The sequence below is a fragment of the Atheta coriaria genome, unplaced genomic scaffold, assembly GCF_025399875.1.
Source record: "Atheta coriaria isolate IRGN ID8LTWV9N9 unplaced genomic scaffold, Caltech_Dcor_3.1 hic_scaffold_2_pilon, whole genome shotgun sequence".
NCBI classification, from domain to species: Eukaryota; Metazoa; Arthropoda; class Insecta; order Coleoptera; family Staphylinidae; genus Dalotia; species Dalotia coriaria.
Window position 1 is genome coordinate 2,646,242 of NW_027045444.1, and position 71,030 is coordinate 2,717,271.

General features: G+C 34.1%; 9 protein-coding genes and 2 long non-coding RNA genes across 12 annotated transcripts; 7 read left to right on the forward strand and 4 right to left on the reverse strand.

Annotated features, from left to right (window-relative positions):
- The first annotated feature begins 3,814 nt into the window (after nucleotides 1-3,814).
- LOC135801510 (uncharacterized) lies at nucleotides 3,815-15,228 on the forward strand. The gene is made up of 2 exons (XM_065315033.1): nucleotides 3,815-3,979; nucleotides 9,258-15,228. Exon 2 carries the CDS (start codon nucleotides 9,357-9,359, stop codon nucleotides 12,699-12,701), a length of 3,345 nt encoding a protein of 1,114 aa, XP_065171105.1. The 5' UTR covers nucleotides 3,815-3,979; nucleotides 9,258-9,356; the 3' UTR covers nucleotides 12,702-15,228.
- A 393-nt stretch (nucleotides 15,229-15,621) lies between these two features.
- Nucleotides 15,622-16,621, forward strand: LOC135803283 (uncharacterized). The gene is made up of 4 exons (XR_010550780.1): nucleotides 15,622-15,789; nucleotides 15,849-16,146; nucleotides 16,202-16,262; nucleotides 16,356-16,621. It is a non-coding gene; the product is annotated as an uncharacterized lncRNA (long non-coding RNA).
- A 6-nt stretch (nucleotides 16,622-16,627) lies between these two features.
- Nucleotides 16,628-17,174, forward strand: LOC135803284 (uncharacterized). The gene is made up of 3 exons (XR_010550781.1): nucleotides 16,628-16,695; nucleotides 16,755-17,052; nucleotides 17,113-17,174. It is a non-coding gene; the product is annotated as an uncharacterized lncRNA (long non-coding RNA).
- A 6,571-nt stretch (nucleotides 17,175-23,745) lies between these two features.
- On the reverse strand, nucleotides 23,746-29,068 carry LOC135803299 (arginine/serine-rich coiled-coil protein 2). The gene is made up of 7 exons (XM_065316891.1): nucleotides 28,868-29,068; nucleotides 25,792-26,042; nucleotides 25,530-25,622; nucleotides 25,203-25,276; nucleotides 25,054-25,059; nucleotides 24,174-25,000; nucleotides 23,746-24,107 (listed from the first exon to the last, which is right to left on the reverse strand). The coding sequence occupies exons 2-7, from the start codon at nucleotides 25,852-25,854 to the stop codon at nucleotides 23,911-23,913; spliced, it is 1,260 nt and encodes a 419-aa protein (XP_065172963.1). The 5' UTR covers nucleotides 25,855-26,042; nucleotides 28,868-29,068; the 3' UTR covers nucleotides 23,746-23,910.
- Nucleotides 26,410-28,259, forward strand: Sms (spermine synthase). Of its 2 annotated transcripts, none has more exons than XM_065316980.1 (5): nucleotides 26,410-26,880; nucleotides 26,960-27,071; nucleotides 27,491-27,613; nucleotides 27,797-28,041; nucleotides 28,098-28,259. In XM_065316980.1, the coding sequence occupies exons 1-5, from the start codon at nucleotides 26,581-26,583 to the stop codon at nucleotides 28,257-28,259; spliced, it is 942 nt and encodes a 313-aa protein (XP_065173052.1). In that variant the 5' UTR covers nucleotides 26,410-26,580. The 2 variants fall into 2 exon arrangements, with proteins under 2 accessions (XP_065173052.1, XP_065173053.1); XM_065316981.1 differs by lacking the exon at nucleotides 26,960-27,071 and adding an exon at nucleotides 27,241-27,349 and having other exon boundaries at nucleotides 26,414-26,880.
- LOC135803300 (protein HGH1 homolog) lies at nucleotides 28,550-31,208 on the forward strand. Its single transcript, XM_065316892.1, has 4 exons — nucleotides 28,550-28,787; nucleotides 28,864-29,056; nucleotides 29,126-29,287; nucleotides 31,106-31,208. The coding sequence occupies exons 1-4, from the start codon at nucleotides 28,550-28,552 to the stop codon at nucleotides 31,206-31,208; spliced, it is 696 nt and encodes a 231-aa protein (XP_065172964.1).
- Nucleotides 31,209-34,464, forward strand: LOC135803390 (zinc metalloproteinase nas-13-like). The gene is made up of 3 exons (XM_065316982.1): nucleotides 31,209-31,715; nucleotides 32,890-33,125; nucleotides 34,139-34,464. Exons 1-3 carry the CDS (start codon nucleotides 31,411-31,413, stop codon nucleotides 34,402-34,404), a joined length of 807 nt encoding a protein of 268 aa, XP_065173054.1. The 5' UTR covers nucleotides 31,209-31,410; the 3' UTR covers nucleotides 34,405-34,464.
- Nucleotides 34,465-35,976: 1,512 nt separating this feature from the next.
- Nucleotides 35,977-38,589, reverse strand: LOC135803301 (solute carrier family 2, facilitated glucose transporter member 6-like). Its single transcript, XM_065316894.1, has 2 exons — nucleotides 38,447-38,589; nucleotides 35,977-37,199 (listed from the first exon to the last, which is right to left on the reverse strand). The coding sequence occupies exons 1-2, from the start codon at nucleotides 38,547-38,549 to the stop codon at nucleotides 35,977-35,979; spliced, it is 1,326 nt and encodes a 441-aa protein (XP_065172966.1). The 5' UTR covers nucleotides 38,550-38,589.
- Nucleotides 38,590-38,630: 41 nt separating this feature from the next.
- Nucleotides 38,631-41,123, reverse strand: LOC135803302 (uncharacterized; the record flags this gene model as incomplete). The annotated part of the gene is given in 7 exon segments (XM_065316895.1): nucleotides 38,631-38,897; nucleotides 38,976-39,105; nucleotides 39,171-39,381; nucleotides 39,452-39,835; nucleotides 39,898-40,032; nucleotides 40,034-40,781; nucleotides 40,862-41,123. Coding segments are annotated over 7 exon segments (1,938 nt in total), but the record flags the coding sequence as incomplete, so codon positions are not given.
- Nucleotides 41,124-41,980: 857 nt separating this feature from the next.
- Nucleotides 41,981-50,290, reverse strand: LOC135803387 (uncharacterized). Its single transcript, XM_065316977.1, has 9 exons — nucleotides 49,113-50,290; nucleotides 47,616-47,831; nucleotides 46,807-47,553; nucleotides 46,353-46,678; nucleotides 44,647-44,836; nucleotides 44,219-44,567; nucleotides 44,015-44,148; nucleotides 43,027-43,247; nucleotides 41,981-42,966 (listed from the first exon to the last, which is right to left on the reverse strand). Exons 1-9 carry the CDS (start codon nucleotides 50,098-50,100, stop codon nucleotides 42,121-42,123), a joined length of 4,017 nt encoding a protein of 1,338 aa, XP_065173049.1. The 5' UTR covers nucleotides 50,101-50,290; the 3' UTR covers nucleotides 41,981-42,120.
- A 107-nt stretch (nucleotides 50,291-50,397) lies between these two features.
- On the forward strand, nucleotides 50,398-53,163 carry ohgt (E3 ubiquitin ligase component cereblon). The gene is made up of 8 exons (XM_065316978.1): nucleotides 50,398-50,536; nucleotides 50,595-50,704; nucleotides 50,768-50,832; nucleotides 51,190-51,368; nucleotides 51,429-51,707; nucleotides 51,771-51,886; nucleotides 52,529-52,862; nucleotides 52,928-53,163. Exons 2-8 carry the CDS (start codon nucleotides 50,626-50,628, stop codon nucleotides 53,142-53,144), a joined length of 1,269 nt encoding a protein of 422 aa, XP_065173050.1. The 5' UTR covers nucleotides 50,398-50,536; nucleotides 50,595-50,625; the 3' UTR covers nucleotides 53,145-53,163.
- Nucleotides 53,164-71,030: the final 17,867 nt, after the last annotated feature.

A 71,030-nucleotide genomic window follows, 5' to 3' on the forward strand; every position in this document is an offset into this window, starting at 1 on the left:
TGTTTGAAGTTTACAATATTCATTCTCAGATAGTTAAAATATTATTTAAAACAAGAATTGGAACAATTTGTTGAAAAATGGGTGAGTTATGAGGGTTGAAAGTGCTAATTTCAAAAATAAGTAAATTAAAAACGCAAAATGTTTAAAACAAATTTAAACATCCCAAACCCAAATCAAACATCAGGTACCTAATAAGGGATGAAAATAAATATCAAAACACAAAAATTTCGCAAACTCAAACATCATCCACTGCAATTTCATCGATTTCTAATTTGTAAAATTTCCCCGTCACACCCTCCTTGGTGTAATATTTGCCGAAGATAGACATAACGTTATGCCACACATTATGCGATGTCCCGTGCGCATACTGAGGGGCTGGAAGGCTATTATTGTCCGGGCAATAAAAACCGCCCGAATCGGCCGAAAATGCCGCGCAACATTCGACACACTCACACATACACAACCAAACACACAGGGAGAGACGGAAGCAAAACGCTCCTCACTACTACCCACTGCTCTTTCCTACACGCCGCCATCCGCCCGGAGAGAGCGATCATAAATAATCGCTTAATGCGCAATCATTAGCCACGGCCCCGACGCAAATGTCCGCTCGCTCCGAATCGGCCACTTTTACAGAAATCATCTCACATCTCCCTCTTACTCCTACAACTCCTACAACACAAAAACAAAATCGCATATTCTATTGATGCACATTCTGTGCATGCTTCACTGAATTCAATACTCAAGCAATACAATTGCCGAAATCTAAATCTCCAACAGAAGACAGACGGACAGATGCCTTTCATTGGATTACGCCCGGATTATCACCATAATAGATTCGGAATTAGCGCTTAAAATCGCACACATTATTATATATTAACTACACAACTCACAAGACTAGAGCTGGAGCTGTAGTCCAGCAACCGAAACAAAATATGCTTCGCCATGGTCCCATTACGGTCATCCGCATCAACCATCCTTCTCACATCTATAGAATACATGTAAGAAAACAGAATAAGATTTCTTCACGCTTCGTTCAACTTTTACTCCGTGCGGACCTTCAAACTCTATGTAGCTAGAAGTAGAAGTATGACTATGACTGCCATCGTCACACTTTTCGAATGTTTATAAATGCTCACCGACGCTGCTCAGCTTTGGATGATTTATCAGCGCGTTTCAATCTTGATATTTCTACTATTTCAAATTTCGTGACGTTCTCATCCACACACAAAAGCACCCAGCGAGTGGATGCAATGAGACGTAAACGTAGATATCGCATTATCACATCTTTAACCTCCTCTAGTGCTTCTCTAGTTTTACTTCTCTTGAGAGGACAACACCTTATAATTTTAAGTTTATTACACTTGTTATTAAAAAGTGTTTCAAGTAGAGTGGAGGAGAGTTTAACTTCCGGTATGCGCCATGGGACTGCTTGGAAAGTTTGTTTCCGGTATCGAAAATTCCGTCAATGTTTTCAAAAGTCGTGGATGAGAAGTGGAGAGTTCCACTTGTGCCGCCCTGGGAAGTTGTTGACTGCCGACACGAGACGCGCATAGAGAAACATTCAGGGGACAGATGTACCGTGACGTTGTGAGGGTTGAGGGGGTGCTGGGGTGTGCGAGTCGTAACGACTGGAGTGACTTGCAGACACATGCTGCTATGTTGCTATGCTATGAGGTACAAGAGTTGTGAGTTGAGTTGAGTTGTGCCCCGGGAAGAGGAAAAAATAAACATGGAAGGCACAAGTTAAGTTGCAGTTGGAGTTGGAGTTGGAGTTTAAATTTTGTGTCGCGCTTCTCTTCTGCTCTGTTTGAGAGGATTGAAAGTTTGAGGAGAAGTTTATCGTGATGAGCATCAGTCATAATTTCCCTGCAAGTCTATTTTTAATCACTCATTAAGATATTATTATGTGAAGGCATTAATTATCTGTCGAATCTAGAGGTGACATCTAGGAATATTTTTGTTTGGGTATTTTTAGGCGAGGTTTATGGGAAAAATGTTTTTTTTTTTAACTTTCTTCTCTTATTATGGTAATAGTTTTTATTTTGTTTATTGTTTAATAGTTTGTGAATGGTTGAGTGATAGTTACATTCACCCCTTATAGAATGATAATTGAATCATTAATTTATTTATGTTAGTTTATGTTTTATTCGACTTTAAAGTTTAATAATAATCCGGTGTGAAAGTACAAAATGAGAAATAAGCAAATTTTAACTTTGAATTGCCGCCATTTTGAAACTGCTGTCAATATTACTTCATAATTTATAAATACGATTCTTTATTTTATCTTTTATCAAATATTTTTTGAAATATTTATTTATCTCCGGTAGTTTTTGTTTTATTCAATTTTAAAGTTATCAGTTTTATTTGCGTAATAAAACATAAAAGAACACTTTAATTTGACGCCATTTTGAAAGTACTATAGCCGTGAAGTTGAATTTGATAAGGACGATAGTTCACTTTATCCTTTATCGAATAACAATTGAATTATAAATGTAACTTTAGTAGTTTATGTTTTATTCAATTTTAAAAGTTGAAATAATCAGGCATAAAAATAGGTAACTGAAAAATACGCAAATTTCAACTTTAAAGTGTCGCCATTTTGAAACTGCTTACATCACAACTTCATAATTCTTATCAATGTTACTTCAGTTCATCCCTTATCAAATATTCTTTGAATTATAAGTATAACTTTGATAGTTTCTGTTTTATTAAACTTTAAAGTTTATAATAATTAGTAATCAAATGCGAATATCAAATCAAAAGTGTTGCCATCTTGAAACTGCTTACATCACAACTTCATAATTTACAACAATGATACTTCACTTAATCCCTTATCTAATAACCTTTGAGTTATAAATTTATCTCTTCTAGTTTCCATTTTATTCAACTTCAAACCTCTTCTGCTTTTTATTTTTACTAAACAACAAATATAAACTTTAAACCGCCACCATTTTGAACACAAAACAAAATCTAACACTATTAATACCTATTTTCACCCCCTGTAAAATACCGTCACATTCACGCCATCAACTTAATTACTTTGCATTTTATACGCCGTTAAAGTTCATCGTGATCATGTCCGATATAAAAGTGACTTAAACTTTCAAGTCTTTCAAAAAATCAAAATAAAAAGCGTTAACAGTCCATAAAAGCCGGCTCGAGACATTAAAACCAAATGTAATAGATACTTTAATGCGTACATAACCTTTCCACAAATTAAATGCGTACGGTTAAGTCACATTACACACTGATTTCCACATTTTACAATTTCTCAGGAAGCGGAGCGCTGTGTCTTCGCGTTGGCCCAGGCCCACCTCCGAAAATTCCGCAAAAATGTGCGTGACACACCCTGAAATCATTCTTGTAGGCGACAACATAATAATGTTTTTATTACCCTTCGTAAAGTACTTAAAATTTTCGGAACTTGCGCAGAATATAACTTAACCTAAGTCAGTTATGAATGTATTTACATTTTGACATCGAAGGACACATCTATTGTATTACATTCGCAATTGTAATAATTGTTTGGTTGGCTGAGAGATGCGAGTGATATACAACCACCGTAAGTAGTTTATGACTTATTTTTAAGTCATGCCAACTTGTATTGCTGCAGTAGTTGGAGTTTTGAGTTGACTTGAGACTTGGAAGCCGTTTGTTTGGTTCAACTTCAAAACTCAAACATCACACTGGGCAGGTTTGATTCCGTCTCTCTTTTACTTTCACATTGTAATATGCTAAAGAAAAAGATGGAAGGAGAAAAGGTGCAGTCCGCTTGTTGGTGCGCTGGGCGTTAAGTCAGTCGAACGCTAACAGTCGCCATGATCACGTCGCGATCATGAAAAGAACTCAAAGTCAAGTGATAGTGGATTAATTGTTCAACCAACCAAAGATACTGTGATAGTTTATTATTAGGAAAAGTTTATGTAACTTGTTTTGTGATTACATTGTGATATACTATAGGATTATTTATTGCAAGGTAAGTGGCTTAACTTGAGTCACAGTTGTTTGCAAGTTTAGAGGCGAATAAAATATGAAGTATTGAAGATAGAGTAGTAAAATGAACGTGGATAGATTGATTGGTTTATTGGCTGTTATGGTGATTAATTTTATGTTTATTTGTTGCTGGATAACAAAATGGCGGAGGATTAATTAAAATTAACACTTTGAATGGATGTTTGGGAATAATTGGTGATATATTTCAATTTAGAGTGAAATTAATGAATATTAATTAATGTTTATTGATTGAGATATGTGGGTTTGTTATTGTTATGTTGCGAGGTTTGCCTGGATATTGTTATTTCTGTTTTTGCTCATTTTTCGGGGATGTGAAACGTAATAAATTAAAAATAAGCAAATTTTGATTTTGAATTGTCGCCATCTTGAAACTATTTGCAATACAACTTCATTATTCACAAGGATGATACTTTACTTTATCTCTTATCAAATATTCTTTGAATCATAAATTTATCTCTGGTGGTTTTTGTTTTATTAAACTTTGAAGTTGTCATGTTTTATTTGGTTGGGTAAACATAAAAATAAATTTAAATTTGACGCCATTTTGAAACCACCGTAGCTACGAATCTGTAATTGATAAGGGTAATTCTTATATTAATCTTTTATCAAATACTGATTAAATTATAAATTTATCTCTACTAGTTTTTATTTTATTCAGCTTCAAAGTTTATAACAATTCGGTATGAAAGTAATAAATGAAAAGCAAGCACATTTCAACTTTGAATCGCCGCCATCTTTAAACTACTGTCAATATAGCTTCATAATTTATACGAAAGATTCTTCGTGTTATCTCTTATCAAATATTTTTTTGAAATATCAATTTATTTCTTATAGTTCATCATTTATCGAACTTCAAAGTTAATAATAATCAGTAATGAGTAAAGGGTAGTATAAATCAATAAATGATTGGTTATATATTTCTATTCATCGTAAAATAAATTAATAGTAACTAAAAGTTATTGATTTTCATATATGGGTCTTTATTTATTATGTTATGTTGTGAGGGTTGCCTAGTTAAGTTTTTTGTTGTTTTTCTTGGGCGCAAAAACTTTAAACATTTATCTTTTTCTTATTAGCGCATATTTTGCGCAGCCGGCATCTGCCAGCCGATATTTACATTTATCTCCATTTGGCACACGTGTTTGTTTTCCCATCGTGTATGTGCAATCGTGAAATTTACGATCACTTTGCGGTTTTCTCGTCGGAGATTTTTCTCACGAACTTCAAACATTGAAAAAAAAAACTTGTAATATATGAACAATATGTACTCAGCGCGGGGAAAATACTTTTTCTATTGTTATTAAAATAAAGTCCGTGTTTACTTTTCATTAGATTGATAGACTTTGATAAAAAATTGAAAGAGTTTTTTTGTGGTAAAACATGAAAGTTAATTTAAAAGTGACGCCATTTTCAGACGACGGGTGCTAGGAATATATAATTGATAAGGTTGATACTTAAATTCACTGATTATCAAATAACAATTAAATTATAAATTTATTTCGAATAGTTTATGTTTTATTCGAATTTACAGTTGATAATAATCCGGTGTGAAACTAAGAAATGAAAATAAGTAGGGGAAGGGGGGGCAAAGTGGGCCCCCTGAAATTCAGGAGGCTTAAAAAATTGAGGGTCAAAGTGGGCCCCCTAAAATTTTTGATATATAAGATGAAGTTGCAAGAACAACTTATCCACAACAAATTCGAAGTAAGAAATAAAAAAAGAAAATAATATAAGCAAAAAATTGATACAAAGGTAAGAGCCTAATTTTTATGAGTGGGGGCCCACTTTGCCCCATATTCTGATTTTTTTTTTATTTTAATAGACACGTCTTATTAATATTGAATACTGAACAAGGATGTAAAAAATAGTGTAACGAGTAAAAAAAAGTAAACAAATTCCCTTTTTTCGCTTTTGGGGCCCACTTTGCCCCACCCTCCCCTAAATATCAACTTTGAATTGCCGCCATCTTGAAACTGCTGTCAACATAACTTCAAAATTTATAAGGATGATTCTCCATTTAACTCTTCATCAAATATTTTTTGAATTTCAAATTTATCTCTGCTAGTTTTTGTTTTATTTAATTTTAAAGTTGTTATTATTTATTCGCCTTGGAACACAGTAAAGTCAACTTAAAACAGCCGCCATTTTGAAACAACCCTAATCATGAAACTGTAATTAATATGGTTAATACTTACATTCATCATTTACCAAATAATGATTGAATCGTAAACGTATCTCTTATAGTTCATGATTTATAGAACTTTAAAGTTTAAAATAATCTGGAGAACTTAAAAATTCTCCGAAAAAACTTTTTATATTGTTATTAATAACGCGAATGTTTACTTCCCATTAATCAAATAGGCTTTGATAAAAAAAATTGAAAGGGTTCACTTCAATATAAACATAACAAGAATTTTTAACTTTACCAACACCCGCATAAGAAAAAAAAAAGAAAAAGAAGAAGAGTAATGTACACAAATCCACACCATACCAATGGGAATGTTTACGTTGGAGTTAGCTAGCTAGTTAGCCAAATGTAAACAATGTGCATTAACACTTAACTTCTGATGTCCTCATGGACCATGGACCACACCAATGTTTACACCCACCAAACAAATAGAATTTATATTCTCCTCTTATTTTTTCTTTTTTATGCCATATTTTTGATTATGATGTGAATTTGACATCATGTTGAAGCCTAAAAGAATGAGTAATATCTCTCCAGAAACAAAAAACACAAAAAAAAAACATAAAAAATACCAACACGGTGACGAATCTTTGCCGTGTCGCGCATTTTTTATTCCTTCCTGCCGTTGTCGCTTGTGCATGAACGATGACTTCAAACGCGCGGCTTTTGAGAAAAAAAACCCGCGCTGCCGAAGAGAAAAACACCTAGTTCTAGTTGCACACTTTCAGCCACGTACATGAACAATTACACAGAGACACACACACACACACACATACAAAAGCTTGGAAGCTAACAACATCAAAGAGCAATAGCTAGCTGTATCTGTATGTTGCGAGCTCGGAGCGAGCGGAGTCTTCCTCGACGAGAAAAAGAAAAAAGCATCAAGTTGAAAACGAAAAAAAATGTACATTACAGTCTTCGCTCGGCGGTTGTGCGGTGCCCGCGTAACTCAATACTCGATACAAACTTATCCACATATACAACACACAAATATACATGTTGTAGTAGTAGTGGTGGTGGTACTCGTACTCGGTCTCTCGGCATTTAGGCTTTCATGTCGTTGGCTGCTTCGTGAGATGCACAATCTTCGATGCGCGCACCTCGCAGCCAAGTATTCGAATCGAGAATACTTGTACTGGGCGCACCAGGCGGTAAAATATTTTACAACCACACTCTTACACTCACACACATATATACAGAGTGTAGTGAGGTGGTGGTGGTTGTGGTGCCGTCGCCATCGTGCATTAGATACACATTTATGAACCGAGCGCAGGCTGGAAACATTCTTGAGCTGCTTGGGCTTCTTCTGCCGCTTGTACACTTCTTGTGTATACCGTTATTAGGCTGTGGAGCGCGCGCGTTGTGAACTCCAGTTCACGCTGGCTTCTTCTCCTTTCTTTTCGCTCTGTGTGCTGGCTGTGTGGTGCTTGCTGTTTCGCTTCGGCGTGACGCTCGCTTTGTTTGCACGCTTTCGAGTGGTGGTCGTCGTCGGTGTGCATTCTTGTGAAGGTTTTAGCTCTCTTTGCCTCTCTATGCGAAGAAGTAGAGAAGAAGTAAATTCTACATTCTTCAATTCTCTTTCTTTCTTTCTTTCTTTCTAGTGAGTTTGGATGTGTGTATGTATGTGTGTGTGTGGGTTTTGGGTGGTTCCTCACTTCTCAATTTGTAGCCAATTTTTAATGTCGTTGGGTACATCTGCTGGGCTTTTGTCCGTTGCCGCTCGGATGGAGTTGGGAATGTTGGGCTTTGTAATTAGATTTTGTTCGGATTAGCAAAGGTGTGCGTTTTGAAAATTTTCGGGAAATTTTAGTTGTACTACAATGAATGTTTTTTGGGGTGTTGTTGTTATATATGCATGAGAAGTAGGTAAGGTACAAGATGCGATTGAGATGTAATATCCGGGATTTGCGGATTATCTATTTAGGTTTACTTTACTTTGCGTTACTTTGCTTCTTGTGCGCCTAAGTGCTGAGATTTAAGTTTTAAGCGCGAAATAAAGTTTTTGGAGATGTTTGGATTAAACTTTATGTTTACTAAAATATCGTGGATTTGCAAGTAGGGTGTGAGGGTTGAGTTCAATGTCGGTATTTTGGTTTGGTTGGCGGTGTTTATTAAATCAATAAATAATTATTTTGATTAATTTAGAATATTTTCAATTTGATTTTGGAGTTTTATGGTAGCAATTCAGGCAAAAAAATCTGTTTTTATTTTTTATTTTAATTTTTTTTTTATTATTTTAGTTTTGAAATTGAATAAAACATAAACTATCAAAGTTACATTTATAATTCAATTGTTATTTGATAAAGGATTAATTGAACTATCATCCTTATCAAATTCAACTTCATGGTTATTGTGGTTTCAAAATGGCGTCAAATTAAATGTTCTTTTTTGTTTCACTAAACAAATAAAATATGACAACTTTAAAGTTGAATAAAACAAAATCTAGCGGTGATAAATTTATGTTTCAAAAAATATTTGATAAAAGATAAAATAAAATATTGTCCTCATAAATTATGAAGTAATATTCACAGCAGTTTCAAGATGGCGGCAGTTCAAAGTATAAAGTTGTATATTTTTCATTTATTACTTTCATACCGGATTATTATATAAACTTTGAAGTTGGATAAAACATAAACTAGCAGAGATAAATTTATGATTCAATTATTATTTGATATAAGATGAATGTAAGTTTTAACGATATCAATAACAGATTCGTATCTTTAGTCGTTTCAAAATGGCGGCACTTTTAAATTGACTATCATTTTGTAACTAGAAAACCATTCGTTTTTCTTCATTTTATATATCGTCTAATATTACAATTTATAATTAAATATACGTGATTATATTCATTCGATAAAGCAGGAGCAATTTAATTAATATTTAGTTTCTAAGAAAATCTAATTAAGTTGCACAACTTTCGACATTATAAGAACTTTATTCTTAAAAACCGGTATTTACAAATTAAATTATACCGGTAATGAATATGAATACCGATATTTCTCACCCCTAAATATAAATTTATCACTAATTCTATATTTTCTTCTAATTCCAGATCCGGCTTAAAAGACAGCGTAAACTAAACAAAACCTAAAACAAAAAACATTTAGTATACGAACATAAGTGTGAATAATAAAATCAACCTAAACTAAAAATGCGTGAAACTCTGCCCCCGTACGAGATGGACGCTGGCGTTCATAGTCACACCCCCACCGACCGCCTCCTACAACTACAACCCTGTGATTCAACCAACTGTGACACATGCACGGCACAGCACAAAACACTCCTCAAACCGCGGCGGAATATAAACTCACCTAGTGCTAATTCCGGTAGTGGTGGTGCTTCATCCTCCACATCCATCATGTGGTGGCTGTCCGTGATACTCACATGGCTCCTCATCGTCACGTCAATGTTCACATCCGTCGGTGCATTCGGCAACGAATTCGACAAAACCGAACAACTCCTTGATCGGATCAACCTGGAACAAAGCATTGCGGCGGTCCTGCAAAAAGTCGCTTATGGGAGCACCACGAAGCGGTCCATTCCGGACAATGCTTACCCAGTGACCACACTAGCAACACCCTTCCTCACCACATTCCGCTACACGGACGGTGCGGATGAATACCTCCGCGTGGATGTGAAAACCCCCGAGAATCGGGAGATACCCCGGTCGAATTTTGACTACGAAGAGAATTACGACAATGGTGGGTATGGGAGTGACTTGGAGAAGGACCATGTCCTGCCCACGAGTGCCCCAGCCGCGGATATCTTGAAAAACAATAATAATCAGAATTATGATAATCCGAATCGGTATAAAAACGACCGGAGTAAACCACACTATGAGAGTTATCCGGGTGGATCAGCTGAGGGTGTTACCGAGGTACCCATGGTCAAGACCACCACGATGAATGCGCTGCGGAATGTGAGACCTACGAAGAGTATCTATAGTAAAGACGTTCCTAGTTATGTTCCACCGAGTAGGACCTTTTTTACTCCTCCGTTACCTCCGGAGTATTTAAATCCGTTTGCTGATAAACCCACGTTGAGGGGAACCAATTCGGATGGGTTCGCGAATAGGAGACCCATACCCCCACCGAGTCTCATGCCGAATAAGGATCGGATTCCTTTCCGGCCTGATTTACCCCCGAGTAAAGTGATCAACATGGAAAGGGAAAGAACTCCAGAGAGGAGTATGCCTTCCCTGGAACACACCATCAAGAACCACACCAATGATGATAAGGATAAAGACAAGGAGAAGAAAAAATCTCTCAATACACCATCGCAGAATGCGAAAGTTGATCACCTAGGAGAGTTTTATGGATTGAATCGACATAATGAATCCACGTTTGAGTATGAAAAGGCCTACATACCTTCAATAACCAGGATACTTTCCGGGTCGAATGGCCGACGGGATGATATACCTGATATCCTACTCAGGACGGTCACAGCCACGCCTAGCACATCGAAGAGTGAGAATAAAAAGACGAGGAATCCGAGTTCCGTTGAGCAGAGTACCAAGATTCAACAGCAGCATAGACATATTGAGCAGATACCGGAAGCAGCAGCTGCTGTACCCCCACCTGCGGGGACACCTCCCAAGAGGGATGAAGGTGATGAACCGAGGAGGGATATACCTCTACAACCTGCAATAGGTAGTGGGGTATCATCAGGTTCTGGAGGTAATCGTAGAGAAGAAAAAGAACGTTCTGAATCTGTGATTGTTCAGAAACCCAAAAAGGACCTCATGGAGAATGTGGACCTGACTACACAGTCTTCAGAGTTTAATTTGCCGAATGTCATTGCTCCCAATGTGACCAAAGCGTCTTCGGATGAGATATGGTTCATCGCTTGGAATGTACATGTCTATCTCGTGGTATTGTGCTATATCCTGCTTGCGATTTATTCCATTTACAAACTGGTGAGGTATGAGAATGACCCGCATATGTTCACGAAGAGTTACTTCCTGACCATTCATCTGATGCTGACTGTCATCTGCGTATTGAGGATCTTCTATCTCACGTATGATCCTTATAATGTTGAGAGGTCCTTCAATGTATTCCTCTATGATTTCCTGCATAACTTCCCCCTGAGTTTACTGGCGACTACCTTTGCGATTCTGATCCTGTTTCTCCTGAAACACACTTTGACTCATTTGAAGGTTAAAACTCGTCCGGTGTTTCTGGTCCTGTTTGGTCTCCTGCATATTATGCTGTGCTTCACGTCTAGTTTACTGGAGACTCTGGGGTACTTCGATAAAGCGTCTTTGGTCTTCTGCAAGACCATTTTTGTTCTGCTTGCGTGGAGTCTTGGTGTGAGTTATCTGTACCTCTATAAAATCATCAAGAATGTCCTTGCGAAGAAGTCGCAGAATTTGAGTGAGGAGTGCACGGCCCGTACGAGTTACGCTTCGCATATTACCATTGCGGTTGCACTGTTGTTTATCCTCTTGGGAGTTGTACAACTCTACGCGTTGTTCTTCATCAAAGTTGATCGCTTTGATGCTGAGATTAAACACCATTGGATCCTGTGGTCTTTTGAGCTGAGTGTGAGGTTCATTGAGATTTGCATCATCACTCTGCTGGTGGTTGTGGTCTCGTTGAGGTTGTCACAGAGGGAGAAACAAACAGGTGGATTACAACTCTTCCCCTGTACGACCAGTGAGACCTCCAGTGATAATATGTATCCGAACAACTGCAATAGTAACCCGAATGCGATGAACTACAGCCGGCAGGAGATGGTCCTGGATACGTTGAATCGTCATCAGGAGAGGGATAGGGATCGGGATAGAGATGATGTGAATCATTTGAATATGGGACTAGGGATGAATATTACACAAAACGGGCATGTGGGACACAATGGGCATGGGTACCCTGATGGGTCTTTCGATATGAAGAAACCTTCTTCTGCTGCGGGTACAGGTAGTGGTTCGAATAATTCCGGAGGTACTTTGGAGAGGGATCGTGATCGGGATTTTGAAAGATTCGAACGCCCGAAATGGGGCTCGGAGAGGATGGGTTTTGATAGAGTGTCTACCTCCTCGAGAAGCACCTCCAACGGGCATAAGAACTACGACACTGCCAAGTATTACAAGCCCAAATACGCGCAACACCAACAAGAGAACCCCTACTCGGAACCAGTGGACCAGAATCAATACGAGCGCACGCGGCATGAGTTCGAACGGAATGACTTCGATCGCCGCAGCCGGAACTCATCCAATACTTCAGGTCGTAGGTCCACCACGGGCCGCAGCAGGAAGAATCATCCACGGCCACATCTCGGGGTGCAGACCCTGCCGAGTCACGATAGACACACACCACCGATTTTGGGTCAGACTGGTGGTGCCCAAGGTCAGCCGAATCCCAACCTCACCGAGACGATGATCGTCGACGAGCAGGGTTTCGTGCGCTTCAGGCACATGCAGGACCTCGAGTACAATGACCGCGCCAAGCGGCACAAGCACGCCATCCTCAACGACGTCAACCACTACTCGGACGCCTGATTCGTCACCGCCGAGGGGGACATTGCCGAGGTGTGACCCTCACGAGAAGGTGGGAGAAACTACGAGTAAGACCACGGTACCATTTTCTGTCTGTCTCTCCGTACTTAAACGATTTACTCGACGGGTGTTTACGAATTTTTAGACTCGAACTCGGCGTATATATTGCAGACGCAAAAAATTATTAAGAAATTAATAACGAAAAACAAAATGCAATGCGTATTTAGTGCGTGGTGTCCTTGTCTGTGTTTTAAGTGAATCCTTTTTTATTGTACATAGCGTAATACACACAACACACACACACATACACACATTGAATTTGTTTTTTGAAAGCAGATTTACGTATTGACTTGGAACGAACAAAAGGCTTTAGATTATTTAGATTAATATCTTTTTTATTAATTGATGATGTGGAAATTTTTAGGCCTATTTGTGTTAGGAAATTGTGATTTGGCACGGTGCTGCGCGTTGTCAATGGTTCAGACTGAGAAACATTTATTTATTTTTTCGTTCAACATCACATTTTTTACTCATCGTCATAATTATTAAATTAAATTTAAAAAGAAATTAAAAACAGTTTGCAGTAGGATTTATAAGAAAATGTTTATACTGCGAACGCAAACCGTCCAATTGAATTGCAGATAGACCCGAGTGTGTGGAGCCACGCCCTCTTGCGACTTTTCTCTAGGTGTGTTTTGAGGTTATAGAGAAATACATACATGTTCGATTGGTCCGTAAGCGTCGGGGCGTGGCCGCGCGACTGCCCCGCGCCCGCGGCAAAGTGTTTTTTGTACATATAGCGATTAAGTGTAAGTAAAATAGCTACGTATATTGCCAATATGAGTATTCCTAATTATAATTTATTGTTAAACGTTTAACGGACGCTGAATTACGAAGGGGGCGGAGCATGTGCAGGAAACACGCCTACTTTGAGCAGCCAATCAGAGAATTTTAATCGAAACACGCCATGTTTTTATGATTTAAATATTTCACAACTAACAATATTTATAATAAGAATAATTACAGCCATTTTGTTATTAAATAATAATTAATTATTTATTAAAAAATGGTTTTAGTACAAATATTACACAACTACAACGAGACTGATGATTTTGCGCCAGATTTTGCTATTTTTTGTTTATATTAATAACAATTGTGATAATTTGATGCATTTTTGTGAAAAGTAGGCGTGTTTTGAATAATATACACTACGCTCGGGTTGAAATAAGCGATGACAAACATCAAACACAAGTTGCGACTTAAAACGATACAAATTTTAGTAATGTTCATATAGTTTTATTAGGTGATAAGTGATAAGATACTTACCGTTTAGGCGCCCATAGCTTTCGGATGTTGTAACACGGCGAATCATCGACGAATTTTGATTTTTATTTTGATTTTTATTTTTTGTAATATTTATATGTAATCCCTGTCCACTTTTTTATGATTTTGTACATATTTATTTTTTATTGCAATATATTATTATTTTTACCTCTGTGTTTCTGTCCGATAAGTATCTAGTGCCAACTCTGATTGATCTGATCTCCACCACTCGAAACACACTGTATGCGCATATATTTGTAACTCTCTCTCATATGTAAACTAATCTTTCTCTCTTTAACTCACGCATCGTAAGCATGACTTATAAATTAAGCGCCGCATTAAACGTAATAACTGTCAATACTCTGTCTTGAACGAAGCAAACAAGTGTCATAACCTAACTTAACAATGCAACCAAATGTCTACATCTATATTTACATTTACTAGTAACGAGATGAATTTCACACGACACCCTGTATGATCCCTTGTGTATTGTGTATGTTTGGTTATGTTGCCCTGAACGTACCACCACCCCGACACACGAAACTAAACTAGAGAATATTTATATATTGAACATGAAAAAAATAATTAATTATTGATGAGTGAGAGCGTGACGAGAGGTTGATGTGACGATGTGATCTATTAAAGCTAAACGAATGCCCCCCGGGAGAAAAAAGAAGAAGCAAAAGTTGATGTGTAATTTTTCATACTAAACGCGTGTAATGCTGCAACCCTTTCAACACACAACACACAGATACATGATACGCTAGCGCGCATGCGCACATCTCTCACACATACACGAAACAAGGAATAAATCTACATTTACACTCACCGTACACGTTAAGAGTAAATAAACAATTGTATAAGATTATTATCTCTACTAAGGAGCGGCGATGATGATGATTATTATTAATAACAAAGGTTTACTAAGAAAATTTCAATGAAAAACAAAAAAATCGTAAATGAAGGCCTCTAATAATTAATGATAACTGAATGCAGTGCGCGCGAATATTTAAATAAATAAACAAATGCATTTGAAAGCGATTCGATTTTGTTATATGAACTTTTTGAAGATACTATACTATACAATATATGAATATTGATAAACGAAGTTTAAGAAATAATTAAACAACACGACGTGGACGCGGTGGAATAAAAGAATGAACAATTGTATTATATTATTGTATAAATATACTCTAAGCAAAATGGATATTGCTGGTTTTATTTAATTATTAGTGTTTTATTGATTTTTGTGGTTTGGTACACCCGGTATATGAATATGTTGTTTAAGTTGCCTATGGTGATAGTTTAAGTGGTGGCGACTTCTGTCGGTAGAAATATGAAACAGTATAGATAGAGTGTGGCATGATTTGTGTTAAATTCAAATATTTTTTTAACAAATCGAGTTGTTTAAGCTATAAAATGTATTGTTTTCGATGTAAATATGTATATTTTATTTGTTAAAAATGATTTGGTTGTTGTTTGTTGCGGTAAACAATGTTTAAACTGTTTATTTCTTAGTTTGGATTTGATGCGTATCACTTGGTTTTGAGAAGCCTGCCGGTAGCGCCCTCTAAGTGAAAATTTCTGAAGTATTTTCAAGCGTGGTTTGTATCAACTCTAACCTCTAAAAAGTGTGCATGCTGGTGCAGTTGTGCAGCAATTATTTAACAAAATAAGTAGTTTTTTATATGTTTTATAACATATTAATCAATTAGTATAGTGTTTTTAACTTAGGCAGTGTAGTAGTGAATCGGGCGTATTGATTTGTGTAAGTATTTTACTCAAGTTTTACTTTGTTACTTTTACCCAAAACATTACTCATTTTAGGTGATAACTATCTGAAGAAGTTTTTACGCATTTTCTTTACAATGTATATTTCTACATTGAATTATGATGATCCAATTGTTGTCAAGAAGAAATCCACACCGCTAAAGGGCAGAAGGCAGCAAAGAAAAGAAAAGTTGCAGTTTGTGTTACCACCAGTGAACAAAGAAGATTTATATATTGGTAGCTTTATTATGAGTAACATTTCGGATAACAACACAGGTTTGGATGTATGGAAGGTTAAAAGATGAAGAAATTCTCCAGGGCATTGAAATACAAGTGGATTCTCCATTTATTAAAGGTAAATTACATCATTTTATTAGTTTTGGTATTAATAAAACAGTTTTTGTTGTTAGCTTTATAGCAAAGTAAAAAGTTTTACTTGGATTTTGGAAAATCAAATGAAGATGTCCTGCTGTAAGTTTATTTATTGGTTGGAATTGGTTGATTGAATTTTTGTGTATAATAGTTTTGGAAATAGTATGTTGATTTTTGTATTTATTACTGTAGGAAAACTATGGTTCATAAGTTTATTATGAGAGATAGTATCAAGGCGAGCATCCAAAGGGTTACATCATCCAAGGATAAGTCAAAATGGACTCGAGCAGAAATCACCGTTCGACAATTCAAGGATTTGCTGTTTGGTTCCTGGGAAACAGATGAAGAGTTATGTGTGAATGCGGCAGATGAAGTACAAGAAGAGCCTTAGAGCATTAAAGAGTGGGGATCTGGTTGCGCGTGTTGTTGAGTAAATTTTTTAATCTGTACTTACACTACAAGATATATTAATCAATTAGTATAGTGTTTTAAACTTAGGCAGTGTAGTAGTGATACGGGCGTATTGATTTGTGTAAGTATTTTAGTCAAGTTTTACTTTGTTACTTTTAACTGAAACATTCCTCTTTTTAGGTGATAACTATCTGAAGAAGTTTTTATACATTTTCTTTACAATGTATGTTTCTACAATGAATTATGATTATCCAATTGTTGTGAAGCAGACATCTACACCGCCAAAGGGCAGAAGGCAGCAAAGACAAGAAAAGTTGCAGTTTGAGTTACCACCAGTAAACAAAGAAGATTTTTATATTGGTAGCTTTGTTATGAGTAAAATTTCGGATAACATCCCGGATTTGGAAGTTTGGAAGGTTAAAAGATGAAGAAATTCTCTGAGGCACTGAAATACAAGTGGATTCTCCATTTATTGAAGGTAAATTATATAATTTCATTAGTTTCTTTTTAAAATTAATAAAACAGTTTTTGTTGATAGCGTTATTGTAAAGTAAAAAGTTTTACTTTTATTTTGGATCAAATGAAGTTGACCTGCTGTAAGTTTATTTATTGGTTGGAAATGGTTGATCGAATTTTTGTGTAAAATAGTTTTGGAAATAGTATGTAGATTTTTGTATTTATTACTGTAGGAAAACTCTGGTCCATAAGTTTATTATGAGAGATAGTAACGAGGCGAGCATCCAAAGGGTTACGTCATCCAAGGATAAGTCAAAATGGACTCGAGCAGAAATCACCGTTCGACAATTCAAGGATTTGCTGTTTGGTTCCTGGGAAACAGATGAAGAGTTATGTGTGAATGCGGCAGATAAGGTACAAGAAGAGCCTTAGAGCATTAAAGAGTGGGGATCTGGTTGCGCGTGTTGAGTAAATTTTTTAATCTGTACTTACACTACAAGATCAGATTTAGTTTCTTTGTATGAGTTTAAAGCTAAAGAGTTGCTGTTTCATTTGCACTATAGATTCACCCTGTAATGCGCCTAGAAGTGCCTCAAAATGGCCGCTGAAAACACCCTTGTTTGCGATTTTGTGAAAACATGCGGTGGAAAATGGCTCATAACTCTTGAACCATAAGGGTGATTTTTAGTTTCTTTGTATGAGTTTAAAGCTAAAGAGTTGCTGTTTCATTTGCACTATAGATTCAATTTTGTAGTGTGCCGCCTAAGTGCCTCTACAAAATGGCCACTGAAAACACCCCTTTTGTTTGTAGGATTTTGTGTAAGCACGCAGTGGAAAATGGGTCATAACTCAATGAACCATGCAGTTGATTTTTCACTTTTTTTTTATATATTTAGCCTGCGAAAGAGTTGTTATTTATTGTAGAAATTTTATAACTATGACATAAATTGTTTTTGGTAATAAACAATATTTTTAAAGCTGCTCTAATTTATATTTCATCCCTAATTTTATTTGTTTTCAGGATCTCAAACATTTATTCTTAGTTTAAACTCGACGAAAGTTAGTTGAATATCTCTTTATTTTATTCACAAATGTTTTGAAATCGTTCGAAGATCTGTCAAAAACTCTCCTACCTCCTCACACATTCCTGCTATCCCAATATTAAAAATCAATTTTTCTCGTTATTTCGGACTGAAAATTAATTTAAAACACTGCTAGTGACCTCTGTCGATGAACACCATCTCAACTAACATTCTCAAAGTTTAGTTTTATTTTTAAATATTTACGCATTTCGTTGTTGCCGTAGTCTCCAGACAGTTCTTCTTCTGCGATCCGAATATTACAAACTTATTTTCAACCGTTTCGAGACAAAATTTTGCGTGATTTTGCCTCGCAGAGTCGACAAAATAAAGATTGAATATTAGGATCGCAGAAAGTTGAGGAGGCTGACACAGTTTTGCGGCAACTTGGCGGGTAAATTAAATATTTAAAAATCTGAATGTGCTGCCCCTAATGGCGACGGGCCGAAGTTTATATTTGAAGTTGATGTAGTTTCCAATAAATAGAGGGCGCTAGCATGCACTTTTCATAATAAATGATTTAAGGAATCGGTAAATATGTGATTGTGTTGAAATAAGAGAAATAATTATAATAAGAAAAACTAATAAAACATTCTTTATTAAAGAAAACACACAAGCGTACATTTTGGAAGTCAATTTATGTTAAAATCACAAAAGTTATTTAAGATAGTAATAAAGACATTTAATATTTACAATTAAATGCAAGAATGGTCCTTCTTGCATGGATGTCTGGATGTCAGACTCGGGTGCAAAATCCCTAAAACAAGCAAAAATTAGTCCATCGAACATGACCACAAAATTAGCCGGACAAAAAAAAACACAAAAAGGGCATTTTCGAAGGTTTCCCGAGGGTTAAACCAACAAATTATATATGAAAATAATAAAGAATTTTAATACCTACAATTTGGTGAAAGAACGGTTGTCCTCCGGCATGGCGTTCGCCCGCTATAGCCTAAAAACAACAAAATTAGCTGAGCAAAAACTACAAAAAGGGCATTTTTGAAAGTTTCCCGAGGGTTAAACCAATAAATTATATATGAAAATAATAAAGAATTTTAATACCTACAATTTGGTGAAAGAACGGTTGTCCTCCGGCATGGCGTTCGCCCGCTATAGCCTAAAAACAACAAAATTAGCTGAGCAAAAACTACAAAAAGGGCATTTTGAAAAGCTCCGAGGGTTTTCAAAACCAACAAAATTATATATATATGAAAATTATAAAGAATTTTAATACCTACAATTTGCGTGAAAAGAACGGTTTTCCTACGACATTGCGCGTCTGCCCGCTAAAGCAAAAAAACAAAATTAAATGAGTAAAAATACAAAAGGCATTTTGAAGGTTTCCTGAGGGTTGTCCAACAAATTATATATGAAAATAATAAAGAATTTTAATACCTTACAATTTGCGGAAAGAACGGTTGTCCTCCGGCATGGCGTTGCCCGCCCGCCAGGCAGCTTCCAAAAACAACAAACAGCTTGAGCAAAAATTACAAAAGCGGCATTTTTGAAAGTTTCCTCGAGGGTTAAACCAACAAATTATATATAAGTATGAAAAATAATAAAGAATTTTAATACCTGGCCAATTTGTGAAAGAACGGTTTCTCCTACGACATTGCGCTATGCTCCGCTCCGCTAAAGCAAAACAAAAAAATTAAATGAGCAAAAATACAAAAGTGGCATTTTGAAGGTTTCCTGAGGGATGAACCAACAAATTATATATGAAAATAATAAAGAATTTTAATACCTACAATTTGGGTGAAAGAACGGTTTCCACGACATTGCGCTGCTGCTGCCCTGCCCTACAAAGCAAAAAAAAAAAAAAACAAAATTAAATGAGCGCAAAAAAAAAAAAAATACAAAAGGGCATTTTGAAGGTTTCCTGAGTGATAAATCAACAAATTATATATGAAAATAATAAAGAATTTTAATACCTACACCGGTAAGAAACGGTTATCCTACGACATTGGTAAGGTTCGTCACAAAAGCAAAACAACAAAATTAGCTGAGCAAAAAATACAAAAAGGGCATTTTGTAGTGGTTTCCTGAGGGAAAACAAACAAGTTATATATGAAAATAATAAAGAATTTCAATACCTACAATTTAAGTAGAAAGAACGGTTGTTCGGCCTGGCGTTCACCACAAAGCTGCTAAAGGTAAAAACAACAAAATTAGCTGAGCAAAAATACAAAAGGGCATTTTGAAGTTGCTCTCCTGAGTGATAAACCAACAAATTATATATGAAAATAATAATGTTGAAATTCCTCGGTCACTCAGCCAATTTGTGAAAGAACGGTTGTCCTTCCGGCATATGTTCGCCCGCTATACCTAAAACAACAAAATTAGCTGAGCAAAATACAAAGGGCATTTTGTAGGTTTCCTGAGGATAAAACCAACAAATTATATATGAAAAATACAAAGCACTTCAATACTCAATATGATGAAAGAAGGGTTCCCACGACATTGCAGGTTCACCCGCTATAGCCTAAAAACAACAAAATTAGCTTGGAGCAAAATACAAAGGGTATTTTGTAGGCTCTCCCTGAGGGATAAAACCAACAAATTTCATACATGAAAATAATAAAGAATTTTAATACCTCCATACCTATGAAAGAATGGTTGTTCCTCCGGCATGGCGTCTCAAAGGCCCGCTAGGCCTAAAACAACAAATTAGCTGGAGCAAAAAATACAAAAGGGTACTTTGTAGGTTTCCGAGAAACCAACAAATTATATATGAAAAATAATAAAGAATTTCCCCAATACCTGCCAATATGATTAGAAAGAAGGGTTGTCCCACGACACAGGCTCCACCCGCTATAGCCCAAGTAAAAAACAACAAAATTAGCTGGAGCAAAAATACAAAGGGTATATTTTTGTGGTTTCTGAGGATAAAACCAACAAATTATATATATGGCAAAATAATAAAAGAATTTCAATACCTACAATATGATGAAAGAAGGGTTGTCCTACGACATTGCGGCTCCAATCTCGCTATAAAGCCTTAAAAACAACAAAATTAGCCGAGCAAAAAATACAAAGGGCATTTTTGTGGCCTGAGGATGTTCAAAATTTATATATGTGAAAATAATAAAGGAATTTTAATACCTACAATTTGTGAAAGAATGGTTGTCCTCCGGCATGGCGTTCGCCCGCCAGCCTAAAACAACAAAATTAGCTGAGCAAAATACAAAAGGGAAATACTTTTGTAGGTTTCCTGAGGATAAACCACAACAAATTATATATGAAAATAATAAAGAATTTCAATACCTACAATATGATGAAAGAAGTATGTCCTACGACATTGCAAGGTTCACCAAGCAGCCTAAAACAACAAAATTAGTTGAGCAAAAAATACAAAAGGGTACTGTGCTTCCTGAGGGATAAAACCAACAAATTATATACGAAAATTATAAAGAATTTTAATACCTACAGTTTGGTTAAAGAACGGTTGTCCTCCGCATGGCGTTCGCCCGCCATAGCCTAAAACAACAAAATTAGCTGAGCAAAAATACAAAGGGCATTTTTGTGGTTTCCGAGGGATAAACCAACAAATTATATATATGAAAATACAGTTAAATTTAATAATTTGGCAATATGATGAAAACGGTTGTCCTACGACATTGCGTCTGCCCGCTAAAGCAAAAAAACAAAATTAGCTGAGCAAAAAATACAAAAATGGCATTTTTGAAGGTTTCCCGAGGGTTATAGCAACAAGTTAGATATGAAAATAATAAAGAATTTTAATACCTACAATTTGGTGAAAGAACGGTTATCCAACGACATGGCGTTCGCTCGTTAAATAAAAAAAATTATGAATATAATAGTTCTAATTTGCATTAACGTCGATCACTTAATTGTCCTTCCAATGCAACAGACTTTTCACATTAGTAAGAAATGTTGCTTAAACAAATTAACCATTGAATAAATCACTTATATGTAATAACAATTCGACATATTAGTAAGCAAACGGTAGCCGCCGGCAGCTACAAATATTTGGATAAGTCACTAAAAATCCGATTCTATGATTGTCTCCGACAATTCAATAACTGTAAGCTACACTCGCTGAAATTCATTGTCGTCCATACCATTATCACATTAATACTTCAAGAAACGCAATTAATAGCTACGAAGAGAGACTCACAAACAAAACACGTGTTCACAACACCACCGCGCACGACCGACTAAACAGGAAAGACAATTGTCAGCCGGCGTAAACATCTGGTTGGGGACACCAGGTAGATAACTGTAGCATAGTATATTTTGAAATATTTCTCCATAATTCGTTTGGTACATTTAGATTATAACAATGACATATGATACTGTCATATTAATTAGCGTAGAAATTAAAGAATGATTAGCAAGAATACCTCCCATTGCTGAAAAGTTTGCGAAGTACTCTTCAATGTGGTTCAATAAATTATAGCCACTTTTGATAAATAAACTGTCAAAATATATCAAAGTTAACTGGCAATTTTAAGGGTGTTCCGAGCCCTTTAGAGAGCCATATTACACATCAAATGAAAGAGCATTTCTTCTTCTACAATCTTATCAAAACTGTGATAAGATTGAGCTAGTAGATCGCGAGATATCGGGTGTTTTCCACCATGTGTTTTGGAAACTTCCAAAATATATCAAAGTTACCTGGCAATTTTAAGGGTGTTTCGAGCCCTTTAGAGAGCCATATTATACATCAAATGAAAGAGCATTTCTTCTTCTACAATCTTATCAAAACTGTGATAAGATTGAGCCAGTAGATCGCGAGATATCGGGTGTTTTCCACCATGTGTTTTGGAAACTTCCAAAATATATCAAAGTTTACTGGTAATTTTAAGGGTGTTCCGAGCCCTTTAGAGGTCCAAGTCATATATCAAATGAAAGAGCATTTCTTCTTCTATAAGCTGATTAAAACTATGATCAGATTGAGCCAGTAGATCGCGAGATAAAGGGTGTTTTCCACAATGTGTTTTGGAAATTTTCAAAATATATCAAAGTTTACTGGCATCTTTAAGGGAGTTCCGAGCCCTTTAGAGGGCCAAATTATATATCAAATGAAAGAGCATTTCTACTTCTATAAGCTGATTAAAACTATGATCAGATTGAGCCAGTAGGTCGCGAGATACAGGGTGTTTTCCATTAGATGATTTGATAATCGGCATAACTTCCTTGTGTAGCGGTTTTAGGGCTGTTGGGAGGCCAAATCATATATCAAATAATAGGGCAACTCCTCTGATACATAAGGATTAAAACTAAAATAAGATTGAACCAAAATATAGCAAGATAAGGGCTGCATTCGAGGAAGTGTTTACAAAATTCATGAAACTTACCAAATTTGGGAAACACCTTATGGGCTGTTCTTGGCCCTTTAGGGAGCTGCATCAAGTATTACACAAAAGGGCAATTGTTGTTCAACAAGATGTAAACATCTATGAAAATATTGAACCAGTACAATGTCAGTACATGATGTTTTCCAAGACAAATTTTCAAAAACTGTAAAAAAAAGTAAATTATAAGGCACTTTAAAGACAATTAACAACCTTTTATAGAAGGAAACCACAAAGTAATTGTTTAAATCAACTCTTCCCCTGTTATTAATTAAAGTATAACTAAATTAAAAAGTTATTACTAAAAATAAAAAAAACTTGTCACGTGTTGTACTACATTTAATACTTATTTCAAATCAAATACACAAGTATTGAAAGTAATGATCGGTAACAATTCAAATCAAGAATAAAATCCATACGAGAAATATTAATATTAATAACATTTCTTCTAAAACAACATCTTACAGACATCATTAGTTTAGTTTACCTCTGATAACTACCGAAACCCAACCCGACGCCTCGCATAGTATGCGTTGCAGTGCGTGCAACTTCATACTGCTGCTCCATTGACGAGAACAGCTCCTCCTGCTTCTTCGCCATTGAATCAGTCGATTTATCATTTGCAGAGGTAGGAGCTTCCCGGATTCCCATCAGCCGTTTGAATTTATTCGCTTGTTTACCTAAAAAACACACAAAAATCAATAAAAACCAATGAAAATCATAAAAATAAGACTCAAAACACTTACCTTCTTGATCATGTGCAAATGTAGTCGCCTGCCACACTTTCCCACTTGTATTCGCCTGTACCTGCTGCACCTGCTGAACATCCTGCACATCAGGCTCCGGTTTCTTCTGCCAGAGCGCTTTGCGTCTTTCCATTTGCTCCCTGAGCCTTCCAGTAACACCAGGAGGCAACAATCTATCCTCACTAGTTGTCTGCGTGGCAGAAGGCGCAACATTTTGATTCAACCCGCTTGGATTCTGTGCCTGATAGAAACTATCTTGTTTCTTATCCTGGGATTTATTCACATCAATACCCATCTTTTCCAAGTGTGCGAGTTTATTACTCGCACGTTCAAAGCGCTTAGAATAACGATCTTTAGGAGCATATTCGCGATTATCACGAGTATCACGAGAATCACGTGAATCACGATAATCGCGATTCTCACGTTTATCTCTATGGCGCCTGGAAGAATCCTTTGCAGAATCTCTCTCCCTGGATCGACTCCTATGGCGATAACTATTCCTACCACGCGAATCACGCTCCTGTCGGTATTTATCACGCTCGCGATCACGATGTTTGTCATCTTTACGTCGACTGTGATTACGATTCGTCGGACTTCTCGACTTGCTTCTACTTTTACTGCTGCTTTTCGTATCACTGCGTGATTTACTACGTTTTCTTCTCTCACGTCTATTATTCCCACTCCTGCTTCGACTCCGACTGCGACTTCGTGTTTTCTCCTGCTTCTCAGTGATTTTCTTTTCTTCTAGGAGTGAAACTTGCCGACTACTCTTCGGGGAGTGTGACTCGGACTGGAAACGACGCTTTTGCTGCTCTTGGAAGATTCTTCTTCATTCTAGACAAAATAAACAAGAAATTAAAGATGATATTCAAGATAAAACAATAAACTAAATGATTAATAAGATTTCTAATAATAAAAGGCATTAAATATTCATTACCTCGATGTGGTGTGTCTTTATGCAATTATTTTTTAGATAGTTTTGTTGGAGACGGCGTGTGAAACAGTTATTACTCACCCCGAGCAGATTTTCAACGCAATTCCATCGATTGTGAAGTGTGTACGAACGATTGAGCACGAGATTGTTGAGGCCCAAAGCACCTCAACTTTTTTGTCATATATTAACAGATAGAGTTAATATCATTACGAATATAACTTACAAAATAATAATTACAGCACATTCAACCAGCCTATTCCACAAACCTAGTGTTTCCAAACAAAATAGCTGATTGTATGTGGGTGAAATTTTCAACTTTTGCAACTTTCATGGAGATAATCATTAATCAACTACAGTCTAAGTGTGACTAGACTACTGGTATGTTACAAGTGAATGAATAAGGCATGCCAGAAGGTAATTACCTCACTGAGATCCATGCCGACGTCTTCATAGTTGTCCCGGTCGCGTTTTTCACCTGGTGTTTTGTGCTTGGGTTTCTTCGCCACTTCTGATTCCTGTCAAGTACCATGTTTCTGGTCATAACTAGCATTTAGCAGATAGGTATATTATTAATTGTTCGATTTATAAACATCTCATGTACACACAGTGATTGTATTACATAATATTTAGTCTTTATGGGGATTTTTCGGAGGTATTTTTATGCGGCATATTTTGTGTACTTACATGCGAGCGTTGTGGAGAATCTTCATAGTCGTCATCACTGCCGTAATTTGCTAAGCCTTCCATTGTCACCGTACGCCACGAATTGCACAGGTAAATATAATTTTATGTATATATTCAGTGATTTTCTTGTGGAATTCCGACGAGATGAAAACCGTCGGGGTTGGAGAAATGGCGTCGAAGATGTCAACGATAAAAATAGACTGTATAAACACACTGTATGTGTATATTGGGTTGCCTATCTCTGTAAACACCTAAAAATAAATAAAACAATAATTTATACAATAATATAAATAATAACTACACAAATACAATAATTAATTATACTAAACATTTTTTACTTTATATTATTTATGTTTTAAAGCTTTAAAGATGAATTTTAATCAAATTTTTGTGATGACAATTCCAATCTAACACAAAAATGTAACTAGAGGTAGGGGAAAATTTAAATCTTTGATCTTAAAATCAATTTAAATACTAATTAGCACATATAAAACAACTACCACTATATTCAACACCTAGAAAAACTTATAATGCATCGATTTTTATACAATTTGCATGTCTAAAACGCATTTAAACACAAAATAAATTAAAAATAAAATCCAATTAATCATATTACATAACCCCCATAATTCCTGCTGAATTCCTGCCGCATTCTTGCCGCAGCGACTCGTTAATCTTGATTGATCCTAATTTCCTAAATTAGACTAAATTAAACCGAATTGAATTATTGTAACATCGTAACCCCGACGCGCCTATTCTCCACATTCTCACCATTTCTATTTCGAAACAATGGCGGTTAACACAATCCTGATTGATTTCTCTGTTGAAGAAACAAAACTACAAGAAGAAAACTATCGCGACAATGTAATCAAAGGCGTCGAGACTGTCCTCATCAACCACCTCAAAGAATTGCAACCCTTATACTCAACAAAACTCACCGGTAATCTCGCCTCACAAGCATCTCAAGTGAACATCTATCAGAGTATCCGAGGAGCACTTGTCACTCTGCGAATATTCAACAATGGTCTGGTCACTGTTAATATTGAGTATTACAAGAGTAATGAAGAGGAAGCAATCATTTCCTATGATGTAAGACGTATTTTTAATGCTGTGTCACTATATAAATGTTGTAGTATGTAGAATTTGTGGGTTGTTGGTGTGTTTGCAGCACACAAGAGACTTGGAACAGTGCCTGGGCGGCGTTCTCAGGGCATTTCGCTCGAAAATACTGCCGCCTGTGAAGCGTGGCGCCCTGCTCGACGTTTATCTGACTAGTTCAGGTGCGTTTGAGATGCACACCTTTCAATTACACACACCTTTTGCACCCGAATACGTCGCCAATTGTTTGTAGAACTTTCAACGTTTATGATTTGTTGAATGTTTGATGTTTTGGTTGTTAATCACACAGTTTACGTTATTGTTTATTGGTTTTGTTTATGTTCTTTTTAGAATGCTAAACTGATCGAACGGGACTTGATCGAATTGATTGGCGTTAGGCGGAGTCAGGCTTTCGTTCCGATTAAACGATGCACTTTTGATAGATTCTTCCCGAGTTCAGGTATTTTATTTGTTGTTTTCCACTGAATTGAACAAAAAAACAGTATAAATGTGAAGAAACGATGAAAAAAGTCAAATTTATTGTTGTTTTATGTGAATTTCTGCTTTTTTTTAAGTGATTCTAATGATTTTTCATGTTTAGATGAAAGATTATTGGAGTATGACATCGATGGAGTCATTTTTGAGGAGCGTACACCTTTCCAGAAGGTGCAGATTGTCCATTCGAAGAGTTTGGGCAATATGCTTGTCTTAGATGATTTACAAAGTAAGTTTTTCATAGAATTTTAGCTTTAAATTCAAAGTAATTCATAATTTTAGTAAATAATATCAAAATACATATTCTACTAAAGAATTTCTGTAAATTAGATTAAAATCTATCGAAGCGTTTAGAAATTATTCAAGTTTTAAACTACTTTGAGGTTATTCTAACCAAACTTTTAAATTTTAGATATCTCTGAGTCTGATTTAATCTACACTGAAACCCTGATGGCCCGCGGTGTGGAAAACTACAAAGACAAAGAAATCTGCATTCTCGGAGGCGGCGACGGCGCCCTACTCTACGAGTTATTAAAAGAAAAGCCGAAACACGTCGTAATGCTCGAGATAGACGAAGTTGTAATGAAAGCATGCGCCAAACACATGCGTTCTATCTGCGGTGATGTTCTCGACACTTACAAAACCGAAAATTACGAGGTATGCAACACATTATGCACAAAACATAACACAACCTCAATTTTATGCTTATTTAGATAATACTTGCGGATTGTCTTCAAACTTTGGATAAATTCATCGCAGAAGGACGCAAATTTGATTATGTCTTCGGTGATTTAACCGATATACCAATCTCAACCAAAGAAGAAAACACCAACTCGAAGATCTGGGACTTTATCCTGAAGATCCTCGAGCTTTAGTAGTACAAGCAGAAGAAATCCTCCTATGTCTTCTCATACTACTCGATGACCCTAACACAACAGTCTCCAAGGATTCCTGCTTGATTTTAGTGAACATCTCAGCGAATTCCACTGGAGCAAGAGTGTTAATCAACTTAGACATTCCAAAACTACACACAAACCGCCTACAAAAGTCCCCCGACAATATAATCAAGACATTAATCAGATTTATATTGAATCCAGAGTGTCACTTTGCTGATGCAGCATGCATGGTCTTCAGTAACTTAAGCAGAAACTCATCGCTTGTTGAAATGATTGTTGATTGCATAGATGAGCCACACAACTGGGAAGCATTAATCTCTGCATTCACCAAGATCAAATACAATCAAAAGGGTGATAAGCTGGATTATCTAGGGCCGATATTTAGTAATTTATCACAGAGTCCAACTGTGAGGAAAGTGATACTGAATAAAGAGTCTTCTTTGTTGCAAAGATTGATTACGTTTACTGAGTATGAGGATTCTATCACGCGTCGTGGCGGTGTCATTGGTAATTTCATTAATATTTAATGTTTAAACTTAATTTTTAATTAATTTTTAATTAATTTTGTGATATTTAATGTTAGGTACCTTGAAAAATTGTTGTTTTGACTCGGAGTATCATGAATGGTTGCTGAGTGACGATGTGGATATACTTCCAAGACTCTTGTTGCCCTTGGCTGGGCCTGAGGAGTTTGACGATGAGGATAATGAGAAGTTGCCGGCTGATCTGCAATATTTATCCGAGGATAAGAAGCGTGAAGATGATCCAGATATTAGGTTTGTATTATTATTTATTGGAGAGTAAATAAATATATGAAGTATTTGTTTGTTATAATTTTTGTTTAGGTGTATGTTATTGGAAGCCATTACACAGTTGTGTGCATTGCGGAAAAATCGTGAGTTTATTCGCGAGAGAAATGCGTATGTGATTTTGCGTGAGTTGCATAAATGGGAGAAGGATAAGAAAGCGTTGGTGGCGTGTGAGAATTTGGTTGATATCTTGATCAGGTAAGATATGTTATTAATTGTTATTTTTTGGGGTTGTGGATTGGTTAATTATCATTGAAATTGATAAAAATATAGTGAATTTAGTAAAAGTCGCGAAATTAATGTATAGTTTGACTTTGGCGTTGGTTTAAGTATATTTCCGGCTATAAATTTGATTGCTTATGGTTATTATTTGATAATCCAACTAAAATACTTTCAATTTATGCAAAAATCAATCAGTTTGATGAATAGAATCAAAAGTTATGATTGAAAATATGAATTACTTTCTAAAATTAGCAAAAATTATGAAAATTTGACTTTAACTTCAATTTCAACAAATTTCCGGATATAAATCTGAATATTAACTGACTCTATCTGATAGTATAACAAAAATACTTTCAATTTATTTAAGAATTATCGTATTTTATGCATTGAATAAAAAGTTATGACTTAAAACAAAAATAGTTTGCTAAATCGAGCGATTAAGACAAATTTGATACAAAATTTGACTTTAATTACAATTTAAACACATTTACAAGTATAAACTAGAATATTAATTAATACCAACTGAAAGTATAATGAAAACACTTTCTATTTATGCAAAAATCAATCAGTTTGATGAATAGAATCAAAAGTTATGGTTGAAAATATGAATTGTTTTCTAAAATGAGCAAAAATTATGAAAATTTGACTTTAACTTCAATTTCAACAAATTTCCGGATATAAATCTGAATATTAACTGACTCTATCTGATAGTATAACAAAAATACTTTCAATTTATTTGAGAATTATCGTATTTTATGCATTGAATAAAAAGTTATGACTTAAAACAAAAATAGTTTGCTAAATCGAGCTATTAAGACAAATTTAATACAAAATTTAACTTTAATTACAATTTAAACACATTTACGAGTATAAACTAGAATATCAATCAATACCAACTGAAAGTATAATGAAAATACTTTCAATTTATGCAAAAATCAATCAGTTTGATGAATTGAATCAAAAGTTATGGTTGAAAATATAAATTACTTTCTAAAATGAGCAAAAATTATGAAAATTTGACTTTAACTTCAATTTAAACAAATTTCCGGATATAAATCTGGATATTAACTGACCCTGTCTGATAGTATAACAAAAATACTTTCAATTTATTTAAGAATTATCGTTTTTTATGCATTGAATAAAAAGTTATGACTTAAAACAAAAATAGTTTGCTAAATCGTGCGATGAAGACAAATTTGATACAAAATTTGACTTTAAATACAATTTAAACACATTTACGAGTATAAACTAGAATATTAATTAATACCGACTAAAAGTATAATGAAAATACTTTCTATTTATGCAAAAATCAATCAGTTTGATGAATAGCGTCAAAAGTTATGATTAAAAATATGAATTACTTTCTAAAATGAGCGAAAATTATGAAAATTTTACTTTAATTTCAATTTAAACAAATTTCCAGGTATATATCTGGATATTAACTGACCCTATTTGATAATATAACAAAAATACTTTCAATTTATTTAAGAATTATCGTTTTTTACGCATTGAATAAAAAGTTATGACTTAAAACAAAAATACTTTGCTGAATCGAGCGATTAAGACAAATTTGATACAAAATTTGACTTTAATTACAATTTAAACACATTTACGAGTATAAACTAGAATATTAATTAATACCAACTGAAAGTATAATGAAAATATTTTCTATTTATGCCAAAATCAATCAGTTTCATGCATAAAATAAAAAGTTATGCAGAAATTACGAAGAAATTCCAACAAAAAATCAAATATTTCCGAAATTATCACTAAAAAACTTTTTAAAAATTACAGAACCGAAGAAGAAATCGCTGAAGACGACCTCAAATCCCTCCACATCCCCTCTGACGTCCAGGAAAAGATCAACAAACTCAACCTTACCACCGATGACCAATGATACACCCATAAGTCACATATGACAAACAATCAATAAACAATTACCACGCGCGAATCGATTAATTCTAATTATCTACGCCTGTGTCACGCCATTAAATGATAATTTTCAATTACAATCAGATGTGGGTGCATGTAAAAATAGGCGGCATTGTTGCTTCCGAAATAATCGCATTCAACATTCCACATTCGTATTCGCTTTGAGGATGTACGCGCATACAGTCGTGCTGCTGATAGGGTGGGTGGCGGCGTACGTCGCCGGCGGGGAATGGGACGACCGCGGTAAGAAAATCTGGGAGCAGAAGTACCCGGAGGAGTTCGATGACGCCTCCGAGGGGGATATTGTTAAGAGTGTAGGCGGCGCAACTGGCAGGAAGAATGGTTTGCGTGCGGAAGTCATGCGGTGGCCGGATGGGGTTGTGAAGTATCATATGGAGGGGCCGTATACGTTGGAGCAGTGTAAGATTATTGAGAGTGCGTTTGATCAGTATGAGGAGAAGACTTGTATTAGGTAAGTAAGTTATCATTGTAGGTTGATTTTTTTTTTTTGAAAAATGTTTGATTTTGTTGTTGATTTTTGATGAGTTATCCGAATATTTTTATGTTTTTTGTTGTATGAGGTGAAAGTATAACTAATGGGCTTTCTATTTGAATATAAATAATTAATTTTGGTTGATTTAGTTAAAAGTTATGAATGAAATAAAAATATGTGTTTTTGGTATGATTTTAAACTGATTTTTTACTTTAGAGTCGAAAAAAGTGATAGTTGATAATAATTTTTGATTTTTTAATACTTGTTAATTAAAGAGTAACTAAAGGGCTTTCTATAACTGTTAATTTTGTTAATATAGCCCACTTAATTCAGAAGATATGGCGAAAATAAAAGTAAAGTGCATAACTTTAGGTTATTTTTTTAACTTGTGACTTTTTGATCTTTTTTTTTCAACTTCTGATAATATTTGTGTATTTTTTAGAATACAATATGATAGTTTAACTAATTGGCTTTCTAATTCTGAAAGAATTTTTAATAAATGTTGATTAGTTTTGGAATTATCACGAAAATAAATACTCATTACACAAATTCAGTAAAAACAACCCTGATACAGACACATTCACCTACTAATATTATAAATGCGAAAGTCCTGATGTTTGTTACACTTTCACGCAAAAACTACTTAACTGATCATCAGGAAAATTTGTACACATATTCTCAGTGGTCCCCGAATGGTTTTAGGCTACTTTTTATTTAATAAAAAAATATATTTTTGAAATAAAATAAAGAAATAGTTTAGCCAATAATACCTCTGCATCTGGCTATTTGACTACTTTAACGCCATCTAGCATTCCAGCAATGAAGCTCAAACTGAAGTACTATAGTACCATCACACTGTATTATCACACTGTATTACCGACAGCTACGTCAACATCAAATCCAATTGACTACACTATGGAGACTGTACACTATACTTCCATAGACTATACTTTCAGCCATTTTAAACTTCCCGCCATTCTACTTCATTGTTACTTCTTCTGTGACTACAGACGCGTACTTATTTTAGATATTCTCACCAAAAATATGCTATTAATTAATATTATACTTAATACCTATGATTCTACACATTTCACAACAAAAAATATGATATTTATGACAAAAAAATTTATTTATTTAAATTTTTTCCCGGTAGATTTCAAGTGAAAAACCCCAAAGATAACGATTATGTGAGTATTAAAAACAATGTAGGCTGTCACGCCGAATTGGGCCGCATTGGAGGCGAGCAAACATTAAACATCGGAGAAGGCCCCTGCATAAAGCGTGGGACGGTAATGCACGAGCTGATGCATGTGCTCGGATTCATGCACGAGCAGAAACGATATGATCGTGACTCGTTCATACGAATCATGTATGAAAACCTTAAAGAAGGTAAGCTATATGAGATTTATTGATGTGTTGACAGGTTTTACGATTGTGGCAAAAAATAAATCATTAATTTTCTGGTTGCTTGCGTTTAAAGATGAAAATAAATTATATTTTGAGATTAATCGCGATTTAAAGTGACATCCGTATTGAAATTGATTAATTGGATGATATGATAAGAAAATACAACTAATTGCCTGTCTAGTTTTGTATAATTTGTTTATTTATTTTGATTTTGTTAATAATTAGAGCAAAAGTAAAATTTTCGTTTTTTTTTTTGTTTTTTAAATCAATTTTCGATTTTGAGATAAGAAAAAAGTGATATGTGATAACAAATTTCGTCAATTTTTTAATTAGAAATTATAGATTTACTAAAGAACTTTCTAAAACCACCAGAAATATTACTATAAGTTAATTAGTTTGGAAATTATCACAAAAAATCAAAATTTTGTCAAAAAAAAAACACAAATTTACTAAAGTTTTCATTTTAACCTCAATTCTCTCTAACCTCAAATTAATATATTAAAATATCATACCATAATTCGATAATATAACTAAATACAATTCTATTTATGCAAAATTAATTAATTTATTAAAATTTAATCAAAAGTAATTACGAATTTGCAAATATTTTCAATATCATACTTTGAGGCAAGATAAAACTACTCCCTGATAATAAATTTCATACTTTTTAAAGTATATATGATAAATAAATTAAAGAGCTTTTTAAAAACGTCAGAATTTTTACTATAAATTAATAATTTTTGAAATTATTTCTAAAAAACCAACTTGTTGCATAAAATTCCATAAAAAACACGAAAATATTAAAACATCGACTTTAACCTCAATTTTCATCCATTACCAACCAAAAATACTACTATTTCCTACCATAAACCTACAGTCAAACTAAAAATCCTTCCATCCCCACAAAAATCATAATTTTCTACCGATTTTCTCAAAAGTTATGCGCAAAACAAAAACAGGCGATTTTTATCTTTTTACTTTTTTTTGTTTCAAAGGCAAACAAGACAATTTTGAGAGACAACCCGCTGACGTGATCACAACATTCGGTGTGCAATACGATTACGACTCTATCACTCACTACAGCCCGCTGGCTTTCAGCAAAAACGGCGAACCCACTGTGATGCTAACCCGCAAAAACACCACTGTCAGCATGGGTCAACGCGACCATCTCTCCCTAGGCGATATCGAGAAAATAAATCGCATGTACAACTGCACCAGGCAACTAATTGTCAACAAACCGATTTACCCACGATTTTGTTGAAATGTACATGATGCTTATTTGTTTATAAATATTAAAAATACAAAATAACCTTAAAAATCACGACTTTTGAGGTTATTTCAACTTAAACTCAAAAATTAAGTTATTTCCTGAGTAAAATCAATAAATATTTTAATGTATAATGAAATATCAGTTAAAAAATGGTTGTTTGTAAAGTAGGTTTACGATCGAGATGTTTACGTGATAACGTCTTATTGGTGATATAAGTTTTTTTTGTTGAAATTGTTGTAACACTTCACTTGCACTTCACATTTTGTTTCACTGTTAGGCTCCCCGCACACTACAAACTTTTTATCGGCCGATAAAACATTCAACGTAAACTTAACCGCACGAGAAAATCTCCATTCGTTTGTATGCCGCTAGAGTGAGAGAGACGGAAGATCGGTCAACTCACTCGAACGCTATGACTGGCACGGAATGACTGGCAGCGCTCGAGATGAGACGGGAGATCGGTCCGTCTCTCTCTCGTTATAACGAGAGGGGGGTATACCTGCGATCGACCTCGCTCGTGACACAGTTTCTGAACCGCTCACCCGTAAAACGATTTTAAAGACGTTATCACGTCAAAACCTTCAAAATACCGTCGGAATTTTATTAATATATTAAATAATTCAAAAGTTATGGACAAAAGAAAGTTTTTTCACGAGGGTGCATTGGTATTGTCGTATTACGTATTGGGATTATTCTCATTCACACTCCGCTGTTTATCACTTCGTGAAAACGTGACACAAGTGAATTGTTTAAAATTTATCGGTCGATGCAATAAACTCCTGTTGATTTTATGCATGCATGCGGAATTTATGTCGCGGAAAAATTGTATATTTCGCCTCATTGGAATTGAAATTGATTTTTTTCTTATTTTATTATTGATTTCGATAGAGCCTTACCAATATATGGACTATGATCGGTTTTCACGCATACTCGTAGATGGATTCGATACACTACATTCACACTGATACACACGGCACACTGCAACTGTAATAATAAATTATTAGGTTATAAACAAAACATTTCACATGTGTAGAGTATATGCATGCAAGACTATGTTAGGCAACCAAATATACACCATTTGTATTGTAGTCAAGTCAACTACATGTTGTTTACATGTTTAGTTGATTAATAATAGAAGATATATTCAATTTAACTTACAGAATTTAGTGTTTGTGATTGCATAATACAATTTCTGTTATTATTGCGGTTGTTGATGAAGTTGTATACAAACATGTTTCAATTACGCAGTAAATTATATCGATTATTTGCGCACCATAATGGTATTGTCAGCAATAAGTAATAAAAGGTGTTTTACTTGAATTATTCTCAGTTTTCACGCTGAATTGCAATAAATTAAAAATGAAATAATTATTATATTGAATACTTCTACACGCACTGCACTGTAACGATGATAAATATTGAGGTTAGCAGGAATACCAACCGAATTCAATGTTGATCAAATCATCAAGTGTTATGCAACCCACAATACACTTACACTACCATTGGTATTGTCGTCATAAAAATTCACAAATATAATTATTTAATTTAATAACAATTAATAATTTATTCTTCAAAAAATTTCTGCACATCCAACAATTTCACATTTGTATACCTCGGCATCTTGAGCTTCACAAACAACAACCCCAGTAGGTTATGCAACACAAAATACACACAAGTCATAAAAGGTCCCAAAGCAATACAAAACTCTCGCGTCAAAAACGCACACAAAGAAAAAGAAATAAAATATCCCCAGACAGCACACCCGACACAAATCGGTTTATCCCTAAACGGAAACACCTCACCCATGAATAAATAAAACCTACTCGTTAATCCGATAAAATAACCTAAGAAAAACAACGCTGTTGCCAAATACACCAAAACCGCCATTGAGGTTTTCTCATCATCCACGAATAAAAAATACACGCAGAGAACAACATTCCCTAATAAACTCACAAATAAACTAATGATTAGATTCGTAGCACGATTTACCTTCTCAAAACAGAAATAATTACTGATTATACCCAGAATGGAACATAACATAACCACAATAGTCATGATAACCACATCAAAAACAGCTGCGATGACTAAAAACAAAAAGAAACTAGTAATTTGTGAAAACGTGACTAATAAAATTGAGGTTAGGAATCTGTTCAACATGCCATACCCTTGATGCATACAGGGCGCGTCAATAAACTTCCGTATCTCTTGAAATTCCACATTTTGTAGACTTAGAGGCCCACAGCGGATGAAATACAAAACCTCCGACGCGAATTTATCAGCGCCAAGCTGCGCCACAAAAAATGGCGTGCCAGGAAGGTAAATCACCGCGAGTACGAAAAACAACACCATGCATATCACCAGTAATATCGTGGCGAATGGATGTACATAGTGTAACAACGCGTAGAGGGCGCCACCAAACCAATAGGCACCTGATGTCAACACGCAGTATCGCCCTCGGAAGCGTGGTAGTGATATTTCCGACACGTAGATGATCGATGAGGTTATGTAGGCTGCAGTGGCGACACCGGCGAAGAGGCGTGTGGTTAAATCGACGGCATGGTTGCTTTCATAGAGGGCGTTGAGGATGAATGCCGGGTAGAAGAACAGAGAGCTGATGATGCAGATGCGTCGTCGGCCGGTGTATGGAAGGAGTAGGGATGTTGTTAGGGCGCCGCAGCCAATGGCGATGAGGTGCATCAGTTGGTAGCTCAGGTGGGGGAGGTAGGAGAGCATGACGGTGGCTTCCCAGTAGAGGGTTATTCCACAGGGGAGCATTCCGAGCATTACTAGGGAAGAAGGGAAGAATGTTGGTATTTAGTAGTTGAAGGAGAGTAAAAGTTAGGTTAGAGTCGTGAAAAGTGGTGGGGGAAGTATTTTCGTTTTATTTTACCCCCACCATTTTATGCGGGTTGATTGCAGATATTAAAATTTCCTAGATTCCTCTCTACTTTTTTATTATGTTTTGAGGTTGTTATGCTCGCCATCTGATGGCGTTATTTCGAAACATTGAAATTTTTCGTTTTTTTGCAATTTTTAGCAAAACTACTGATTCAAATCGTCTAAAAATTTCAACAATGATAAAACACACCCTAATAAACCCCATAAAACTTAAATAAAAATATAATATTGATTATTACTAAAGTTATAAACAATTTTCTGCAACTTTTTCTACTTTTTACGAGTTTTTTGCAATTATTTCCAAAACTACTTCTCCAAAACGACTAAAAATTTCATGGTTGATAAAAAATAATATAATACATCACTTAAAAGTTAAATCAAAGCAAAATATTAATTATAACTAAAGTTATAAACAATTTTTTAAACTTTTTCCTAATTTTTACTTGTTTCTTGTAATTTTTACCAAAACTACTTCTCCAAAATGCCCAAAAATTTCAGCGTTGATAAAACACCACATATTACACCCCCCAAAACTTAAATAAAACAAAATATTAATTATTATTAATATTATAAACAATTTTCCAAACTTTTTCCTACTTTTACCGAGTTTTTTGCAATTTTTACCAAAACTACTACTCCAAAATATGTAAAACCCTCAACATTAATAAAAAACAACATAATTCACCTCCTAAAACTTAAATAAAAACAATATATTAATTATTACTAAAGTTATAAACAATTTTCTAAACTTTTTCCTACTTTTTACGAGTTTTTCGTATTTTTTACCATAACTACTACTCCGAAACGTCTAAAAACCTCAACGTTAATAAACAACAACATGATTCACCCCCCAAAACTTAAATAAAAACAAAATATTGACAATTACAAAAGTTATAAACAATTTTCGAAACTTTTTCCTACTTTTTACTTGTTTTTCACAATTTTTACCAAAACTACCACTCCAAAACGTCTAAAAATCACAACACTGATAAAAACATCATAACACACCTCCTACAACTTAAATAAAAACAAAATATAAACAATTACAAAAGTTATAAACAATTTTCCAAACTTTTCACGCCATAAATCAATTCTGTCACCCAAATTGACAATATATGCATACAACTATACTCACCAATAAAAATAATCACTTTCGTGTATCTCGAGTGATACAAAATGGCGTCCGCTGCGCCCACAGGTTGTTTCCCACAGCGTTGCTCAATTTTTTTATCACTCATCACTGCCTTACCACTGAATTTCTCGTTTTATACACAAAATTTACCGCTGGATGTCAATCCACACAAATAAAATAACAATGATTCAATAATGTCAAGTTTGACGTCACTTAGATTTATTATTCCCGGATATTCTCGCGCGCAAACGTGTTCGAAGTGACTGCAACCATCCGCGCGCGCGCGCCATCTTGCTTCGCGTCCAGCTTGCGGTGGTCAACAATTGTTAACGCACTCCTTGCACGCGCACTTACCTGGAAACATATGCATTTAATTTGGAAACGTGTTAAAGTACGGACTGAAGCGTACTGCCATATCCGTAACCGGAGACTCCGAAGTATCTTGTGTAACACTCTGCAAATAAACGAGAAATATTAGAATTGTCGCTTTGTAAAAATTTGTGCGGTTATGTTGTGGTTATGTTGTACTTACGCTTGCAGTAGATCTCGCCTTGATTCTCATACACATTGGTGACTTCTAAAGGTTTATGGCAACAATAACAGCTGAAGCAAGAACTGTGAAAAGCACCATTAGCAGCGCAGATCTTCTCCGCAGCGTACACCTATCAAAAAGAAGAAATCTGTAATCACACACTGATTCGCTTATTTGCAGGTTAGTTGTTGCTACTTTGCGGCCACAGCGACGACAGCACGGCGACATTTCGCAGATGGCAGCACGCCGGCGCGTCTCAAGGTCGCAATCGCACGGATTCGCCAGTCCGCACGAGCAATAGCGAGGGTTGCGCGGCGTCACGCCGGGGCTGTAACAAATGCGCTCCGTTGGTGATTGCCCACACTCGTTCGTCTCGCAACACTTAATCGGCGGATAGCAAATTGGCCTAGATACGACAGCATATACGAAATGGTAGGTTATGTCTTTACAGATTATGAATACATATGCGCACTCACTTTCGACGCGGCGGACTGTACGGCGGACAGCACGGCGGGCAGCCGTTATCGTCATCATCATCGCAACGACTGCACAGTGCGCATGTCTTCGGCGGCGGACATCTTACTTCTCTGGTTGGTGCACCACCACCGCATTCACATCGTGGTCGAGGTAAGCATGATCTTCGCTTTGATGTGCGACCACCACTGCATGGACCCACGGCAGGGCGACAGTTTGGACGTGGGGGACAACTAGCGCCACCACCGCCACCACCGGATCCACAGCAGCAACATTTTGGTTCTTCATCTTCACAGGCGAGTGATTCGATATAACGCCCGTTCATTGTGCGTTTTAAGCAGTGGCAATCTTCGGGACAGTAACAACTGCCTTTACACCTCGACGGACTGTAATGTATTAACATATTTATATTAAATATTATTTTAATTTGTTATTTTTGTAGACATACTCGTGATCGTCTCGTTTATGATGTCGATTATAATAATTATTGGTGTCGCGTGGTGTTGGCGCTGCGCAAACGCGCCCGTTGCGCTGGGTCACACAAAATGGCGGCCTGTGCCCGTGTCCACCTAACATCTACCAATGATTTCCGTCAATGCTTGCCAGTTGGTATATCACACTCATCCAAACAAGCGTTCCTCGGCGGGACGTATCTCAACGGCCTTGCCGGTCGTAATTTATAATGCCTTGTCGGTGGACAACAGCAGGTGGGTCTTGGTTTGCAACAACAGCCACAGCACGGATTGTTGCACGGTTTGCAGGGAAGCAAACAGCAGCACGGGATGCAGACGTCGTCGTTGCAGTTCGGCGGGCCGGGGCCGCACGGGTCCGGCGGGCACGGCGTGCACACCGCTTCGCGACGCGGCGGGCTGCCTGGGTAACAGTTACAAGCGCCTTTAGTTGTGCTCCCGCAACCGCCACACTTACTTCTACGTGATGGGGATGTGCAGTTGTTTTGTGGTTTACCACAGCTTCGATTGCCGCTACTGCAAGGATTCGAAGCGCCTCTAGGACAACTGGGTTTTGGTGCGCAGGGGGTTTTATAGCCGCCGCCGCCGCCTCCACCGCAGGGTTTGTTGCCGCCACTATTGCATTTTTTGTTCAGGCCGCCAGATGGGCATTCCGTGCAGCGTGGGCCGTGATGCTGCTGGTGGTGGAGTTCGTCACAGCAGAATTCTGGTAAGTCGCAGGGGTTGGTGCAGAATGGTTCGATCGGGGAGCGGCAGGGTTGGCACTTCGGGCAGGTTGTTACTGCTTCGTAGCAGGAGTTGCAGTAGACTTCGCCTTTGTGCGTGTTGGCTGAGCAGCTGTCCAGTAAGCGACGGCACTTTACTAAATTTATTAATAAAATTTAATATATATTCATGTTTGTATAAATTCAAGATGGCGGATTATGGAGTGGAGTTGCTTACAGCAGCTGAAGCAGAACGTATGCCAGACGCAGGAGTTGAATTCTTTGCGTTCGCTGAGGTAGACGACGCGTCTGCAGCGCACGCAGCAGTCGAGTGGCAGGCCTCGGTATGGTGGCTGACACGGCGGTCGACAGCAGTTGGTGTGAGCCACGGTGATGCTGGCGAACGCACGCTGGTCGAGTGAGTTTTCTGGGTTTTGTGAGTTGCACTTTAAATTTTGACTACATGAATATGGCGACGTTCGCCCGGGGAACTGCAAGGTTTACATGCCACTCTAGATATTTTGTTTCTGTCAGAATTAAACAATACACGCGGTAGAAACAAACGACAGTAATGTGATTGTGACGTGCAGTTTCCTAAAATACCGACAATACAATTGGTATAACTTAAATGACAACGACAGTACTAATGGTATATCGCAAAAGGTGAACTTAACCTCAAATTGACAATCGTCATGCGCATAATCTAAATACGACAATACTAATGGTAGGTTATAGTGGGATCTTGGAACCGACAATACTAATGGTTCATCGCAATACTCACACATAACCTGCACACGACAATACCAATGACAGTTTTAATAATACGCATATATAACTAAATACGACAATACTAATGGCACAGCATGTTTATCCATAACCAATACGTCACAATGTGCACATAACGCAAAACCGACAATACCAATGCTGCATCATCATATTCACTCATAACTATCACACGACAATACCAATGACACTTTTCATAATATGCACATATAACCAAATACGACAATACTAATGGTACGTCGCAATTGGAACTTAAGTTAATACCGATAATATCAATGATACGTCACAATGTGCAAGTAACTTAAAATCGACAATACCAATGCCGCATCATCATATTCACTTATAACCTTCACACGACAATACCAATGGTACTTCATAATGTTTATACATAACCTACACACGACGATACCAATGGTACTTCACAATATGCACCTAACGTAAAACCGACAATACCAATGCCGCATCATAATATTCACTCATAACCTCCACACGACAATACCAACGGTACTTCACAATGTTTACACATAACCTACACCCGACTATACTAATGCTCCCACCCCACTTAACCTAAAAATCACTTAGTAAGAACACTTTATTAGAATATAAGATCATATAAAATTCAAACATCATTTAAAATCAATCATTTCCACAATCTCCGAATAAAATATAAAAAAATAAGTTTGTATGCAACACATCTGTCAACGCGTACCTAACCTAGCTCTTAATATGCATGGCACTAAGCCTACACAAATTCTTAAACTTGTTAACAAACTGCTGGTTCGCCATCTTCGCCAAATTATGCCCCAAATCAAACGGATCCTGCACGAACATATGCGAACCAACTTTAAACTGCGCATCAGGATCCACCGCCACCTTCTCTCTATACGTATGCATCTCCTCCGGCGTATTAACACCTTTATCAGCAAAAGATTTCACCGAAAACGTGCGCCCCAACAACGGACACGCCACCTGCTGGGCGTAATTGAAAGTACGCGAGTAATACTCAAAGAAACTCTGTAAAATATCCGCGACACTTTCTGGCTGCTTGTAATTCTCCATGATTCTACTCTGATCCAGTTTAGAATAATCAATGGTATCCCATCCGTTGATATTAGGCACGTCAAAGGTGCTACGCATGCGCAGTTCATGCACAGATGGCAAATACCTGTCGATTTGCATGTTGAAAATCAACATCATGCATAGCGCATAGCTAGTCATGTCGTTGCGCAGCTTACAAGCCATACACGCGCCCCATTCTTTGAGTAGAAGCATAGCCTCGCCGAATTTCGGCTGGATGTCAGCGTAGAATTTAATCAAGCGTGTGTTTTCCACGCTAAGGCCATTGATGAAGGACAAGTCGCAGTCGAGTTCGGTGGGTGCGTGGACGACTTTGACGATTGGTACACGTGCGGAGAGGACCGTGTGCAGGTCGATGTAGGTACGTGGGTCGGATTTGAGCAGTGTGCGTACTTCCTGGACGATTTTACGCTCGCCGTGGTAGTCGAGGTCGTGGCCAAGGTATTTATTGTCTACGTCTACGAATAGATCCAAGTCGCTGTCCTGTGTGCATAAAATTTTATATTTTTTGTGATTTTTTTTTTAAATTTTATGTTATTTTACCTCAACAACGAATCCGGCGACACGTGAACCGAACTGGTAGATGCGACAGTTTGGATAGCTGGTTTTGATGAGTGTTTCTAGGTCGCCGATGCATTGTGTGACTTTATCGCGGGAGTTTTCGCGGAATTGCGCGCATTTTGCGAGGAGTCGCTGGCCGTTCTGCTCGATGTGACGGCGGGATTTGAGAAGATCCTTCATTTGAGGCGTTAGAATGTCTTGTTCTGATGTTTTTTTTATGAAACAGAGAGGAGAATAAGTTGGTTATAAAACGACAATACTAATGCAGCTATGATACAAGTGAAAAAGCAGCGATAACTGCGGAATAGAGATAGGCAAATAATTGTTGAATAGAATTAAAGATCTTGTTAACTTTCATAAATGTTTAAAATTTCAAATAAATCGGATAATTATTTTCGGAGTAATTAGGAAAAATTGTAAAATTTGTCCAAGAAATCATGATTTTTGCATGAAAAACATTAATAACTTTTAAACTAAAAAAGATAAATAATTAATTCTTGCACTAAATTAAAACTAAATATTAAATTCATCAAAATTGAAATTTTCAAAACAATCCAATGAAAGATAACGTTTTTATCACGCATCAAAGTCTCACGACAATACCAATAGAGCTATGATACTAGTAACAAAAACAGCGATAATTCCGGAATAAACTGAGCTAGACAAATAATTCTTTCATAAAATTGAAGATCTAGTTAACTGTCATAAATGTTTAAAATTTCAAATCAAACGCATAATTATTTCCGGAGTAATTAAAAAAAATTGTAAAATTTTAACAAAAAATCATGTTTTTTGTCATAAAAACATGAATATCTTTTAAACTAAAAGAGATAAACAATTAATTCTTGCACCAAATTAAACTCCAATACTAAACTCATCAAATCTAAAGTTTTCAAAACGATCCAATTAAAAACACCGCTATTATCTTTCAAACTCATACGACAATACCAATGCCACAAACAAAACTTACGTTTTTTAGCACTACGCGCGCCACTTTCCTCATGTCTGATCTTCGAAATCTCATCACCGAATATCACCAAACGACACCGACGGCAATAATACTCTGTCATAGCAATCTGCCGCTCTTCAGGCATATTTTTCAATCTATAAAAACAAATTTACATACAAATCAATACATCATCAATACAACACAAAATTTATAACAAATACTTACATATGCAAATGATCATTGCTCTCCAAATGCGCCATCCACCTCTTCTCATTGAAAAACTGATCATTATTACAAGTATCACAAAAATACTTCACTTTGTGCATATTATGCGCCACCTGTCCATGTTTATCAGATGCAACATGATGCCTCAAAGTTTTCACACTATTCCCCATCATTTCCTTACAAATCGAACAATTCACCACATCTGGTTCACCCACAATTGCCTGGAAATATTTGGTATGCTCAAGTAAATAACAAGGCAAGTTAATCGTAGGTTTTGAACTGGATGCTGCACCATTTTCTCCATTCTCGATTGCCTTGGGGTAGATTAACACAATATTATGCTTGGCACCTGTCAAAAACAAACAATAAACATTTACAGGTTAATTATTATTGTAAATATATTAAACAACAAATATTTATGCACTTACCACCTGGATTCTTATTGTTATCTGCATCATTTGGGACATGCTGCATGTTTTCGCGTGAATTCTCTTCCTGTTGGATGATTTTCAGCAGTTGGCAGTCTGTGTGCACTTCGACGTGCTCGACGGATTTCTCCAGCGGCAGGAAATGCTCTTGATCGCAGCCGACGCCTTGGTTTTTCAACGTAAAGTGACACTGAATGAATGAGAAGTGTGGTGAGTTTTAGGTTGCAGTTGCAGTTGCACGACATGCGATAAGTGTTTGTGTGTGTGTATAATTTGCTTAGTCAGTGGAATTGCTGGAGATTGGGATTCACAACTATACCAGATTGTGATTATTGTATGATATAAATGATAAATGACCTTGAGATTTGTAATTTGTGGTTTTTAGTGTTTGTAGTGGAAAATGGCGGCTGCACGTGAGAGAAATGTGTTTTTATCAGCAAAAATCATTGTAACTTTTAAATTATATGAAATTGAATGATTGTTTTTGTTTATAACAATAGATATGTGTAGTTGCTATTGATTTATCAAGTTTTGATAAATATCTATGAAGATATACGCTGGTTATCTTTGAAACAAACATAAAAAACACAAATTGACAAATTTTTACGCCGAAAAATGCTAATATCTTTTAAATAAACAAAGATAAACAATTTATTCTTTCACCTGGGTATAAAATAAACCTATCTCTATAAACTATCAAATTTTTAGACCAATCTAACGATAATTTTAAGTTTTACAACGCAAAAAATGTAAAATCATCAATTTTTGTGCAGAAAAATATTAATAACTTTTAAATAAACAAAGATAAACAAATTATTCTTTCACCTAGGTATAAAACAAACCTACCTCTATGAACTATCAAATTTTTAGACCAATCTAACGATTATTTTAAGTTTTACAACGCAAAAAAGATAAAATAATCATTTTTTCGCAGAAAAACATTAATAACTTTTAAATAAACAAAGATAAACAAATAATTCTTTCACCAGGGTATAAAACAAACCTATCTCTATGAACTATCAAATTTTTAGACCAATCTAATGATTATTTTAAGTTTTACAACGCAAAAATTGTAAAATGATCAATTTTTTCGCAGAAAAACATTAATAACTTTTAAATAAATAAAGATAAACAAATTATCTTTTCAACAGGGTATAAAACAAACCTACCTCTATGAACTATCAAATTTTTAGACCAATCTAACCATTATTTTTAGTTTTACAACGCAAAAAAGGTCAAATAATCAATTTTTGCATAGAAAAACATTAATAACTTTTAAATAAACAAAGATAAACAAATTATTCTTTCACCTAGGTATAAAACAAACCTACCTCTATAAACTATCAAATTTTTAGACCAATCTAACGATTCTTTTAAGTTTTACAACGCAAAAAATGTAAAATGATCAATTTTTGCGCAGAAAAACATTAATAACTTTCATAAAAACAACAATAAGTAAATTATTCCTTCACCTAATCATAAACCTAATCCATCTGTATAAACTACCAAAATTTTATAAAATTCTAAAAACGCGTTTAGTTTTTATAACAAAAAACAACCAAAAAAACTCAAAAAACTCCGAGAATAACCTTTATATCTTCCAAACAAATAAAAATATACCTAAAATTCTTCCACCTACCAACAAACCACCCCAAACACTACCACCACTCAAACAACATAAAACAAATAAAAACATACAAACTCACCAAATAAACTTGACGTTCCGCAGTCTGCGCCGCCCAATACTCATGGAACTCAATCACTCTACGCAGATTCTCATCCCTCGCAGGCCCTGGCTTGCAATGATACCGATACAAATGATTCTTCCACATATCAATATTCCTAATCATCCTTCCAACGCGCGAATTGTAACACAACAAGCAATGAAAGTATCTTTTGTGCACATAGGCAACCGGCACCTGCGTGCCTAAAATATCCCGACTCAGATCGTACTGCACACCGTAGAAGAAGCGACGGACAATTCCCTTATCATAATTCAACTCAAACTCGCTCAATTCCTCTGGGAACATACCTAAAACAACAAAAAACATAAACATTTAGATTCAATCATTAATATAGGCAACTTTACATGCAGCAGTATTAATATACACACTTCATAAGTAAAGTAAAATCAACATAGGCAACTTTAAATACACTTACACAACGCATTCTTCTTCCTGATGAAATTAATGCATCGAGAATGCAGCATCATATTGCGAAACAGGTCCACATTCCGACACACAATACAAACCATCGTCCTGTCATCAAACGGATTGAAATACACCTGCTTCAATTGAATCTCTGGCTTCTTCGCCATCCAGAAGTTATGATACGCTCTCAATGCGACTCGCTTCTTGTTCAGCATCTTCTCATGCTTCTCACTGCTGATATGCTCAACACCACGCATATACAAACTGCAGCAGCACGCAAGGCAAAACTTTTCAAAGTCCGTGCGTTTCTGTACGGTGAGAATCTCCGGCCGTCGTTGACCACGTGGTGTATTACAAGTCGGATACAGCGCCATCATGGTTTCATCATCGTAGAACATCGGTGGTGGATTATTGGATGAAACTGTTGATGTTGATGCTGATGTTGAGATAGCAACATCGTTTTCAATTACTTCCTTATGTTTTTCATCGATATTTTCATCAAGAAAACGACATTCGTTTAAATGCGCAACGATTTGTTTGAGGTTATGTGATGATTTACATGCGGCGCATTGTAACCTCTCTTTTTTGAATGGATTCAGCAAATATTGTAATTCAGCGTGTTGTTTAGCACGAAGTGTGAAATAATTATGATATGTATACAGTTGGAGGATTCTCGTCTTTAGATTGATGTTGTTCACGTGTATTTTGCTTGTAATATGCTCCAGAACGTCGTTTTTATAGGTTATGTCATCGTTTTCTTTAAAAAAATATAGAAATTTGATTAATATTTGTTATATTTAGTGGTAATAATTGTTTTACCTGTTAGTTTAGTGATGTTTTCACCACATATTAGGCAAAAGATGATGTCTACACGTTTTTGTAGCGTGTAGACGTTTAACCCGTCCAGTTGTAGATGATGATCGAAGAAATCTCTGGGTGAATAGAATTTTTCTAAGATTTCGTCTGAATGCGGTTGTTTTGGGCAGTTTTTTGTGACGAAGTCAGCACGTAGTTGCTTGTAATTCATACTGGAGTCTGTAATAATTATATTTTATTAAAAAAAATAATAAAAAATTACATTTTTTGTGCAGAGTTGATGGAAAATTGTTGATAATTTTTAAATTAATCTAGGTACATGTATGATTTTTGTTGTTAGTGGTAGATGTGAGTGTGTTTGATGATATTACAAGTTTCTAGATGTTTTGAATGAATGGTTTTGTTTTTATTCAAGAAAAAGTTGTAAAAATCATAGAAAAATCGGTTTTTTACCCGGAATATTGTTTATAAGTGGAGAACTAAATCAAATAGGCTATTTGTTGTTGTACATATTTGTAGATAAGCAGATTATCTTTGAGATAACAAAATTTCAGCATGATAGTGCAATTAATGTGGTTTTTATAAGATAAAAACGAAAATAATGCAAAATTTTTAAAAATTAGAAAATCAGCTTTAAATCCCAAACCAAAAGTGATATAAGAATGATTCTTGCGTTAAAAGATAGATTTATATTATTTTTATAAAAGGTGTAAGTTTCAAAACAATCAAATGACCCAATAAGTTTTAATTTGAAAAAAAAGTAGGAAAAACACAATTTTTGAAGAAAAAAACTGTCTCTCAAAGTTTAAAAGTTCATAAGTCGGAAACAAAAAGAGTTACCTGGACGAATCTTTCAAAAATGGATAAATCTTATTCTATTCTATTATACGTCCACTTTTTAAAACAATCCAATAACTGATTTTGTTTTAATTTGAGAAGAAAAAGAAAAAATCGGAAAAATTACTAAAAAATAACAAATTTATCAAACAAAAACAATCATATCTCAGAAACTATACTCGATAAAACAATAATTCTTTCACACAAACATAAATATACTCTTTATCTATGATTTCCCAAATTTTGAAACCAATCAAAAGATTCTATCACTTGATACTCGACAAAAACGAAGCAAAAACACAAAATTTACACCAAAAAAACGCAAATCAGTCAATAAAAACGTTCATAATTCAAAAACTAAACAAGATAAAACAGCAATTCTTTCACCCATGTATAAATCTACACAATTTCTATTGTTCCCCAAACTTTCAAAGCAATCAAAAGATTCTATCGCTTGCAATTCGACAAAAAACGAAACAAAAACGCAAAATGTACCCTAAAAAACGCAAATCAATTAACAAAAACGTTCACAACTCAAAAACTAAACAAAATACAACAATAATTCGTTCTCCCAAGCATAAATCTACACTTCACCTATAAACTCCCAAATTTTCAAACCAATCAAACAATAAATAAACATTTTATAAACAAAAAATCACTCACCGTATCTCAAATCACCAACCGATAGAAACACACATGGAAAATTATCAATGTGCTGCAGTAGATTAACAATAGGAATCTGCAGATCACAAAACAGACACCGAAACGCTGATTTACTCTGCGCAACGAAATACTTCTTATATTCAGCAACATTTGCCAATTTCGTCCGCCATGCCGCATCGTAAGCCATCAACGCATTAAACAAAACCTTCGTTGGTTTACCAGTCCTCAAAATGTCCAAAGAATTCAAGTGATTCTCACTTGTTTCATGTCCATCATTTGCCACCACTGGCATTTTACATATCATACAGAAAACCAACTGATTACACTGATGAAAAATCATCCCCTCATCAAAACAATCATCATTTTTAATTATTTCATCAGTTTCATCAGTTTCACCTACACCATTATCCTGAGGCTTATTATTTCTCTTTCTATTCTGTTTTTTCTTGGTTTTAGGCTTTGGTTGATTATCATTCAGCGTCAAAGTGGATAAATCATTCAATTCATCAAGATTTACATTGTTCTGAGGCTTTTTATTATGTTTTTTGGGTGGCATATCAAAATTATACCTTCTACCATGTTTTGTCACCTTTTTGTAGTGTGCAGGGCTTTTATGATGACTTATAAATGAATTCACTTCATTAATATGCTCGCAAAGTGTGCATTTCACACTGTATCCATCAAGTGGTTGATAAAATACTTGCTGGAGCTGTTGTTTTACTCCAAATTTCTTGAATAATGCATGATATGCCTCAAATGCTTCCAATTGTTCTTCTGTTACATTATGATTAACAAAATGTGCCGCCAGAGCTTCTTTACTGATTGGATACTCTAATTCTGTGCAACATTGCAGGCAATATATGCTATTAGTCGACTTACGCTGCAGAACATGATGATCGATGGCTAAATCATGTGTCTGGATGTCGTAGAGTTTCTTCTCGACGTCTTCGTGGTAATGCCATGGAAATCCGAAGCGAAATTCGGTCATGATGGCAAAAAATGTGAGGTTAATTTGTTTTAATTACAAGATTTTACTGTTTTAAGGCGTTGGGCGGTTCTAATATGCAGCGCATTGTAGTGCCACGTTCGTGATGCGACTGTAACAAGTGTTTTACTCGTTTGTATGATGTTTTAATCGGTTTATTCTGTGGTTTTATCTCGAAGCGATGTGACGTTGTAACCGATAGGTTACACGAGAGTTACGCGAAAGATTAGAATTGTCGCTTTGGAATTAAAACGTTTTAAAATGAATTAAATTGAATTATAATGTTTACAAATAGATGTAGCATTGGATATGATTGATTTTGATTAGTTTTGAAGTCAATTACATGTGAATAATTGTGTTATTTGTGTGAATTCCTGCTTATTCCTGCTACGCATGTGTCAAAATCAGCTGTGCTTGCCTGTCACAACACTCACACGCGGTAAGCTTTGTTTATTGCGCGTTTTCTCGAGAAATTCGCCGAGAATTTAATATTTCAGCATTTTTCTGAAGAAGTGCTTGTGCCACAAGATGCGCGACGAGGAAGATGACGATGAGGACGATGTTGGCGACTCCAACGATAATGGAAACACGTCTAGTAGTGAAAATGGTAAAATTGTCAAAAAAATAAAATAAAATTAATAATAACTTGGTATTTTTTGGTTTATTATAGAGGAACACACGACCAGGCAGAGACTACTTTGTGAATTTGATAAGAATATTCCTACAACACATGAGGTAATGAAAATGAATGTTATTTTGTTATATTTATTATAGATCGTTATACTTCACCTGTGCCATATGATTTCTTATGGGATTTTTTTAACCTCACGGTCTAAAAACGCGAGTGTGAATTTTGTTGGTTTTTTGTTAATTATTCCTAAAATAAACAAGATAGACATGTGATGTTTCAAGTAATAGGTTCAGAATTAAATTCTACATCATATTGTTTTTAAAAGAATCGTGTATCTTTGTTTAATCAATAGTTATTAACAAATAAGTTACATATTTCATACGCGGTGTCAATTCTAATATGTCGCTTACATATAATCTCCCTATAGGCAACCAAATATACATCTAATAATTTTCTTATAGTATCTCGGAAAACTGGACAATATAAGCGGTTACACCCTCTACGAAAACGGACAGATAATCGAATTACCTGCAGTTTACACCAACACCTTAGTATTTCCTGGATTTACTCTCCCTCTGGTTTTATCTTATTCAGACAACAGTTTTGAGATCGGATGTAATTTCATCCTCATCTGGCTGATGTAAGTCAACATAACCTTACAAAAATCACTTTAACAACACTAACATAACCTATTTTACAGTAAAGATAAGAAAATGTTCTTTGAATACGGCGTGGTGATGGAAATCTTCGAACGCAGCACACAGCGTGGTCAGATGAACATCAAAGCACGCGGTCGACAGCGTTGTTTCGTTCTGCCACAAGAAATGCTCATGAATCCGCATCGGCAGATTTTTAAAGTCAAAGTACGTATCTTAGAGGAGGCGGCCATTACGAGTCCGGTGAGTTGCACGCAGTTGGCAACACTGCGACAGCGTCATCCATACAAAGGAGATTATAACAACATGGCTGCATTTGACAGGTACTGTCATAGATATATACAAAACCTATAAAAATTAATATTTTAAACTATTTTGTACTAAAGGTATAGAAAAATGCATCTGGGACAGTTTGTATTTCCGTATTGGGTGTATGATTTATACGAGGTGGACTACTACGTTGATAGAATCGTGAAAATCCTGAGTAAATATTACGCTGAAGGTAATGATTGCACAATCATATTGTTACATATACGCCGCGACAGTTTAGAATTGTCACTTATGAATTTACTTACTGCTTGTACATTAGCATAACATAGGCAACCCATTATACGTTTAACCTTACAAAACCAACAAAACAAGCACATAAACAAGATTTAACCTAAAATTAATTGATTTAAACAAAAATATTAGTTTAATCTTCTTAATAATCAACATTTTACATAAACTACACCACTTTTAATGTTATTAAATATTATTTTTGACATTTCAACATTTTTACAACATAAAAGAACACAATTTTATAGTTTTAATGTATATGCGACAGATTAGAATTGTCACTTATGAATTTACTTACTGCTTATACATTAGCATAACATAGGCAACCCATTATACGTTTAACCTTACAAAACCAACAAAACAAGCACATAAACAAGATTTAACCTAAAATTAATTGATTTAAACACAAATATTAGTTTAATCTTCTTAATAATCAACATTTTTCATAAATTACATCATTTTTAATCTTATTAAATCTTATTTTTGACTTTTAAACACATTTACAACATAAAAAACATAACTTATTAGTTTTAATGTATATGCGACAGATTAGAATTGTCACTTATGATTATTCTTTACTGTTTAGATAATATACCGAAAGATCCAGCACTACTCTCATTTTGGTTCGGCCAAAACTTTCAACTGATGAACAGCGAACGTCTTACAATCCTCCAGAGTAATACAACACTTGAAAGATTACAACACGCACTGAAATACCTAAATATCGAGCGTAATCTTTGCTGCGCACATTGTGATTCGCTAATATCACATCAAAAGCACGTGTTTGCCATGTCCAAAGACGGTCTGCAAAGCAACTACGTGAATCCAGGTGGCGTTGTCTACGAAACAGTAACTGTCAAAAAGATACAGAATTACAGTCTGGATGGAAACGCGTGTAAAGAATTCAGCTGGTTTCCAGGGTAAAACTAACCTTAAAATTAATATTTTCACGTTTTTTTGTTTTTTGAATTTTCTATTGTTGTAGGTATGCTTGGACGATAATAAAGTGTCACGAATGCGGCGGCCATCTTGGCTGGATGTTCACAGCGAAGAATCTGCAGCCGAATAAATTCTACGGTCTCGCACGAAGTTGTCTGAGTATCCGCACGAATGAATCCGGCGATGAGCAGGAGAATGATGATGCGCCATTGATACGTCCACCACCGATGGCGCTGTTAGCAAATTTTTTCTCGCTGAATTAAAATTATATCAAGATACTTGCTTTTTTGTGTATGTTTGGTTGCCTATGGTGAGAGTCTATGCACTGAGTAAATATTTACGTATAGTAGGTATGATAAAAGTAAAAGGAGTGTGAATGCAGGTAGACTGCGCGTGATTGCTGCTCTCCTGTTCGTTGAGGCGTAATGAACCTGCGCCGTTGTGCGGAGTGGGCTCGCCGCGTCACTCGATCGTCGCTCGCTTTCCTTTCCTTCTTCGTTTGTGGGTTTCGACTTACCTGCAGCGGCAGGCAGCAGGTTTATATACGCATACTACCAGTCGTTACGATTATATTAAACCAAAGCGACTAAACCAGGTGTTGCAGGAGTTATTTTTGCTTAATTTTGTATGGGATATTACAAGTGACAATTCTAATCTGCTGCTTTTATATAGAATATGTTTGTTTACTAGTAGGCAACCCAAAATTCATTTTTATTAGTTTATCTAAATTTTGTTTTAGGTTTTTCATGTTTTTGTAATAAAAATACGCATAATGTTTATTATTAATGTGGATTATGATTGGTTTACGTGTTTTATGAGTTAATTTAGTGTTTTTATGATGTTAGAGGATAGCTAAATCAAAAAAATGAATAAATATGTTTAGTAACATGCAACCTAACCTAAAATATAATAATTATTTGTTGTTTTATTAGTTAGAAACAATTTCCTTCGTTAATATTGTTGAGAAAAACATAAAAATGGTTTAAAAGTGCAATAAAAACACTTTTCTTGCGTTTTCTTTAATTATACAACAAATAACAACTAATAATATTTAAATATAACATTTTTAGTTATTAATAAACGTTATTTTCAATGTTTTAGCACTTTTACAACACTAAACTCATTAAAAATAAATAATAATACCAATATACTTACTGCATATACATTAGCGTAACATATGCAACCCATTATACGTTTAACCTTTTAATACCAACCAAACAAACCAACAAACCTTTCATAAACTAGAAAAACCTAAAATTAATCGATTTAAATACAAATATTAGTTTAATCTTCTTAATTATCAACATTTTCCATAAATTACACCACTTTTAATGTTTCTAAATGTTATTTTTAACATTTCAACCTTTTACAACACAAAAAACATATAAAACACATAAAAAGTAATTAGTGACAATACCAATATACTCAATATACTGCAAATACACATAACCATAATATATGCAACCCAATATACGTTTAACCTTTGAAAACCAACAAAACAAGCAAACAAACCTTACATAAATCACATAAAACCTTAGATTAATTGATTTAAACACAAATATTAGTTTAATCTTTTTAATTATAAACATTTTCCATAAATTACACCACTTTTAATGTTATTAAATGTTATTTTTATCATTTCAACATTTTTACAACATAAAAAACACATAAAAAGCAAGTAGTGACAATACCAATATACTCAATATACTGCAAATATACATAACCATAATATATGCAACCCAATATACGTTTAACCTTACAAAACCATTGAAACAAACCACAGTAAATCAGTCAAACAGTGAAATTAAACCTAACATTTCCTGTCTCAAACACAAACACAACTCAAATACAAATTTTATCTACACTCAGTGTGTATTCCGACCGTACACCTAAGTAGTAAACGTAGTTATCGTAGTTTAAACGTAGTTATTGCGCCGAGAGGGCCCAGCCCGCACGTCGCGCCGCCATCTTTCTCCAACACACACATCAAATTTATCCACGCTGTTCTTCATCATTCTTTACGTCTTCGCGGTGTTCGCGGCCGTTACGTTGCTCCTCGAGTTCGCGTCGCATTGGTGGTGGTGGTGGATAACATTCACCTGAACCACGCTCACCACGCTCAGGCATTTCGTCGGTCGGCTGTTTTAGGTTTTTCATGTTTTTGTAATAAAAATACGCATAATGTTTATTATTAATGTGGATTATGATTGGTTTACGTGTTTTATGAGTTAATTTAGTGTTTTTATGATGTTAGAGGATAGCTAAATCAAAAAAATGAATAAATATGTTTAGTAACATGCAACCTAACCTAAAATATAATAATTATTTGTTGTTTTATTAGTTAGAAACAATTTCCTTCGTTAATATTGTTGAGAAAAACATAAAAATGGTTTAAAAGTGCAATAAAAACACTTTTCTTGCGTTTTCTTTAATTATACAACAAATAACAACTAATAATATTTAAATATAACATTTTTAGTTATTAATAAACGTTATTTTCAATGTTTTAGCACTTTTACAACACTAAACTCATTAAAAATAAATAATAATACCAATATACTTACTGCATATACATTAGCGTAACATATGCAACCCATTATACGTTTAACCTTTTAATACCAACCAAACAAACCAACAAACCTTTCATAAACTAGAAAAAACCTAAAATTAATCGATTTAAATACAAATATTAGTTTAATCTTCTTAATTATCAACATTTTCCATAAATTACACCACTTTTAATGTTTCTAAATGTTATTTTTAACATTTCAACCTTTTTACAACACAAAAAACATATAAAACACATAAAAAGTAATTAGTGACAATACCAATATACTCAATATACTGCAAATACACATAACCATAATATATGCAACCCAATATACGTTTAACCTTTGAAAACCAACAAAACAAGCAAACAAACCTTACATAAATCACATAAAACCTTAGATTAATTGATTTAAACACAAATATTAGTTTAATCTTTTTAATTATAAACATTTTCCATAAATTACACCACTTTTAATGTTATTAAATGTTATTTTTATCATTTCAACATTTTTACAACATAAAAAACACATAAAAAGCAAGTAGTGACAATACCAATATACTCAATATACTGCAAATATACATAACCATAATATATGCAACCCAATATACGTTTAACCTTACAAAACCATTGAAACAAACCACAGTAAATCAGTCAAACAGTGAAATTAAACCTAACATTTCCTGTCTCAAACACAAACACAACTCAAATACAAATTTTATCTACACTCAGTGTGTATTCCGACCGTACACCTAAGTAGTAAACGTAGTTATCGTAGTTTAAACGTAGTTATTGCGCCGAGAGGGCCCAGCCCGCACGTCGCGCCGCCATCTTTCTCCAACACACACATAGAATTTAACCACGCTGTTCTTCATCATTCTTCACGTCTTCGCGGTGTTCGCGGCCGTTACGTTGCTCCTCGAGTTCGCGTCGCATTGGTGGTGGTGGTGGATAACATTCACCTGAACCACGCTCACCACGCTCAGGCATTTCGTCGGTCGGCTCAGTTCGTGCACCGCGTGCGCAGACGACACGCATGAAAATCACAACGGAAATTCTCGACCCGAAAAAACGCGTAATGTGACCAAAAACATAACATTTTCATCAATCAAGTGTTGTTTGAGTGACCAGAGACTAATTCCCAATTGGATTATCACAAACACAAAGATTTTCAAAGGTAAAACCAGCATTTTCTGATGTTTTTAGTGCGTTTTGTGTTTGTAAACACGTTTTTCAACATTCTAATCGATAAATTTCGTCAATAACATTTTAAGATGGCGTCAGCATACTTATCACATTTATCACATAATGAATTTAATGATATTTTGATATTCATTAATGCTCAAGGTGATCAACATGCGTTTTCACCAATATTTATTGTAGGTTTCGTTGATGTGAGTATTAATTGACTCGTAATTGTTATCTAATTTGTTTTAAGACGTCTGAAAGAGGACATTAGGTCGGCGCGCGCATATTTGGCGTGCGCTGAAGATGTCTCGCGGATTTGTTGTGTTGGATGTTGTGTGTTGTCTTCTTGTAGAGGTATCCCGGGCGTTAGTTTACAGTTAGCTTGACTTTAGCTGCGACTTCTTCGGGCGACGCCGCACGCAAACACGCAAAGCTTCAAAATTCGATTTAAATTAGACCTAGAACGCCATAAATGTTTAGGTGAAACGTTTTGGTGATGTGTGGGTACTTTATACTTACACGGGTTGAACTTGTGATGAATTTTTATGAATTTGCTGTGAGTGGGTTTGTTTTAGGTTAGATTTTGGGTAAGGTGTAAAAAGTGACAATTCATAAGTGTTGCGTGTGGAAGAGTATTAGGTATGCAACCTTATATACGTTTAACCTTTGGAAACATGAAAATATTTTGAAATATATTTTTGTGGATTGAAATACGCAAATATTAACAATTTTAAACAATTGTTGATATATTTTAATTGAAAAAATAATAGAAAATGGCGTTTAAGACTGTTTTTAGAAGTTTTTTGGTTCAAAATTTATAAAAATCATCAAAATATGACAATTCCAAGTTGTTCCAAGTGTTAGATATGTGGATATGCAACCAGACATACATCTATATTAATACTGAATGAAAAAAATACTAAAAATACATTAAAACAAAGTTTAATAACATTTTTCTGTGAAATCTATAACAATATGGTGAGTTATTAACACTTTTATAAAGTTTTCACACTGTTTTTACTGATTTTGACTCAAAAAACTCTTAAATATGACTAAAAGTGACAATTCATAATTGTTCCTTATATATTACTTCAATATATGCAACCTAACATACACCAAATGTCATTTCAAAACATCGAAACATAATTTTTACACAATTTAATATATTTTTACTTTAAATTGAACATTTTACACAAAATTTAAACATTTTTGTATAATTTATAACAATTATGAGTGTTATAAACACTTTTGTTAACTTTTCAAACAGTTTTTATTAATTTTTAAGCTAAAAACACGTAAATTTCACTTAAAGTGACAATTCATATTAGTTTCGTTTATATTACTCTTAGATATGCAACCAAACATACACTTAACCCCAAAAACAATATTTTTACCTAATTTATTACTATTTTCTCTTTAAATACAACATATTACACATAATCCAACCAATTTTTTCCATCTTTCGAAAGTTTTGTAAGTTCTGTAAGTTCAAAACCGCTGGCAATCTGCGCAGGAGTGTTCCGTAGCAGTCTAGATTAAGTAGCATTTCATTTCATTGCGTTGCATTCCAACAGATTCCAGCGCGCCGCGCTTGTTGCTCGTTGCTCGCCAAAGTTGTTGCAGGCAGGCATGCAGGCCGCTGCTAGGAAAGAATGAAATTGTGGACACACGAGTCGGGCGCGAGCAAAATGGACGCAGGAGAGTGCTGCTGGTGCTGGTGCTGTGAGAGTCGTTGGCGTGGCGGCCTTGACGGGCCTCCGCGACCATTCTGCTTCTTTGCCGCAAACACACAACCGCACCGCAATCCTGCGTGCCGTTCCTTCGCTATGTAAAAATCACGCATTTCGTTGATTTACACAACTTTTACTCGAAAAATCTTGATGTGTTTGATTTCTAACTGAAGTAATCTAGTTTATCGTTGGGTTTGGACATGTGTTAATATAAATTTAGCCAGAATTAAGGTTTTTTGGTGTTAGAGAAGAAGAAATTGGAGTTTTTGAGTAATTTTGAGGTTGTGGTACATTAAAACTTGATTTTTAACTATAGGCAACCAGAAATACATGAAAATGACATCAAACACAATAAGTGACAATTCCAAACAGTTTAGTATTTATTATATTAATATATGCAACAAAATTTACGTTTATTGACATTTACAACATTATAATTTGTTAAAAATGTTAAATTTTGTTGTTTTTTAGGTTATAAAGTTTGGTTTTATTGATTTTTATGTCCAAACGTATAAAAATCATCAAAAGATGACAATTCCTAGTTGTTCCAAGTGTAATATATTTGGGTTTGCAACCATACATACATCTAAATTAATACTGAGTGAAAAAAATTACTGAAAACTCATTAAAACCAATTTTAATACATTTTTCATTTAATATAAAACAAAATAGTGAGTTATTTATAGTTTTGTAAACTTTTTGTACTGTTTTTACTGATTTTGAAGCAAAAAACACTTAAAAATGACTAAAAGTGACAATTCATAATAGTTTCCTATATATTACTCATACATATGCAACTTAACATACACCAAATGTCATTCCCAAACATCACAACTCAAAAATCCGATTATTTTTGTTATTTTCCTGGTAATAAAGATAAATATTCCGAATACCAGTCATATAATTAATCATCCGAACATTAATAACATTAAAAAAAGAGAAAATGCAAAAAAACTCTCCTAACGTGATGTTTATTTATATAACTGACGTAGGTATCGCCGTGCTGTCATTAAAAACGTTAAAACACGTTGATTAGTTCGTTTTAATTTGCATACCAAGCCGGCACTACAACTCAACACTAAACAAGCGTAGTAATACGTAATCACAAAATTAAATTAACTATTATTGAGTTTTCTAATTTAATAATAATCAATATAACGACAAAATAACAAATAAAATAAAAGAAAGTTCCATATTATACCAAGACTAATGTCATTAATGACATGATGACAAGACGACAAGACGACAATACTAATAACATCTCTGGCGGGCATTTTCGATGAAAGTGGAACCTGCGCAGTAAGAAATTGATGAATTTTAATAAAACTATTGTGATTTAGGGTTATTTTAGGTTATGTTTAGGTTTATGAATTACTAAAAGTGACAATTCATAAGTGTTGCATTTGTATTGTTATAAGGTATGCAACCTAATATACGTTTAACATCCTAAAAACATAAAAAAAGCTTTTAAATACAATTTTATTTATTAAATATTGAATTATTAACAATTCAAGACTATTGTTTATATATATCCCGGGCGTTAGTTTACAGTTAGCTTGACTTTAGCTGCGACTTCTTCGGGCGACGCCGCACGCAAACACGCAAAGCTTCAAAATTCGATTTAAATTAGACCTAGAACGCCATAAATGTTTAGGTGAAACGTTTTGGTGATGTGTGGGTACTTTATACTTACACGGGTTGAACTTGTGATGAATTTTTATGAATTTGCTGTGAGTGGGTTTGTTTTAGGTTAGATTTTGGGTAAGGTGTAAAAAGTGACAATTCATAAGTGTTGCGTGTGGAAGAGTATTAGGTATGCAACCTTATATACGTTTAACCTTTGGAAACATGAAAATATTTTGAAATATATTTTTGTGGATTGAAATACGCAAATATTAACAATTTTAAACAATTGTTGATATATTTTAATTGAAAAAATAATAGAAAATGGCGTTTAAGACTGTTTTTAGAAGTTTTTGGTTCAAAATTTATAAAATCATCAAAATATGACAATTCAAGTTGTTCCAAGTGTTAGATATGTGGATATGCAACCAGACATACATCTATATTAATACTGAATGAAAAAAATACTAAAAATACATTAAAACAAAGTTTAATAACATTTTTCTGTGAAATCTATAACAATATGGTGAGTTATTAACACTTTTATAAAGTTTTCACACTGTTTTTACTGATTTTGACTCAAAAAACTCTTAAATATGACTAAAAGTGACAATTCATAATTGTTCCTTATATATTACTTCAATATATGCAACCTAACATACACCAAATGTCATTTCAAAACATCGAAACATAATTTTTACACAATTTAATATATTTTTACTTTAAATTGAACATTTTACACAAAATTTAAACATTTTTGTATAATTTATAACAATTATGAGTGTTATAAACACTTTTGTTAACTTTTCAAACAGTTTTTATTAATTTTTAAGCTAAAAACACGTAAATTTCACTTAAAGTGACAATTCATATTAGTTTCGTTTATATTACTCTTAGATATGCAACCAAACATACACTTAACCCCAAAAACAATATTTTTACCTAATTTATTACTATTTTCTCTTTAAATACAACATATTACACATAATCCAACCAATTTTTTTCCATCTTTCGAAAGTTTTGTAAGTTCTGTAAGTTCAAAACCGCTGGCAATCTGCGCAGGAGTGTTCCGCAGCAGTCTAGATTAAGTAGCATTTCATTTCATTGCGTTGCATTCCAACAGATTCCAGCGCGCCGCGCTTGTTGCTCGTTGCTCGCCGAAGTTGTTGCAGGCAGGCATGCAGGCTGCTGCTAGGAAAGAATGAAATTGTGGACACACGAGTCGGGCGCGAGCAAAATGGACGCAGGAGAGTGTTGCTGCTGGTGCTGGTGCTGGTGCTGGTGCTGTGAGAGTCGTTGGCGTGGCGGCCTTGACGGGCCTCCGCGACCATTCTGCTTCTTTGCCGCAGCAAACACACAACCGCACCGCAATCCTGCGTGCCGTTCCTTCGCTATGTAAAAATTACGATGTAAAAATCACGCATTTCGTTGATTTACACAACTTTTACTCGAAAAATCTTGATGTGTTTGATTTCTAACTGGAGTAATCTAGTTTAAAGTTGGGTTTAGACATGTGTTAATATAAATTTAACCAGAATTAAGGTTTTTTGGTGTTAGAGAAGAAGAAATTGGAGTTTTTGAGTAATTTTGAGGTTGTGGTACATTAAAACTTGATTTTTAACTATAGGCAACCAGAAATACACGAAAATGTCATCAAGTACAATAAGTGACAATTCCAAACAGTTTAGTATTCATTATGTCAATATATGCAACAAATTTACATTTATTGACATTTGCAAACATTATAACTTGTTGAAAATGATTGTTTTTGTTGTTTTTTAAATTATTGTCCTTTTTTATCGAGTTTTTACGTTCAAAACTTATAAAAACCTTTAAAAGATGACAATTCCTAGTTGATACAATTGTTAGATATTCGGATATGCAACCAGACATACATTTAAATTAATACTGAGTGAAATAAATCATTTAATACATTTTACATTAATTATAAAACAAAATAGTGATTTATTAACAGTTTTGTAAACTCTCCAAACCGTTTTTATTGATTTTTAACCAAAAAACACTTTAAAATGACAAAAAGTGACAATTCATAATAGTTTCCTATATATTACTCACACATATGCAACCTATCATACACCAAATACCATTCCCAAACATCTTTACTTTAAAAAACGATTATTTTTGTTATTTTCCAGTCATATAATTAATCATCCGAACATTAATAACATTAAAAAAAGAGAAAATGCAAAAAAACTCTCCTAACGTGATGTTTATTTATATAACTGACGTAGGTATCGCCATGCTGTCATTAAAAACGTTAAAACACGTTGATTAGTTCGTTTTAATTTGCATACCAAGCCGGCACTACAACTCAACACTAAACAAGCGTAGTAATACGTAATCACAAAATTAAATTAACTATTATTGAGTTTTCTAATTTAATAATAATCAATATAACGACAAAATAACAAATAAAATAAAAGAAAGTTCCATATTATACCAAGACTAATGTCATTAATGACATGATGACAAGACGACAAGACGACAATACTAATAACATCTCTGGCGGGCATTTTCGATGAAAGTGGAACCTGCGCAGTAAGAAATTGATGAATTTTAATAAAACTATTGTGATTTAGGGTTATTTTAGGTTATGTTTAGGTTTATGAATTACTAAAAGTGACAATTCATAAGTGTTGCATTTGTATTGTTATAAGGTATGCAACCTAATATACGTTTAACATCCTAAAAACATAAAAAAAGCTTTTAAATACAATTTTATTTATTAAATATTGAATTATTAACAATTCAAGACTATTGTTTATATGAGCCGTTTATTTTGAAAGTGACCTAACTCCGTTTTTCAATTTTTTGCCGGTTACCATGGTTACATGTACAACTTCATGTTATTTATCGGTGACGCACTTCAGGTTGCTTATATATTCATATATACTACGCTACGCCATTACAGGTTTTCCGAATTAATGAACAACTGACCCGTGTGGTTTGAAAGTGGCCTAACTCCTTGGCGCAGTTTTCTACATCAAGGTATTTACTATTGATAATGTCGGAAAGCAGCGATGAAGGTAATTTCAATTAATTATATTTACAAGTCCACCCTATTTTGGGACAATTGCGTTAGTTAATTAACCTGTACGTTTAATTAATATAAACTTAAAATTTAATATTAAATTATAGAAATCTATTGCACCCATGAGGAAGAACCGAAGAAGACCAATTTAGTTCAGATAGTGAAAAAGAAATAGTAAACGAATAAAAAAAGCGAATAAGAAAAAAGAGTTATAAACAATATTCCTGTCAGAGTGAAGATTCAAATAACAATAGAGAAAAGATTGATGCACCATATATCCGCGAAAGATTAAACGAATTCAGGAAAAAGATATTGCAGTTAAACCGGAAGTATTGTTCATGAAAATTCTGTCGCGACTGTGTCAACGCAAGTGCACAAAAAAAATTTATGTTCTTGCAAGAAGAAAGAAAGTAATATTTTTGAGAAGTTTTGGGGTTTGGCAGATTTTTTAACAAACAAAATGTATTACTTCAATGAAACTGTTCAGTAAAACGGAAGACGTTTCTTCCTTAATTTAAAACACTTTAAATTATGTTGAAATTGGTATAAGAAAAGTAGAATTTGGGCATCTTCAAATTTTATAATGAATTCTGGCTACACCTTTGAAAGTGCCCCCAACTCCATTCCCTTTTGACAAGGAAACGCACGTTATTTACTTTAATAATTGGCCAATTATTTTAATAGGAACTTTAAATTTTAACATCCTAAGATACGCTTAAGCAGTATGACTCCTTGTATCTTATACGTATATTTTACCCATTGAAAACGCAAAACTTTCAATATCTCTGATTTGAAGATAAATGGAGTTAGTCACTTCAAAAGCGTTTTGGCTCATATATTTTAACATAAAAGTGATTATTTAACATTGTTTTTATTAATTTTTTCCTTCAAAACTCATAAAAATCATAAAAAATTACAGTTTTTAGTAATATACCAGTGAAATATTAACAAAACGACAATACTAATAAACCCCGTCCCGCCATTTTCAAATGATATGCGCAGTTTACAGGAAACTAAATTCTAATTACAAATAAATATACCAAAAATCAAATCAATCCAACTTTTAGTTTTCGAGTTATTCAAGTTAAACTAAACCATTTCAAAATAACATTTACCCGCGAAGTGTGCAACCCAACATACACACTTCTTACTACACATAATTCCAAACACATTTAGATACTTTTTACCAACATTTCCCCATCAATCCTAATAAAATACGTCGACATTTCAAATGTTCACCGTTCAAATTTCATCACTCACCCAATCCTACAAACCAGTAATTTTACACGCGATTACAATTGTGCACGTTTTTCATCCCAGCACGACGACGAGTATATGAAGCAACCAGCCATTACATTATGGCGTGCTTCTCACGCCGCCATACTGATTTATTATACCTGCCGATTACGATTACCAGCGTATAATCCCGCGAGAAATATCTGAGAGTAAAAGCAAAACAAGACAATAAAGCAGCGACATGACGAAATCCATCGCGCAATCTAATCCAACCGCAACAATACCTGACCGTCTATAAAAGTAATAATAAAACAGTGTAATAATAATAAGAAGTAAAAGAAAAAGAAAAAAAAAAAGAAAAAGAAACGGATAATGTCCCTACTACCCGCTGCGTAATAACATAATAAATCTAATTAACACGCGTGATTATATATGGCGGTCGATACATAACCACAACCATACTTTCATCGACAATGGCGGGCGGAGGGCTATTAGTATTGTCGTTTTGTGATTATTTCATTAGCATATTACTAGAAATTTGAGTTTTTGATTTTTATGCAAGTGTTTTAACGTGAAAATTAATAAAATAAATATAAAATAAGCATAAACTATGTTTGCACTAAATATTTATATGTTTATTCTTATTATCGTTAATATTATCTATATTTCTAAAACAAAAAATCATATTTTTATCACAATTATTTACAAAGTTACATTGATTTTCGCTATATTTTAAAAATAAAAATGAAAAATCACTTTTTTCTTTTGATAACATAAAACTAATTATTATATTTTAACAAAATTACAAAATTATTCTACATTAAATTCTCTTTAAAATGATATCTCATACAAGTTTCTATATTATTAATTAGCGTAATTACAGTGTTTTAAAACTCGACAACATAAAATTTACATTTTAAATATCACTACTTCTCATTTTGTCCATTACACTAATTGTTTTTAAACACTAGAAACAAAAAGAAAGTGAAATTCAATCACTAGAAACAAACTCAATATATTTATTTTAATTACCACTTAGTTCTCTTTTAAAAACAACGTAACATTTCCCTTAAAAATCGAAAATAAAAAATAAAATTAGCCAAAAGTGAAGAAAAAAGTCGAAACATCAACATATTGCTTCAACTTAAATTACAGTTTTATTAGATAGTTATTATGTATAGAAATAAACACCTAACCTCACTTTTCGTATTGTTTCATTTCTTCTTTCTTTCTCTTGAGTTTTCTGATGATGAGCATGTTGTAAGTCTTGAAAAGTGCACAGTTGTTGTGCTGTTGTGCACCTTCACAGATAAGAATAGAAAATAATAACTGCGAATGCAACTGCAACAAAAAAAACCTAACTGACAAGTTATTATTTGCGTGTATACAAAATGGCTGCGCCATTGCCATCTTGTACTGTTACGCAGTGCGTAACAAGCCCATAACAATTAATCCAATCCACCAACAAAGCATCTCGTCTATCATCACTAACAGTATAAAATACATAATTGCAATACAATATAATATATATAAAAGTATCATTGGAATTGTCGTCGGGTAACTTTCATTTTTATTTTTGCTCTTCTAATTTTTATTTTTGTTTGATATATTTTGATATTGGATAGTTTTTATATAACGTATTTTGAGGTTATTTTCTTAAACAATGTCAGTTTCGGCGTGATGCAATAATAATAAGGAAAAGTCGACCGATGCGAAATTAAAACGAAGCGTAACGTAAAGGAGGTTTAAAGCGGCTGAAGACTTAAGTCAGACTTGCCCCGGTGGCAACCTGATCGCCAACTTTCCCTTTGGCCAACCTTTTCATAACTCTTCTCTTGCTGCGGCGGGTTTATATCCATTCACAGTGTGTAATAAATGATGAAAATATACTTTTATTTTGAATATTGTCGAGGTATTCTTGGTTGACTTTGACAGCTTCTAGACGGTGCTAGTAATTGAGCTTGTGAAACAAAGTGGATACATCAAAAGATTCTTTGTTTATCTCTTTATTTATTGTGATATTGTTTAAATGATTTGTTATTGATTTGTGGTTTAATTTGAGTTTAAAGTAAAAATTTCATGTGGAAAAGTTATTAGTTTACAAAAATGTATTTTTGGGAAATATTTAATTTTAAATCGGAAAGCTCTGACCCACGTATAATTAATCTTTTTACAGACACACTAATTACATCAATCGATTCCTTACTAATTTTTATCATATTTACCTTAAACACAAGATTTGGCCTTTTATTTGACCTGAAATTTTAATTTGAAGAAAAAATGCATTTTTTTAAATTTAACTTAAGTACATATTACTATTATAAACAATAATATTTTATAACATTTTACCTTTACGTAAAATTTAATGCCCTATCATCATTTACAAAAGAAATTTAATTTATCTCTAATAATTTAAAAGTTATTTTAATTTTTATTTAAAAAATCATTTTATTTGTATTTATCCAATGTTAATATTTTACTAAAACATTAATAACCTATTAAACTTAATGTTACTAATAAAAATATAAAATATATATCAATTCCTTATTAAATTATCTTCCATATAAGATTTTTATTCAATATTTTCTGATAATAAACTTAAAAGTTATAGCACTTTTGAAATGAACATTACCCATGCTGACACAATTAATGCTCTTACTGTATACTATACTCGACTATACTATACACGATAAAACCAATGAATCAGGGAAGTAAATCCGAATTCAAAGCCTCAAATTAAATGATTATATAATCATATAAAATTTACCTACTTGGCTATCATCAGTTTTTCTTCTTCTTCCGTCTTCTTTTCCTTTCGCCTCTATCTTTTCAATTTCCTAGACATTTTGTTAACAAGTAGTTTAGTTAACACTATCAAGACTTTTGTTGACTTGTACTCCTGCAAGGATTCCTTCACGTATACGTAGTGAAGCAAACAAAATTTGAATATTTTTTAAGTTTTACGTTTACCTTGCTGCGCCGAAGTTCGAAGAAGTTTTTGTTGTTATTTTATTCATCCTTAGTGCTTAGGACAGTTGTGCTTGGCTGTGCAATTAGTGGCCTGCTGGCTTGTTTGCTGGTATGTGAATTTTCCACGCATAACGTAACTTTAATCATCGGTTAAACTAGCGTCGGCACTTTCTTCTTCGCTGGGTGTTACGCGTTTCATTGATTCTGCGTAGCGCTGTACTAAACAAATTAAGCGTAACGGCGAGATGGGCATAGGCAGCGCAGCGTTCGGAGAAGAGAGATGCAGTATAGGATTTTTATGTTTTATGTTAAGTCATGGTGACTTATAGGTTATGTTAGAATTTTAAGTAAAGACATTAAATGGAAATTTTTCAAAAGCTTTTTCGTTTTATCTTTGTTTCAAAATCTAAAATTGAGATATTACAATAATGAGTTTTGTAAGTAACAGAAAACCAAATGGTGGTTGTAAAATGCCGAAAGGAGCAATTTTTTGTGTGTTATTAAGGTTTAAAACATGTTTTAAAAAGAAAAAGTAAAATAGTAAATATTTTTGTAAATAAATTGAATTTTTAAGTTAAGTATCTAAAATAAGGTTAGGAGAGGTATAAAACCCCAAATAAGTTAGGTATATGTTGGTCAGTTATTTGAGGGGCAAGCAGTCGTATCAAGTCCGCAAAACCAGCTGGAAACAAAATGGTAGCCTTAAAACAGCAAAAAATCACAAATTTTACACTTTTCTTGCTTTTACAGTTTAAGTACAAAATATATCAAAATAAGTTATGTAATTCTAAAATTAATAAATTATCTAATATATTTTGAGGTTATATTAAATTTTACAAGATTAAAACCTAAAATTATTAAGAATTTTAAGAATTACATAGATTTTCATCGATTTTACTTCGTTTTTGCAGTTTTCTACAAGTATTCTAATACTTTTGACAGCTGAATAAGAGGGCGCTGTTACCACCACAATTCTAATCACAAATGGCGCTCATTCAACTCATCAATACAAATTAAACACAAAAAATTTAAAAGAATTTCAATGTCATTTACTTATTGTATCTTTAAAAGTTAGTTGAACTCTCCTCCAAGTTGAGTTTAATAATATAAAAGAATTATTTAAAACCACTACTACTACCATCGCCCCAACGAAGTTAACAAGTTGAAAATAATTGAGTTTCTGGTGCGCGTTGTATGACTTTGACGTGACTAAACGCTGCGCACAAGTAGCAGCCAACAACAAAAGCAACAAACAAAAAAGACTAAAACCACTCGGGACATGATCTTAAAATAGCGCAAGAAGATAAATACAAATACAAATACACACAAGTACATACACATAAAAAGTCACTCAATATTAACGTGAATACTCACCCAAACAATGTGGCTAAAATTGTAATTGTATTGTGATTGTTGTGATCAAAATTCTCGCGAAATGTCCACGCGAGCGTGAAGAAAGCGCCGCCACTGCCACTTTGGTCGCAATACCAGCTGAGATTTGAACGGCGAACGATTGTGGGAGGTTGGTTTGAAGTTGGTTAATTCCGAACAAGCGTGACTTTTTCCACTTGGCGACACCATCCAAAGCGCGCATTTAACTAACTGTAGTTTTTATTAAGTTTAATCATCGTTAAATGCATTTGGGTTTTAGAAGTATGTTGTGTTATTTTTGTGTTGGTTTTTGTTAAATTACAGGTGAAATTGAAGTTGTTTTATTGTTGTTTTTAATTGGGAGTATTTGAGAGTTTAACTGTGTTTGTACTGTTGGAATTTAGGAAATAGCGGATTTTTGATTGGGTTTTGAGCGCCATTTGGTAATTTCAACTGGTTTGCGGATAAAGGTATACGCAGCGCCATATTCACGGATTGATCTATACTAGAATCACTTCTTTTAAGGCTTTGCTTTTTGTCAAAAACATTGAATTTTGGCAATTTAGATTAAATTACAAAAAAATATTTGGTTTTGTGTTTTTAATTAAAAATATTTATATATTTGTTTTAATTAACAAAAACAAATGCAATAACTTTATTGTTTTACAGATATTTTTAAATTTTCTATCAAAAATAATTGTTTTAGTTGTTTTTACGTTTTAAATTAAAAGAAACAACATTTTTTGATGATTTTTATGACGCCATTTTTACTTCAGCTTATTTTCTTGCTGTCAAACATCACCAGCGCCCTCTCACCCAGTTTACTAACAGCAATATAACTTATTTTGAGGTTAAGCATACTACAAACACTTTTTATGGATAATTATACTCATAAAAACATAATTTCTACACAAAAAAATAAAATTTTTACATTTTTAACTCTTTTACAGCCATTTTAATGGTTTTTGACAGATATTTACATTTTAAGTCCATCTGAGGCTAATTATACGCATGTATTTAGCATTTACAAACACAATTTGTTTTTTTTTTTGTGTGTTGATTTGTAATGTTGACATTGCGTAAAAGCCAGCGATATTAGTGTCAAGCCCACATCAGACCAAAATTAAGCGCAATTTTTATTGTTGAACAACACAAGAGGATAATTTAAAAGTAAAATGAAGCAAACACGGCGCATGTTGGTCGACAAGCCCACTTTTTCTTAGACAAATGAAAACATTACTTCGTACTTCTAAATACCTGCAAGACATTTAAGACATTAGACAATAAACAATAAACTAAAGATTAAATATTACATGTATTGCAATAGATTACAAACATTGTAATTTATACTACAATATTTTGGGTTATTTACATGTGCAATGAGAGTTTTACTGAGTAAAACCTTAATTAATATTTGAGTAGTCAATTTTTGAGGTTAGAGTAGATAGAAATAGGTTTCGAACACAATTATGTCACTTTTATTGCATATTTTTTTAAAGTTTTGGTTTTTCTAAAATAACTTAGTCAAAATTTGATCAAATTTATTCAAATAATCACAAGATGAATCATAATTTAGTCAGCCTTCTAGTAATATATTGATATTAATAATAAAATGTTTATTTTATTAGTTATTAACAATTTTATTCATATTTTCTTAAAAATTTTTTGCGTTTTTTAACTTTAAATGTTAATAACTTTTGTTTCAATAATTTATTAAACAATATTAATGTTCAGTATGATGAAAAATTTAATACAAAATAGATTTATGAAGGAATTAATTGCATACCTTATTTAACTCTAGAATTATTTGTAGTTTAGTAAAAAAAATCCATAAATAAATCTCTTTTAGTATCTATTTCAGTAAATTTTTGGTTTTTATGATATAACTCTGTCAAAATTTGATCAAATGTAATAAAATAAACATAAATCAGTTCATAAATTAATCAAGAATTTAATTATATCATAATTTAACTAATAACTATAATATTTTATCTGTTATACACAATTCAGTATCAATTTTCTTAATAATTTCCCAGTTTTCAAATTTAAAACCCAAATAACCATTGCTTTAAAAAGATATTAAACAAAATTTTTAATAAACATAATGAAAAACACAACATTAAATACATTTTTGAAAGAATTATCCTTCTACCCTATGCCATATTGTTTTTATTCAAGCAAAACCCTAATTTCTAAACCCATTTGAGGTTTGAATTCTTATAAATCAGGTTATAAACACAATTCATCATACCTTTTCCTCATTTCACACTGCATTCTGCTCTCATTAAGTCATAACGACGATTTTCTCATTACTTCTAACTTACACGTACAAGTATTACTCATGTGTATATTAATATCATGATAATCTAATTCATTTATTTTCTGCACGCTTTGCACGTTTTCCATTTCTTGACATTTGCGTGTGCATCAC

Coding starts and splice junctions, on each gene's coding strand:
- LOC135801510 (XM_065315033.1), top strand. CDS start 9,357: ATGCGTGAAACTCTGCCCCCGTACGAGATGGACGCTGGCGTTCATAGT.
- LOC135803299 (XM_065316891.1), bottom strand. CDS start 25,854: ATGGAAGGCTTAGCAAATTACGGCAGTGATGACGACTATGAAGATTCT. Junction 25,277..25,529: donor TCGGCATGGATCTCAGTGAG/GTAATTACCTTC, acceptor ATGACAAAAAAG/TTGAGGTGCTTTGGGCCTCA. Junction 24,108..24,173: donor ATTTGCACATGATCAAGAAG/GTAAGTGTTTTG, acceptor TGTGTTTTTTAG/GTAAACAAGCGAATAAATTC.
- Sms (XM_065316980.1), top strand. CDS start 26,581: ATGGCGGTTAACACAATCCTGATTGATTTCTCTGTTGAAGAAACAAAA. Junction 27,072..27,490: donor CGTTTATCTGACTAGTTCAG/GTGCGTTTGAGA, acceptor TTTCATGTTTAG/ATGAAAGATTATTGGAGTAT. Junction 28,042..28,097: donor ACAAAACCGAAAATTACGAG/GTATGCAACACA, acceptor ATGCTTATTTAG/ATAATACTTGCGGATTGTCT.
- LOC135803300 (XM_065316892.1), top strand. CDS start 28,550: ATGATTGTTGATTGCATAGATGAGCCACACAACTGGGAAGCATTAATC. Junction 28,788..28,863: donor GCGTCGTGGCGGTGTCATTG/GTAATTTCATTA, acceptor ATTTAATGTTAG/GTACCTTGAAAAATTGTTGT. Junction 29,288..31,105: donor TTGGTTGATATCTTGATCAG/GTAAGATATGTT, acceptor TAAAAATTACAG/AACCGAAGAAGAAATCGCTG.
- LOC135803390 (XM_065316982.1), top strand. CDS start 31,411: ATGTACGCGCATACAGTCGTGCTGCTGATAGGGTGGGTGGCGGCGTAC. Junction 31,716..32,889: donor GAGGAGAAGACTTGTATTAG/GTAAGTAAGTTA, acceptor TTTTCCCGGTAG/ATTTCAAGTGAAAAACCCCA. Junction 33,126..34,138: donor GTATGAAAACCTTAAAGAAG/GTAAGCTATATG, acceptor TTTGTTTCAAAG/GCAAACAAGACAATTTTGAG.
- LOC135803301 (XM_065316894.1), bottom strand. CDS start 38,549: ATGAGTGATAAAAAAATTGAGCAACGCTGTGGGAAACAACCTGTGGGC. Junction 37,200..38,446: donor GAAAGTGATTATTTTTATTG/GTGAGTATAGTT, acceptor CTTCTTCCCTAG/TAATGCTCGGAATGCTCCCC.
- LOC135803387 (XM_065316977.1), bottom strand. CDS start 50,100: ATGACCGAATTTCGCTTCGGATTTCCATGGCATTACCACGAAGACGTC. Junction 46,679..46,806: donor CAGGAAGAAGAATGCGTTGT/GTAAGTGTATTT, acceptor TTGTTGTTTTAG/GTATGTTCCCAGAGGAATTG. Junction 42,967..43,026: donor TCGCCGGATTCGTTGTTGAG/GTAAAATAACAT, acceptor TTATGCACACAG/GACAGCGACTTGGATCTATT.
- ohgt (XM_065316978.1), top strand. CDS start 50,626: ATGCGCGACGAGGAAGATGACGATGAGGACGATGTTGGCGACTCCAAC. Junction 50,705..50,767: donor CACGTCTAGTAGTGAAAATG/GTAAAATTGTCA, acceptor GGTTTATTATAG/AGGAACACACGACCAGGCAG. Junction 51,369..51,428: donor TTCATCCTCATCTGGCTGAT/GTAAGTCAACAT, acceptor CCTATTTTACAG/TAAAGATAAGAAAATGTTCT.